The sequence below is a fragment of the Schistocerca cancellata genome, chromosome 6 (genome assembly GCF_023864275.1).
Source record: "Schistocerca cancellata isolate TAMUIC-IGC-003103 chromosome 6, iqSchCanc2.1, whole genome shotgun sequence".
In the NCBI taxonomy this organism is placed as follows: Eukaryota; Metazoa; Arthropoda; class Insecta; order Orthoptera; family Acrididae; genus Schistocerca; species Schistocerca cancellata.
Genome location: NC_064631.1, coordinates 44,833,957 through 44,906,045, shown reverse-complemented (window position 1 = coordinate 44,906,045; position 72,089 = coordinate 44,833,957).

The following is a 72,089-nucleotide window of genomic DNA, read 5'->3' as shown; positions in this document are numbered from 1 at the left end:
TGAGTATTCGTCCACGAGACTCAGAAAGCAGTAGAAACAAGCACACAGGCTGATGTCTTGCTCCTTCCGTTCCGGAAGGCGTTCGAAACAGTTTCGCACTGCCATATAATGCACAAAATACGAGTGTACGGAATATGAGAGCAATTGCGTGGCTGGGTGGAAGAGGTTCTAGCAAACATAAGACAGCATGGCATTCTAAACAGACAGAAGTCTTCAGAGTGAAAGTAACTTCTGGCGTATATATAATGAACGGGAGTTCATGGACTTTTCGCAGATAACACTATTGTGTACAGAGAAGTTGCAACGCTACAAAATTGTATCGAAATGCAGGGAGTTTCATGCAGGGAGTGGCAACTGATCCTCAACATAACAAACGTAACGTATTGCGTATACATAGACAAAAAGACTGCCGGCCGCTGTGGCCGAGCGGTTCTAGCCGCTTCAGTCCGGAACCGCGCTGTTGCTACGTTCGCAGGTTCGAATCCTGCCTCGGGCATGGATGTGTGTGATGTCCTTAGGTTAGTTAGGTTTAAGTAGTTCTAAGTCTAGGGAACTGATGACCTCAGACGTTAAGTCCCATAGTGCTTAGAGCCATTTGAACCATAAAAATCTATGACAACGGTCGTCAGACAGCGGTCCGAATGAAGGATTCATGCAACACGCGGTTTCAGCTATATTTTATGATATGCGTCTAGCAGCTAACAGCCGAATCCAAAAACGTCAACTAACTAACGTTGAGGTCTTCTTAAGAGTGCAGCTTTCGTGATCAATAAAACACAAAAATACACATTGGGATAGTAATATTTTAAGATGTGATTCACCCTCAGACGGAGTGGTGAATTCTTCATATCATAAATGGTGTTGTTGGGTCCAAAAGTATACCACTGGTGCATGTTTGCAGCAGCCGTTTCGCTGGATACAGACGTGTCCTACCACGGCCATCGACCTAGTGCAACATGAAATGTGATTCACCCGACCACGCGACACGGTTCTATTGTGCTACGGTCCAAACGCGACGATTCATGTCTGTTATAACCGTAACAGACGATGTCGTTGGGACACATGGAATACGCGGGGTCATCATCTGCGGAGACCCATATTCAACAATGTGAGCTAAAATGTGTGCGCCGAAACATATCTGCACCGGCATTATACTCTGTCGTCAGATATGCTACAGATCACCTATTTCGCTTTACAGAGCGGCCAAGCTTCCAACCTGCACGTTCTGTGACGAGGTGTGTACGTCCAACTCATGGCTTCTCCGTCGTTCAGCCACTTTCCATACAGGAACATGTGAACATCCAACCCGCATCGCCGTCTGTGATGTTCGTTCCAATGCACCAGGCCGCAGTAATCTACCCTTGGTCAGAGTCACTTATGTCACTTGATTTCCCCACTTGCAGCCCATATTGTCGCTAGAATGATTCCCCAGTCGCCTCTACTCCACTTATACGCTTCCCTTACCATGTCACGTGTCCGCAATGCCAACAGCTCGCTTTCAGTCTCGCAGTGGTGATAATGTTTTGCCTCATTGGAGTTTCTCGCAAACGGCTCTTTTCGGACCCATGTTTACCGGGAATATGACAGACGGTGTAATAAAAAAGCAGGTGCCATTATGGGACTTATTAGAAAATTTGTGCTAACCGCTAGAAGGCAGAATTCTCACACGACTGAGGTTCTTCAGCCCTTCTTGAGCTGTTTCTGTCGCAGTCACACGGGGCTTACATCATATTTATATCCAGTACTGGTTAAAATACAGCCGAATAACACTGCAAATAATTCGAAATAACTTTTCAAACTATTTTGTTTATTTGAAGAACTTTTGAATATCCCACCTTGGTACGGAAGAAAGTTTCATTTTGTAATAGCACACCACTCCCGGTAGGAGCAAGCGTTCATTTGCCTTTAATTTTTTTTTGAGTCATCAGTTTTATGACTGGCTGGATGTGGCCGGTCGTAAATTCCTCTCCTGTGCTAACCTCTTTATTTCAGAAACCACTTGTTTTCTTCGTTCTCAGTTTTTTGTACACTACAGGGCATTAAAATTGTTACACCAAGAAGAAATGCAGATGATAAACGGGTATTCATTGGACAAATATCTTATACTAGAACTGACATGTGATTACATTTTCACGCAGTTTGGGTGCATAGATCCTGAGAAATCACTATCCATAACAACCTCCTCTGGCCGTAATAACGGCCTTGATACGCCTGGGCATTGAGTCAAACAGAACTTGGATGGCGTGTACAGGTACAACTGCCCATGCACCTTCAACACGATACCACAGTTGATCAAGAGTAGTGACTGGCGTATTGTGACGAGCCAGTTGCGCGGCCACCATTGACCATACGTTTTCAGTTGGTGACAGATCTGGAGAATGTGCTGGCCAGGGCAGCAGTCGAACATTTTCTGTATCCAGAAAGGCCCGTACAAGACGTGCAACACGCGGTCGTGCATTATCCTGCTGAAATGTAGGGTTTCGCAGGGATCGAATGAAGGGTAGAGCCAGGGTCGTAACACATCTGAAATGTAACGTCCACTGTTCAATGTGGACAAGAGGTGACCGAGACGTGTAACCAATGGCACCCCATACCATCACGCCGGGTGATACGCCAGTATGACGATGACGAATACACGCATCCAGTGTGCGTTCACCGCGATGTCGCCAGACACGGATGCGACCATCATGATGCTGTAAACAGAACCTGGATTCATCCGAAAAAATGACGTTTTTCCATTCGTGCGCCCAGGTTCGTCGTTGAGTACACCATCGCAGTCGCCCCTGTCTGTAATGCAGCGTCAAGGGTAACCGCAGCCATGGTCTCCGAGCTGATAGTCCATGCTGCTGTAAACGTCGTCGAACTGTTCGTGCAGATGGTTGTTGTCTTGCGAACGTCCCAATCTGTTGACTCAAGGATCGAGACGTGGCTGCACGATCCGTTACAGCCGTGCGGATAAGATGCCTGTCATGTCGACTGCTAGTGATACGAGGCCGTTGGGATCCAGCACGGCGTTCCGTATTACCCTCCTGAACCCACCGATTCCATATTCTACTAACAGTCATTGGATCTCGACCAACGCGAGCAGCAATGTCGCGATACGATAAACCGCAATCGCAATAGACTACAACCCGACCTTTATCAAAGTCGGAAACGTGATGGTACGCATTTCTCCTCCTTACATGAGGCATTACAATACCGTTTCACCAGACAACGCCGGTCAACTGCTGTTTGTGTATGAGACATCGGTTGGAAACTTTCCTCATGTCAGCACGTTACAGGTGTCGCCACCGGCGCCAACCTTGTGTGAAAGCTCTGAAAAGCTAATCATTTGCATATCACAGCATCTTCTTGCTGTCGGTTAAATTTCACGTCTGTAGCACGTTATCTTCATGGTGTAGCAATTTTAATGGCCAGTAGTGTATGTATTACCATTTCTATTTTCCCCTACAGTTTTTACTCTTTAAATCTTCCTCTAGTACTATGGAAATTATTCTCTGATGTATTAACACATGTCCTATCACACCGTACCTTGTTACTCTCAGTTTTTTCCATATGTTCCTTTATTCATCTATTGTACAGAAAATTGCCTCATTTCTTGTCTAATCAGTTCATCGAATTTTCAATATCCTTTTGTAGAACCACATTTCAAACTCTTTGATTCTCTCTGTTGCTGGTTTTCTTACAGTCCATGATTCATTACCATACAATGCTTTGCTCGAAACGTACATTATCATAAAATTCCTCCACAAGTTACGGCCGATGATGAATACTATTAAATATACCTGTCCGCTCCTCCGCCCTCTTTGACAAGGCGTTGGCAGAACGGGGATGACTTCTTATGCCAGAAGTCTTCGGCCACCACTGCTTATGATTTTTATTCAAAATTTGAGCAGTGGGTGGGGTTGAACCCGGGACATAGAAAAGTTTCATTGCTAATCAAGACTCTACTCCTAGACTACAGGTCTCTCCGTTTGTAATGACAACAAAATTCATTATTGTTGTTATTATTTTTTGTATCAGCAGCGAGGGATTAAGCAGAGATATTGTTTAGGCCGTTTTCTGTCCTCTGCCGTATATTTTGTTGAAAGAAGCAAAAACAAAAATAGAAGTGAAGTCTGAAACGTGTGATTCTACTTGCAATATTGTTATATGGTCAGTGCAGAATTAATAAACAAAAAATCTTAAGTGTTGACTAAGTATTTGTAAAGTAACAGTAGTTCGAGTCTTATCATTTCAGATACGTGCATTAAGCACGATAGATAAAATAAAGAGCCGGCCGCGGTGGTCTAGCGGTTCTAGGCGCTCAGTCCGGAACCGCGCGACCGCTACGGTCGCAGGTTCGAATCCTGCCTCGGGCATGGATGTGTGTGATGTCCTTAGGTTAGTTAGGTTTAAGTAGTTCTAAGTTCTAGGGGACTGATGACCACAGATGTTAAGTCCCATAGTGCTCAGAGCCATTTGAACCATTTTTTAGATAAAATAAAGATGGCGACTCGTGTCCACAAAGCGACCTACCTACAGTCTTCACATCAAAGACTAGCCATTTTTGCTTATCCAGTAGTTGTAGTAATTGTGATGTATGTGATCTAAATTTCATTTTCTCTAAAAATAACGTACTGATAGATTTAATGTATAAAAAAGAATATGTGTTGCTGTTTATCTAGTTGCATAGAAAATTCGCACAATTGTAGAAAGTGATTTCAAAAGAAATTCTACAAGAATAAAAGGTAACAGGCCATTACGAAAATGGTAGAAGTATTACGACGTTTCCATTCCATTATAACAGAGGAAGACGCAGTGAAAAAAATTAGCAATCTACACACATAGTATATGCGGGAGTGTAACAAAATAAGGCAATCAAGGCTTACCGGTTCATTAAGCAACTGGAATATACAGGGTGTTAAAAAGTATTTCGTATTTTGAGAGGTGATTGTGATACAAGACAGATATTTACCAGTAAACATGGTCTCTAAAAACAATGCTTCAAGAGCTGTGAGCATTTGCTCATTTTCGCTACTGTGAAACACGTCTCTTCTACAGCAAACCCTTTGCTATTACGAATGACCTACAAAATACAGTAAACAAATTAACACACATTCCTCTATTATTGTTCATGGCTACAGCAAGCAAGTAAACACCTCCTAAGTGTTGTTACTGTAAACCATATTCACAGTTATGAGTAAGTGCAGCTCATACTTTAGTGTAATGGAACCAGTTCATGTTCAGATATCTTTGTGAAATTGTTTTAAGTTTTAGTTTTATCTTTGCACTTATCAGCGCAATGAATGGCTATTATTCCATTCGGCAACTGGCAGACATGATCTTCTCTTATTGTCTGGCAAATACACTCCTGGAAATTGAAATAAGAACACCGTGAATTCATTGTCCCAGGAAGGGGAAACTTTATTGACACATTCCTGGGGTCAGATACATCACATGATCACACTGACAGAACCACAGGCACATAGACACAGGCAACAGAGCATGCACAATGTCGGCACTAGTACAGTGTATATCCACCTTTCGCAGCAATGCAGGCTGCTATTCTCCCATGGAGACGATCGTAGAGATGCTGGATGTAGTCCTGTGGAACGGCTTGCCATGCCATTTCCACCTGGCGCCTCAGTTGGACCAGCGTTCGTGCTGGACGTGCAGACCGCGTAAGACGACGCTTCATCCAGTCCCAAACATGCTCAATGGGGGACAGATCCGGAGATCTTGCTGGCCAGGGTAGTTGACTTACACCTTCTAGAGCACGTTGGGTGGCACGGGATACATGCGGACGTGCATTGTCCTGTTGGAACAGCAAGTTCCCTTGCCGGTCTAGGAATGGTAGAACGATGGGTTCGATGACGGTTTGGATGTACCGTGAACTATTCAGTGTCCCCTCGACGATCACCAGTGGTGTACGGCCAGTGTAGGAGATCGCTCCCCACACCATGATGCCGGGTGTTGGCCCTGTGTGCCTCGGTCGTATGCAGTCCTGATTGTGGCGCTCACCTGCACGGCGCCAAACACGCATACGACCATCATTGGCACCAAGGCAGAAGCGACTCTCATCGCTGAAGACGACACGTCTCCATTCGTCCCTCCATTCACGCCTGTCGCGACACCACTGGAGGCGGGCTGCACGATGTTGGGGCGTGAGCGGAAGACGGCCTAATGGTGTGCGGGACCGTAGCCCAGCTTCATGGAGACGGTTGCGAATGGTCCTCGCCGATACCCCAGGAGCAACAGTGTCCCTAATTTGCTGGGAAGTGGCGGTGCGGTCCCCTACGGCACTGCGTAGGATCCTACGGTCTTGGCGTGCATCCGTGCCTCGTTGCGGTCCGGTCCCAGGTCGACGGGCACGTGCATCTTCCGCCGACCACTGGCGACAATATCGATGTACTGTGGAGACCTCACGCCCCACGTGTTGAGCAATTCGGCGGTACGTCCACCCGGCCTCCCGCATGCCCACTATACGCCCTCGCTCAAAGTCCGTCAACTGCACATACGGTTCACGTCCACGCTGTCGCGGCATGCTACCAGTGTTAAAGACTGCGATGGAGCTCCGTATGCCACGGCAAACTGGCTGACACTGACGGCGGCGGTGCACAAATGCTGCGCAGCTAGCGCCATTCGACGGCCAACACCGCGGTTCCTGGTGTGTCCGCTGTGCCGTGCGTGTGATCATTGCTTGTACAGCCATCTCGCAGTGTCCGGAGCAAGTATGGTGGGTCTGACACACCGGTGTCAATGTGTTCTTTTTTCCATTTCCAGGAGTGTAGAAGCAACTGTGAAACCTGTGTCCTGTGTGCTAAAAAATATCCAGAAAGCCCGGTACCATTTGCACAATTAGTCGTGTTTTCCAGGGACAGGAAAATTCTGGCTCCGTACTTCCAATATTGGTGGATGGTGAAGGAGCTCGTTCCAATCGTACCCCTTTTGCGAAGGAGCGAGTATTACAACGAGCAGAAGAAGATCCTGGAATTAGTGTACATAGAATTTCAACATCTGTCGAGGTTAGTCATCTTCTAGTCTGGGCAATCCTGCGTGAGTAGTTCCTATGCTCATATCATGTGCAGCATTTCCAAGTCCTTCGGCTACAAGGTCAGTCGGCCAGAATGCAGATTTCCCAGAAACTGTTGCAAAGATGTGGTGAAGGTGGTTCTTGCGTTCTATAAGGTCGTTCGTAATAACAAAGAGCCTACAGTAGAAGAGATGGGTTTCACGGTAGCGAAGATGAACAAGTGGTCATAGCTGTTAAGGTAAACATTATGGAGTCCATTTTTACTGCACATTTTTTCTTGTCTTAATCCATACTGCCACTTCCCAAATATGGTATACTTTTTTAACTCTCTGTCTCTTCTTTTTTAAGAAGAGGGTGAAGTAATTTTAAGAATTTATTAAAAGTTTTACTATCCAGTCGAAGAAAGTAGTAACATTTCTTAGAGGAGATTTTAATGATGTATTAATCTCTCAGCATCAACCTTTTTTCCCACATTGTGCTAAAGTCAATTAAGAAATGCTTTGTGTGTACTCCTGGTAGCAACTCCACTTGTAACTCTTCCTAATTAAAATGTTTTTTGATGCGAACTAAATCTGGGCTTGACTGGTGTCCTATATTTAACTTCGTGTATCTGTGTTGCAATCTGAACAATACAGGTGGTTTAGTTGCTGAAACGCTGTGTGATAAAATGAGTCGCCAGATTGCCTGAAACTTTATAACTGGATAGATTTGTTGAGGCTAAGTATAACCAAATTAATTAAATAACCTAGAGGTGTAAACCAAAGAAACTGTCCTATTAATTTCTATTGTGCAATGCAGTGACAGTGGTCAGTGCATGACGCCACGATGCGTGGCTTGCAGTTCCAACACACAACCTGACAGAATGAAAATGCTACATGAAATTACCAATTAAATTCTGAAAGAATAAGTAAACAAAATGCTTCTTTGAAAATGCCCTGTGGTTTTACGCCCACAAGGTGACTAAGAAAAATTTCAAAGCGTGAGTAATACGCAAATGGAATCTGAACACTTTACCTAATCTGAACCTGATAATAATTTTTAAATGCAACAACGAATTGTACATGATATAATTACCTTGTCTGGCCCCAACTAATTTTCATGGCTTACCTGTGACAACGGAAACTCATTGCTGCTCGAAGCTATGAACATAAAAAACGCAGTGCAGCAGCAAACCAGATAAAGGAAACAAAGCCTTGCGTAGTGAAATGCATGGACGTGCAACTATGCTAAGCAAATCATGCTTCGATTGTTGTGTTCCGCAAAGTGCAGTGCGGCGACACACATAACCAAAAAATAAACTTTCGTGATGAGACGGTGGTAGAATTTTTTAAACTTTTTAAACCACTGAAAACAAACTAACGTTTTTTAGAGAACTGTATTGTGAGTAATGAAACTCATTGTCTGACTATGGGCAATCAACTTCACAGAAATTAGTCGTTATTTAAAATATGACTCTGCCACGAAACTAACTACTAAAATATTAAAGGAGTGGTAAATCTATAACTTGTGAGTGTGATCCATGTGTCAGATAAATGTACTTAATCACGTTTCACAATGAAACTAACTAACTCAAACCAATAAAGAAAAATCCTGCAAAAACTTTCTGGTTCTGAAATACATTACAAATTACGCGCAAGCAAGCAGTGCAGCAACAACAGTACCTGTAAATCTTAACGTCTCGAATTAACCTTTACCAAATCGTATTTCCAAAATTCATCACCCTCTGTATCTTTATCTCTTTGGTGTGCAAGCTGTTTCCAAACGCTCGCTGGTCGCATGGAAATCCCAAGCAGTCTGACGGACTGCGTGCGATTTGTGCCCGCAATATGACTGCCTGGCTGGTTGGCAGAGGTGTGTGGCAATATGGCTGCGATTCGTTTATTTTTCTAGCGTAGTTGTGCAGTGTTGTTTCGTTTCGCTTTCACCACGTTAGAATTTATATTTATCCAGAGACCGTGAAGTACTTTGAGAGGTACAGTGGAAGCCGGAGTTGCCATTTATATTAAGAAGTAATACGAAAGACACCCACCGCTTTTGCACTAATTAGCATTTTGAAGCTTGTGAAAATTGCAGTAGAAGCGACTGGAAGTTCTCAGTAATAGTCAAGTCACAATGGGCTCCATCTTGTTATTTTGTATTATTTATGAAATAACTGTACGCAATGTCAAAGTCTCTAACTTCTAAACAAACCTGCATACCTACTGTAATGTTCAGAAGGACTTTTTAATTTAAACGTTCAGTTGTAGTGATATACATGTGATATACAGTTGTAGTAAAGTAGCATGTCATTTCATATAATGTAATTCTCCTTCACACTATTTATACCACTAGCTATGTTAATCAGCAGTGCTGCTATTAACATCATCTCTATACAACCATTGAGTAAACTGTGTCGGCCTAAAGTCTTGCAATTAAACAATAAGACTAATGAATAAAACGTGAATTGAGGGCTAATAAACGTGAAACAAATCGTTTTCACACACTGAAAAAGATTTGATCAAGCCATTTGGCGCCAGTGCAAGTATTCGTGGGTATATGGAAATCAACTGCAACTGCTGCTAAACATATCAGTTCATTCCTCTTAGCAGAACTCGACGCTACAATTGCTCAGCAAACCGCTCGTGTGTGGGGTATCGTGGCGAACGACAGACTGCAGGCGATATCGCATGAGACGGATCGCAGCGATCCGTCGCTCGTGTGTGGGGACCTTTAGAATGCTGCACCAAGGACAATGCTACCGGCAGCCAAAGTTCGCACTGCTTGTACGCAAAACCTCTGTGGCGTATAAGATATTGACAATTGAAAACCTCTTTCTGAAAAAATAATCACTGTACAGGTGTTGAGTACGACACATTGAATGCAACTGGAGCTTGCATCACTCTTCTTGAATACCAAAAATAAGCTGGAAACTTTTACACCACTTGTAACACCAATAATCGATAGATTTACGTATATTCCGTGTAAGTTCTCTGCTGACATTGTACATTAGTGTGTATGCATAGCCAAGATCTTTGGTTGTGTAAATAAGTAAGAATTACATTAACTGAAACTACCTGGCAGATTAAACCTGAGTGCCGAACCGAGAGTCGAACTCGGGAACTTTGCCTTTGCGGGCAAGTGCTCTACCTTTTGAACAAGCTAAGCACGACTCACGACCCGTCCTCATAGCTTTAGTTTAGCCAGTACCTCCTCTCCTACGTTCCAAACTTCACAGAACCTCTCCTGCAGACGTTGCAGAACTAGCACTCCAGGACGAAAGGACATTGCGGAGACATGGCTTAGCCACTGCCTGAGGGATATTTCCAGAATGAGATTTTCACTCTTCAGCCGAGTGTGCGCTGATATGAAAATTCCTGGCAGATAAAAACTGTGTGCTGGACCGAGACTCGAACTTGAGACCTTTGTCTTTCGCGGGCAAGTGCTCTGCCATCTGAGCTACCCAAGCACGACACACTGTCCTCAAAGCCTGCGAAAGGCAAAGGTCCCGAGTTCGAGTCTTGGTCCGGCTCACAGTTTTAATCTGCCAGGAAGTTTCATATCAGCGCACACTCCGCTGCAGAGTGAAAATTTCATTCTGGAATTATGTTAACTGTTTTGGAGTTTTAAGAAATTATATTGTAACTGTACCTCTGGTTTTATATGTAATACTCTGAGAATGCAATAATTTGTAAAAGCTCTGTATATTTTACTGGTCCATAAGTAAGGAGGCTAAATGTAAAAGTTGTAAAAAAGCACCGCCGCTACGGAGGTAGTTTGGCGGGACTGAAAAGGTGGACTTGGCGTGCAAAGAGCTTGATTTCTTTGTGGCGAGTGGCAGTTCGATTTCTGACTGAGATAATAAGTGGTCAGCGGCAGCGTTGGTCAGCTATTGTGGTTAATTTTGATGTATAAAGTGAGGCATGAAGAGTTTACGAGCATGTAAATTAGCCTCGGATGGAATTACAGTGGCGCATCAACCATGGTATCATTATTGGCTCTGTTTGGTTAAAATTACGACGCCAAGAAGAGTTATATCAGGGCGTGGATAACATCAACAATCATGATTGCTTTACCGCTAGTTTCATAGCCACTGTAATTTGCCACAAGCGCCACCACCTTCAGCAGAACTATTAACCAAGTATGTACGTCGAACTGAGCAGGTATTAGGTATTGAAAATAATTTCTTGTGGAACTTCTGACTTACGTGTGCACACCCATGATTGTCCCCAGTCACATTGCTAGACAGGGTCCTTTCCAAGTGAACTAACTCCGAGTATCCTGTTTTTATTTAACTTTCAATTCTGGCAGTAAAATATTTTGTAGTTTTATTAACTTTGTGGAATATGAATTTTGCTAGCTTTCTGTGCAGTAATAAATGATTTACTCCACATAATTTGTCGTCTTAAAGTTTCCTAACGTGTGTTCATAAAGAAAGGTTTTCATTAACTAAGAAGCTGCCATTAAAATAACCAATGACAAAAATATAAAGTGCTTATAGTCCTGTATAAGCAAAAGTTACAAAAAGACAGCAGTATTCTGTCAGTTTGAACAGGTTTGTAAACTTGTAATTCTTTGTTTCTTTGTATGTTTTGTATTTAAATAGTTTTTTAAGTTGGGTAGTCATTTACAAAGTCAGTTAGACTTTGAATCTAATGAGAGACTAACTGTTGAACTGTTTTTGCATTATTCATTACACTTAAAGTTGTGACTAAAGATATTTATCATTTTCTTAATTTTGTGTGGTAACATTTACAGCTGACTATGGTTCTTCAAACCATACCAATTTAAGGGCTGCCATAAGCTATTTAACTTGTGTGACAAATGAAAGGAAAGGCTCCTTCTGAGCAAGTATAGCAACCAGTAAATCATTTATTCAGCACCAAGTGTTTTGTTATAACTAATAATTGCACTGCCCATTTGTATAGAGTAACTTCATGTGCACATTTCCGAAGGCCGTAGCAATCGGTACTGCTTCATATCATGATCTTTTTTTGTGGTAGTTAATTAAAATAATAGTTCATGCTGTTGCCAATCAGACTTTGTTAGTATGTTCATATGCCCTTCTGCATTTGTTCATTATATTGCATAGTGATTTTTGCCAATAGTAAGTGTTACTGTGAGACAGTTTGTACTGCTGCATTTATTGGCCATCCTATTTTCTGCATAAGAGTTAGCTGTTGTGTTGTTTGCTAGGACAAATTAGTCTATAATATTGAGAGTAACTGTGCTAGAAGAGATAAGTTAGGGTATCAAGTGAGGTTAGTTTTCTTCGGTAAAGATTATTTCCGGTTTGCCATAAAACTTGATACCGCGTTGCCTAATTAGGCTGGCGACTGTATGTATATATATATATAACTGCAGTCTACTTTAGTATTAGTAGAATGTCAGTTCAAAACCCGTTTGGTTTGCTGTGGTTTCTGTTTCACTTACTTCGCTATTACGAAATTACAGTCCGATTCCTTGTCATTAGGTACGGTCACTGTCGGGCTAAAACTCTCACAGAAGGTTAACATTATCGGCGATTGCCAATTTGGTAAGGCCAGTAGTGTTACACACTAGTGACAAAATATTTAGCGACGCAATAATTGCATAATGCAAGAGCTGCTAACAATGATGGCCAATTCTGCATATACACTACTGGCCATTAAAATTGCTACACCAAGAAGAAATGGAGATGATAAACGGGTATTCATTGGACAAATATATTATACTAGAACTGACATGTGATTACATTTTCACGCAATTTGGGTGCATAGATCCTGAGAAATAAGTACCCAGAACAACCACCTCTGACCGTAATAACGGTATTGATACGCTTGGGTATTGAGTCAAACAGAGCTTGGATGGCGTGTACAGGTACAGCTGCCCATGCAGCTTCAACACGATACCACAGTTCATCAAGAATGGTGACTGGCGTATTGTGACGAGCCAGTTGCTCGGCCACCATTGACCAGACGTTTTCAATTGGTAAGAGATCTGGAGAATGTGCTGGCCAGGGCAGCAGTCGAACATTTCCTGCATCGAGAAACGCCCGTACAGGACCTGCAACATGCGGTCGTGCATTATCCCGCTGAAATGTAAGGTTTCGCAGGGATCGAATGAAGGGTAGAGCCACGGGTCGTAACACATCTGAAATGTAACGTCCACTGTTCAAAGTGCCGTCAATGCGAACAAGAGGCGACCGGAACGTGTAACCAATGCCACCCCACGCCATCACGCCGGGTGATACGCCAGTATGGCGATGAAGAATACACGCTTCCAATGTGCGTTCACTGCGATGTCACCAAACATGGATCCGACTATCATGATGCTGTAAACGGAACCTGGATTCATCCGAAAAAATGACGTTTTGCCATTCGTGCACCCAGGTTCGTCGTTGAGTACACCATGGCAGGCCCTCCCGTCTGTGATAGAGCGTCAAGGGTAACCGCAGCCACGGTCTCCGAGCTGATAGTCCATGCTGCTGCAAACGTCGTCGAACTGTTCGTGCAGATGGTTGTTGTCTTGCAAACGTCCCAATCTGTTGACTCAAGGATCGAGACGTGGCTGCACGATCCGTTACAGCCATGCGGATAAGATGCCTGTCATGTGAACTGCTAGTGATACGAGGCCGTTGGGATCCAGCACGGCGTTCCGTATTACCCTCCTGAAACCACCGATTCCATATTCTGCCAAACAGTCATTGGATCTCGACCAACGCGAGCAGCGATGCCGCGATACGATAAACCGCAATCGCGATAGGTTACAATCCGACCTTTATGAAAGTCGGAAACGTGATAGTACGCATTTCTGCTCCTTACACGAGGCATCACAACAACGTTTCACCAGGAAACGCCTGTCAACTGCTGTTTGTGTATGAGAAATCGGTTGGAAACTTTCCTCATGGCACAGCACGTTGCAGGTGTCGCCACCGGCGCCAACCTTGTGTGAATCCTCTGAAAAGCAACCATTTGCATATCACAGCATCTTCTTCCTGTCGGTTAAATTTGGCGTCTGTAGCACGTAATCTTCGTGGTGTAGCAATTTTAATGGCCAGTAACGTAGTATTATCCTATGATGGGTATAGAGTTACTATACAAACAATAAATGTGAGTGAAATTTTCCGTGTTGGCTATTAGAACAACATAGTGGGAAACTTATCATTTCAGATGCGTACATTAAAGGGCGAGGGATGGTATAATTTCTTGACAGCGAGTAAGGAAGAGTCGTGGGGGCGGCTCGCGGCAGTGGGGTGTGCCCCTGTCAGGGGAGAGGCCGGAGCACGTGACGTAATTGAGCCGCCGCTCTGCCGGGGGGCGGCTCCTCGGGAGGCGGGCAGATGCTGCCGCCCGACACTTAAGTCAATTTGCCTGCCGCGGCATCCTTTGCGGCCGCAGACGGCGGTCTAATTCCGCGTGCGGGGCCGCCGCTGCCGGACTCGCCTCTCGCATATAATCTGGCGCTTTGTCCGTGCGTCTTCCAATCTGCCCGGCGCGCCCTGCTCCGCTTTATCTCCCAATCGTCTTACGCCCGCCGCGCCGCGCCGCGCGGATCTTCCCGGCAGATAGTCTATATATTCGACGAAAGCGCAATGACTCGAAAAATATACTCTCCCCGCGCCTTGCCGGACTGCAATTTATTGAAAATAAATCGCTTTTTAGGATTTAAAGAGATATCCTCCTAATGCCTGCGGGGGGCGTCCTTAGGGGCGAAGGGCAAAGGCGCTGGGGGGCCGCCAGCCAGCGAAGCCCTCGGAGCTCTCCCCCTTCCATATCTCAGTCCCTCCTGCCCCCCTCCCCTTACCCGCCCCCTGCCGCCCCCACCAGCTGAGTGATGGCCACGGGCGGTTACCCGGCGACGCGCAAAAACAGGTAACAGGGCGCTGGACTCTACACGGTACGTCCGACTTGCGCACTATTTCTTCCCGAAGCCAACACAACGTCAATATACTCTACTAACCACTGTGAAGTGCATGGCTATAGGTATTTACCATTGTACTGCGCATAATAGTTTCTTCCTTTTTTTTTGTTATGGTTTTAGGGCACAAAACTGCTACGGTCATTAGCGCCCAGTCTGTGACTTTGGAAAAGGCAGAAATGCGAACGAAACTCAAAAAATTGGAAAAACTAAAAATTGAAGGAAAGCTTAAAAAACCACTATAGAAGGGGGTTGGTTGTCCCCAAAAAGAGCTAGGTGGTAGCTTTAAATCGGCCGCGGTCCATTAGTACATGTCGGACCCGCGTGTCGCCACTGTCAGTGATCGCAGACCGAACGCCACCACACGGCAGGTCTTGAGAGACTTACTAGCACTCGCCCCAGTTGTACGGACGACTTTGCTAGCGACTACACTGACGAAGCCTTTCTCTCATTTGCCGAGAGATAGTTAGAATAGCCTTCAGCTAAGTCCATGGCTACGATCTAGCAAGGCGCCATTAACCATTTCTAGAGAGAGTCTCACTTGTATCATCAAGAATGCTGTATACAAATGATGGATTAAAAGTTAAGTATTCCAGCAGCTACGTACTTTTCTTTATAGCATTCATTACGTATCCTGTTTCAGACCTAACGCCAGCCTGCGTGAGTTGACGCGTGCATTTCGGCCTCCTCTCTCAATTAGTGTGCGTTGTGTTGGCTAATCTGCCGACACAACAGACTTCATCTCACTGGCACTAATAAATTCGAGAACGCGATCGGCTGAGCGCGCGTCATCTGCTAAAATGGAAGATATATCAGGCGACAGCTGTAGACGGACGCGTAACGGAGTAAAATAGGGGCACTCAAGTAAAAGGTGTCTTACCGTCCACAGCTGAGAGCAGTGGGTTCAAATCGCTCTGAGCACTATGGGAGTCAACTGCTGAGGTCATTAGTCCCCTAGAACTTAGAACTACTTAAACCTAACTAACCTAAGGACGTCACATACATCCATGCCCGAGGCAGGATTCGAACCGGCGACCGTAGCGGTCTCGCGGTTCCAGACTGCAGCGCCAGAACCGCGCGGCCACTTCGGCCGGCTGAGAGCAGTGGGGACAGAGTGGGGGAGGATCACCACTTAAAAGATGTCGATAGCTAAAAAGACAGTGCCCTATCCGGAGTCTGTTCCATTCGCATGTTGATCATTGGAAGAATGGCTGCTTGTGCCTCTCTGTTATCATTATTACTATTACGTAGTATTTTGCCTAGTGGCAGGTCCATGTCTTCGTACGGAGAATTTCTGATTCCACTGTTCCCTGTCTTCAGCTTCTTCCTTCAGTCTGTTGTATCTCCTTCCATCTTTCATGTCGTCCAGATGTTGAATTCCTCTTCTTCCTCGCCCTGCGTTTCTTCTGAGTTTCCCTTCGATGACATAAAGTATGAGTCTCTCGTGTCTAACAAGGGAACCCCCCCCCCCCCATCGAACCCCCCTCAGATTTAGTTATAAGTTGGCACAATGGATAGGCCTTGAAAAACTGAACACAGATCAATCGAGAAAACAGGATGAAAATGTGTGGAACTATGAAAAAATAAGCAAAATATACAAACTGAGTAGCCATGAGCAAGATAAGCAACATCAATGCCAGTCTGATGTCAGGGGTGCCGTGGTTAGCGTGAGCAGCTGCGGAACACAACGTCCTTGGTTCAAGTCCTCCCTCGAGTGAAAAGTTTAATTTTTAGTTTCAGTTTATGTGACGAACTCTTATGTTTTCATCACTTTTTTGGGAGTGATTATCACATCCACAAGAAAACCTAAATCGGACAAGGTAGAAGAATCTTTTTACCCATTCGCCAAGTGTACAAGTTAGGTGGGTTGACAACATATTCCTGTCATGTGACGCACATGCCGTCACCATGTAATGTCTCTTGCAGCGGTCTCTCCACGATATTTTCAGAAATTTTATAAATTATATAACTCAGTACATATCTCGAAATATCTCTTCTTATCTTACCGATTATCAATGCAAAGTAGTTTCAAGCCCAATTATTCCTTGGAGCGTCCATTTACTCCATGGAATAGCTTCTCTGCTATCTATGTTTTCTCTTAGAAAAGAACGAGGACTTCTTGCCGATTAGTCGGGAAAGAAAGGAGGATGTATATGTATGTATTGTTGAGTTAGTCGCCATCTGGATGAGATTCTGTATGAGAAGGAATTTAATACATGAACTAAACTAAAGTAAGTGTGTTCACGTATTATTTAACTGTTTATTATTGATAGTGTCTGCTTACTACGCTGTGTTGCACGGGATCAGTGGGGAACGTCTGATTTACACTGGACGAACCTGCCGTTTTGTATGCTCAAGATATCCAGTTACTTCAAATAAATAGGCTAACACGGTCTTACCAGCAGGTCTCCGGTCTTCCCCATGTGATCACCGAAAGTTAATAATTATTACAAATGTTTCCAGGAGCTCGACTGACAATTTTCGTCGCACCGAGACTTCGAAATTGCTTCACTGCCTTATGGAATTTAAGTTAAGCTCAATTTAATCAGGATAGAACAGTACTGAACTCTGTGAATGTGATAAGCCTGCTTTGTCAATGAAAATTCCCTTAATGTACGCATGTTTTTACTATCCTGATCAGTGAAGCTAAATCAGGCCGGTGTGAGAGAGGTTTTTAAATTTTAGATCACACACAAAAAAATATTAAAACCAGTGTCGTATAGAATATATCAGATGTGCTTTCGTGTGGAGGAATCGGTTGACCTATGATCTTGCGATCAAATGTTTTCGGTTCCCATCGGAGAGGCACATCCTTTCGTCTACTAATCGCACGGTTTTGCGGTGCGTTCGCAAAACATGACACTACACTTACTACAGTGAACAGAGACGTCAATGAACGAACGGACAGATCATAACTTTTCGAAAATAAAAAAAAGCAAACTTTTCACTCGCGGGAAGACTTGAACCAAGGACCTCTCGTTCCGCAGCTGGTCACGCTAACCACGGGACCACGGCCCCCCGACTTCATACTGACAGTGATGTTGCTTATCTTGCTCATGGCTACTCAGTTTGTTATTTTGCTTATTTTTTCATAGTTCCACACAACTTCTTCCTGTTTTCTTGATTGATCTGTGTTCAGTTTTTCAAGGCCTATACACTGTGCCAACGTATAACTAAATCTGAGGGGGGTGCGATGAGGAGGTTGCCTTGTAAGTACATGTCCACTCCAATAGGCCTTTCTCTGAAGAATTGTACGCACATTACTTCTCTCCTACTCTTCGCAGTACATCGTCATTTTTTATGCGATCTATCCACTTGATCTTTTCCATTCTCCTCCAGCACCACATTTCAAAGCTCTCTAAGTATTTTTTTCTTCTTCTTTCTCATGGTCCATGTCTCTGCTCCATACAGTGCAATGCTCCAAATGTAGCACTTTATCAGTTTTTTCCTCAATGCCAAACTCAACTTGCTGGTCAGCAGAGTCCTCTTCTTGTTGAAAGCAGCTTTGGCCATGGCGATTCTTGCTCGGATTTCGTGGGTGCAGTGGGCATCCTTTGTGATAAAACTTCCCAGGTACCTGAACTGATTCACATTTTCCAGTTCCCGATTGTCAACAGTTATCTTCAAGTGCTTCTCACGTTTTGATATGCGCATCACTTTTGATTTTTCGATGTTGATTTCCATGCCGTATTTTCTTCCCGTTTCCACCAAATAGTTCGTCATGTGTTGCAGCTGTCTCTGATTTTTGGCGAGCACTACCAGGTCGTCTGCATACTTGATGGTGCTGATGAGACGTTCTCCTACTTTGAAGTTTCCGCATCCTTTCAGCGCTTCTCTCGCCAGCATTTCTCCATACAGGTTGAAGAGACTTGGCGACAGACAACATCCTTGTCTCACTCCCCGTCCTGTTTTCACACTGTTCGTTTCTCCATATTTCAGTCGTACCTTTACCCTTTGTCCCAGGTACAAGTTCTTTATAAGTCTCCGATCTCCTCAGTTGATTCCTATTTCCTTAAGGATGTTCATCAATATATTCCAATTGACTCTGTCGAACGCCTTCTGCCAGTCTATAAAACAAGCGCAAACTTCTTCGTTAACCGCCTGACAATATCCTCATCATGCCAATGGCATCTCTGATCCCTTTTCCTTTCCTGAAGCCAAACTGGTCTTCTCTCTGTGCACCCTGTTATTCGTCTCGTCTTCACGGTGACCTCCGGAGAGGTACGTTAGGGATTGTACTATAAGGAGCGTTCGAATGAAAAGGTACGAAAAGTAGTAACAACCAAACCGCTTGAAATTTGCATAAGCCGCTTTGGGATAACGTAGTGCGACATCTAAGGACGGAAATGTACAGGATGAGTCAAAAAGAACTTTGCAACTTTGGACTGATATAGAAATTTATTGAGATAATTTACAGAATCTGTAGTTGTATTATGTTATAGCAAACAACCTCAAGTTTGATTCACGTAGCGTATCAGTACCCATTCGGCCATCAGGAACGCCAGTGTAGTGCATAGCTAAAATGGCTACTTCCACTGGAGCCGAGCATGCTCGCTCTGTCTTTCAGTTTCAAGAAACGAATTCTGCAAAAACTGTTCGGCGTAAATTTCGCACCGAATACGCTAAAGAAACGCCAACCAGGCCTAAAATTTACTCTTGGCACGACAAGTTTGTTGAGACAGGTTGTTCACTGCGACATGATAAATCACTTGGACGCCCGTGTTGATGATTATGTCGAACGGGTTAGGGAGAGCTTTTCCTGCAGTCCACAAAAATCAACGCGACGTGCGTCTCGCGAGACTGGCATTCCACGAAAGAATATTTGGCGAGTACTGCGTAGACGTTTAACCTGGAAAACATACAGATTCACCATGGCACAACACATTAGTGATACAGATAAGGTTGCTCGTCGGGAATGCCGTGCGGAAAGGTTGCTCGGATACAGGACGACAAGACATTCCTGAACACAATAATCATATGCTATGAGTCAACATTTCATATCAGTGGCATGGTGAACACCCAGAACTGCAAAATATCGAGAAATTCCTGGACACAATAATCATCTACTATGAGTGAACATTTCATATCAGTGGCATGGTGAACGCCCAAAATTGCAAAATATGGGGCTGCGAAAATCCACATGCAACCCAGGAACATGTTCGTGACAGCCTGGAAGTTAATGTCTTTTGTACTCTTAGGAAATTGAAAGTATATGGCCCTTTCTCCTTCATGGAGAAAACTGTCACTGGTATAACGTACCTGGGTAAGCTTGAAACCTTTTAATTCCAATGAGCGATGAAGATGACCGACATGGGATGGTTCACTACCAGCAAAACCATGCACCACCTCATTTCTACATCTACATCTACATCTAACGGAAGTGCGAGATATCCTCAACAATCGCTTCCCAGGTTGGTGGATTGGCCGTGAAGGGCCATTTGCACGGCCCCCTCGCTACCCAGACTTGACACCACTCGATTTCTTTCTCTGGGATTTTATTTAAGACCTCATCTATGGTGCACCTCTACCAAACAATTTAGCCGAACTGAAAAATCAAATCTAAGCTGCCGTTGAACAAGTTACGCCCGATTTGCTGCAATGAGTGTGGGAAGAAATTGATTACCGGTGGGATGTTCGTCGCAACACAAATGGTAGTCACATCGAACCAAAATGACACTTGATACTTTTTGTGAAACTTGAAGTTGTTTGTTGCAAAATGACACATCAACCGATTCTGAAAGTTATCTCAATAAAGTTCGATATCATTTCAAAATTGAAAAGTCCTTGCCGGCCGGGGTGGCCGAGCGGCTCTAGGCGCTACTGTCTGGAACCGCGCGACCGCTACGGTCGCAGGTTCGAATCCTGCCTCGGGCTTGGATGTGTGTGATGTCCTTAGGTTGGTTAAGTACAAGTAGTTCTAAGTTCTAGGGGACTGATGACCTCAGAAGTTAAGTCGCATAGTGCTCAGAGCCATTTGAACCATTTTTGAAAAGTCCTTTTTGACTCACCCTGTACAACATGAGCAGCATGGGTCCCAACACGCATCGGCGGGGCACGCCTGGAACTACTTATACGGCTGGCGATGGAGCTCCATCCAAGATAAAACGCTGCGTCCTCCATACCAAAACATCCTTCATTTAGTGACAAATGTCGTTTTATAATCCTAAACTATGATCGTAAGCGTTCACATGGCATTGAATCAAAAGTCTTTCGGTAGTCAAGAAATACTGAATTTGCGTGACTGTAGCTTTAGAATATCATGCGAGAAAGTCACTAGTTGAGTTACGTACTTACATTTTACGGTGTGTGGCGTAGGGTAATTTCTGTACTATTTTCACTTCCTGCTTTACTGTGAATCAGTTCTGGTATTTCTATAGACGGCTGTGATATGGACTCTTACTGGTAGATTCCTTTTTGGCCTCCTCGTAGATTCCTTTTGGACCTCAGCCGAGAAGACTTTTTAAGACTGTGGCTCCCAGAACATACACTGACGGAAATGGAAAGTGTTGCTTCATGAAGCACTAGTTCGACTTTAAGGGAAATTAAGTAGTTAAACTTTCATTCCATTCGGAAATGATGTACATCATCAACTTCGTTGTGAGGTGTAGCCCCCATCAGGGGCACAAATACACTCATGTTATTCGTCGGGGCACAGACGCAAACCTTGTCCCAATGTCATGCTTGAAACACATGCCGTGCCACTTCATGAAGACACATGGCTGTAACTTGGCATTCTTCCTATTGCCTAAAGACATGTTCTTTGGGTGAAAAACCATAACGGCCGGCAGAACACTCAAGGATGTTGTGGTATGAACTTCAGTGTGATGCCTTGCATATCCTGCTGGAATGTGCCATTTGGTGCTGTGTCATGAAAGGCATGGAAATAGGGTTTACCATTCTTGCCACATACACTCATAAACAAAATAATAATATACAATATAATTTATATAATTCAAGTATATACAATAGCTCCCGATGCCATGATTCCAGCAGTTGCAGAGACACGAGTCTCTAGAACTGCTGCTTCATGTTACCTGTCACTTGGACGTCTACAGATACAATGGCATAAACGAGACTCATCGCTGAGCACCACAAAATGCCATTCAATGTCACAGTTGACCCTCGTTTTTCGCCGTCCAAAGTCTCTGTTGTCCTTTATGTGATTTAAACGGTAGATAATGCATGGCAACTCTAGATCCCAATCCAGCTTCCAGTAGGTCGTTGACGATGGTTCGTAGTTCCACTTTGCCTGTGACATCTATCCAGATTACAGAGCCAATCGAACAGTTCTACGACCTTCTCGTGATGCAGTTCTTCTGTAAGCGCCCGTGCCTACTGTTTTTGCCACAACGCTGGCCTGTCTCCATCGTATCACCACTCATTCTGCAGTCACATCACTGCAGCCAACTCTACACCAGGGGTGGCCAAGAATTCGTGTGCAATGGCTCGAGTGCTACAGCGCTCGGTCTGGCTGGTACTTTTCCAAAAATCTTGTATAAGCAACTAGACTCCTGACAAGTTGCACTTGCTGTTGCTTGTAAGGACACACATCAAACATTATACACTAATCAGACAGAAGATTATGACCACCCGTCCAGGCAATAACAGCGTTACCTGGCGAGGGATGACTGTTAGTCAGACACACGTGCTGTCCGTTCGTAGAATGGGAAAGGCGCGCGATCTGTCTACAGTTTAACGAGGACAGATTGTGATGGCCCGACACGAGCATTTCGAAAACTGCACGACTTGTCGGGTGTTCGAGAAGTGCTGTGGTGAGTGTCTTGAGCTCGTCGTGAAACCAAGATGAAACCACATCCAGACGTTATGGGATTGGGTGGCCACCCTCATTGCAGTGTCTTCAGCTCGTCGTGAAACCAAGTTGAAACCACACCCAGACGTTATGGGTTTGGGTGGCCACCCTCATTGCAATGTCTTGAGCTCGTCGTGAAACCAAGATGAAACCACATTCAGACGTTATGGGTTTGGATGGCCACCCTCATTGCAATGTCTTCAGCTCGTCGTGAAACCAAGATGAAACCACATCCAGAGGTTATGAGTTTGGGTGGCCACCCTCATTGCAATGTCTTGAGCTCGTCGTGAAACCAAGATGAAACCACATCCAGACGTTATGGGTTTGGGTGGCCACCCTCATTGCAATGTCTTCAGCTCGTCGTGAAACCAAGATGAAACCACATCCAGACGTTATGGGTTTGGGTGGCCACCCTCATTGCAATGTCTTCAGCTCGTCGTGAAACCAAGATGAAACCACATCCAGACGTTATGGGTTTGGGTGGCCACCCTCATTGCAATGTTTTCAGCTCGTCGTGAAACCAAGATGAAACCATATCCAGACATTATGGGTTTGGGTGGCCACCCTCATTGCAATGTCTTCAGCTCGTCGTGAAACCAAGATGAAAACACATTCAGACTTTATGGGTTTGGGTGGCCACCCTCATTGCAATGTCTTCAGCTTGTCGTGAAACCAAGATGAAACCACATCCAGACGTTATGGGTTTGGGTGGCCACCCTCATTGCAATGTCTTCAGCTCGTCGTGAAACCAAGATGAAACCACATCCAGACGTTATGGGTTTGGGTGGCCATCCTCATTGTAATGTCTTCAGCTCGTCGTGAAACCAAGATGAAACCACATCCAGACGTTATGGGTTTGGGTGGCCACCCTCATTGCAATGTCTTCAGCTCGTCGTGAAACCAACATGAAACTACATCCAGACGTTATGGGGTTGGGTGGCCACCCTCATTGCACACGTTGGACGTCGTAGGCTGAGCAGACTGGTAAAACAGGACAGGCGGCGAACTGTGGCGGAACTAACACCAGACTTTAATGTTGGGCAGAGTACAAGTGTGCTTGAACACACAACTCACTGAACACTCCTAAGGATGGCCCTGAGGAGCCGACGACCCATGAATGTATCTATGGCATCGGCAACTACTACTGAAATGGGCAGTGACCATCGGCATTGGAAGTTGGCGCATTGGCAGAGCCTTCCGTGGTCTGATGAATCCCGATACGTCCTCCATCGTGCCGATGGGAGGGCGCGAATCCGTCGTCTTCCAGGGGAGCAGCTTCCTGACAACTCTACAGCTGGGCGGAGACAAACTGGCGGCGGCTCCATTATCCTCTGGGGAACGTTTACATGGGCATCCATGGGTCCAGTGCAGCTCGTGCAAGCAATCATGACGCCCGAGGAGTATCGTACAGTGGTTGCAGAGCATGTACAAACGTTCATGAACATCATGACAGCAGTGGCCTTTCTCAGCAAGATAATGCGCCAGTACCCAAGACCAGGTGTGTGATGGAGTGGTAGAGGGAGACAGTGGCGAGTTCCAATTGATGCGCTGGCCCCCCAACTCGCTTGATCTGAACCGGATCGAACACATCTGGGGTGTGATTGAACATCATCGCTCCCCTCGGAATTTCCGGGAATTAGGTGACTTGTGTATGCAGATGTGGTTCCAACTCCCTCCAGAGACCTATCAATGCCTCATTGCTTTCATGCCACGACGGTTCGCCGCTGTTATCCGTGCTAATGGTGGACATACCGGCTATTAGGTAAATGGTCACAATCTGCTGGCTGATCAGTGTATATTTATCGGTGCACACATACAGTGTTTCTTAGTCGTTACTGTACTGTCTACACATTCCAGTGAAAGTGAAGAAAAATGGCGAGGATTTGTGTAACGTTTAGTAAAATTCGGTAAAGTAAGCAATATTACTTTTCACAGATATGTGGTTGTGTTCAGGTGTCTTATGTAGGGAATTTCAGCCACAGCGCTTACACTTTCAGAAAGGACCGAACGAGAGAACCCATTGGACTCGCATTTGGGAGGACGACGGTTCGAACCGCCATCCAGATTTAGATTTTCCGAGATTCACCTAAATCATTTAAGGCAAGGATGCTTCCTTTCAAAGCTCACGGCTGATTTCCTTCTCCATCCTTCTCTAATCCGAGCTTTTGCTCTGTCTCTAATGACCTCCCTGTCGACAGGACGTCAAACACTAATCTCCTCCTCCTCCTCCTTCATAATGGACACCTAACTGACGTTACATTCTGTTTTTAACAGTGGTTACTACTTTTGGGAGTATTGCTGGATATAATGCTCAAAAGGTTTCACTTTGTGATGCTGTAAAATAGCTCAGATGTTAGTGAAGGCACCACACAATCAGATATCAGGATTCGCCAACATAATGCATACGACACGAAATAATAATAATATAGTGTACCCGATAGCTATGTAATGCTATGCACAATTCCCTTCAAAAATCTGGATCACTAAACAACGACATGCTACAATTCGCGCTCGTGCTAATGTAATAAGCTACATTTAAATGAGAACAAACATTTATGGAACATTTCTCGTAGTACTTAAAATAAAAGGCAAGCAGTGACTGGTCGTCTTCTGTTCATAAATTAAATTGATTTCTTTTAGCTACATACTTACACACTGAAACGCCAAAGAAACTGGTATAGGCACGCGTATTCAAATACAGAGATATATAAACATGCAGAATACGGGCTGCGGTCGGCAGCGCCTATATAACACAACAACTGTCTGGCGCAGTTGTTATATCGGTTACTGCTGCTACAATGGCAGGTTATCAAGATTTAAGTGAGTTTGGACGTGGTGTTAAAGTTGGCGCACGAGCGATGGGACACAGCATCTCCGAGGCAGCGCTGAATTGGGTATTTTCCCGTACGATCATTTCACGAGAGTACCGCGAATATCACGAATCCGCTAAGACGTCAAATTTCCGACATCGCTGCTACTGGAAAAAGATCCCGCAAGAATGGGACCAACGACGACTGAAGAGGATCGTTCAACATGACAGAAACGCAACACTTCCGCAAATTGCTGCAGATTTCGATGCTGGGCCATCAATAAGTGTCAGCGTGCGAACCATTCAACGAAACATCATCGATATGGACTTTCGGGGCCGAAGGCTCACTTGTCTACCCTTGATGACTGTACAACACAAAGCTTTACGCCTTGCCTGGCCTCCTCAACACCGCCATTGGACTTTCGATGACTGGAAACATGTTGCCTGGTCGGACGAGTCTCGTTTAAAATTGTATCGAGTTGGTGAACGTGTGTGGGTAAGGAGACAACCTCATGAATCCGTGGACCCTGCATGTCAGCAAGAGACTGTTCAAGCTGGTGAAGGCTCTGTAATGGTCTGGGGCTTGTGCTGTTGGAGTGATACGGGACCCGTGATACGTCTAGATACGACTCTGACAGGTGACACGTACGTAAGCATCCTGTCTGATCACCTGCATCCATTCATGTCTATTCTGCATTCCGATGGACTTGGTCAATTCCAACAGGACAATGCGACATCCCACATGACCAGAATTGCTACAGAGTGGCTCCAGGAACACTCTTCTCGGTTTAAACACTTCCGCTGGTCACCAAAGTCCCCAGACGTGAACATTACGCACTCTTACGAATTTATGGACAGCCCTGCAGGATTCATGGTGTCAGTTGCCTCCAGCACTACACCAGATATTAGTCGAGTCCATGTCACGTCGTGTTGGCTCTTAAGTGTATGAGGCTTTCTGTTTTTGACATAGCTCAAAGGAAGATGTGTAATAACTAAAGGCACGTAATTTTACTCATGCAATAGCTGCCGAAGCGCCTTTCAAATTGTCCGCTGTTCACAGACCACCACTTATGAATTATGGGCCGTTGCACATATCCCCCTCCACCAGCACCCCCCTCACTCAGGCGAGGAGGGAGAAGAGGGAGAAACTGCCAAAGCCCCATCTGAATTGCAATGCAGTCGCAATCCATATTACTTGGTTTTATATTTCAGATTTTTCAACAACATAATCTCAAACAATACAATTTTTAGAGTTATTTAATTATTTTTGGCACATGGAAGAGAGGAAATAATTTTCATCTAGTACAAATTGTCGGCATATGTATACACTTAAAAAAATTCACAAATTTTTTCAGTCAGGTTGAGCCGGCCGTTGTGACCGAGCGGTTCTGAGCGCTTCAGTCCGGAACCGCGCGACCGCTACGGTCACAGGTTCGAATCCTTCCTCGGGCATGGATGTGTGTGATGTCCTTGGGTTAGTTAGGTTCAAGGGGACTGATGACCTCAGATGTTAAGTCCCATAGTGCTCAGAGCCATTTGAACCATTTGGCAGTCAGGTTGTCATGTAATCGCGACTTATTTACTTTCATAATCGAAAAAAGTAGCTTTGAGGAATGAAATAGTGAAGGCAGCTGTGGATCAAGTAGCTAAAAAGACGAGGGCTAGTAGAAATCCTTGGGTAACAGAAGAAATATTGAATTTAACTGATGAAAGGAGAAAATATAAAAATGCAGTAAATGAAGCAGGCAAAAAGGAATACAGTCTCAAAAATGAGATCGACAGGATGTGCAAAGTGGCTAAGCAGGATTAGCTAGAGGACAAATGTAAGGATGTAGAGGCTTATCTCACTAGGGGTAAGATAGATAATGCCTACAGGAAAATTAAAGAGACCTTTGGAGAAAAGAGAACCACTTGTAAGAATATCAAGAGCTCAGATGAAAACCCAGTTCTAACCAAAGAAGGGAAAGCAGAAAGGTGGAAGGAGTATATAGAGGGTCTATACAAGGGCGATGTACTTGAGGACAATATTATAGAACTGGAAGAGAATGTAGATGAAGATGAAATGGGAAATACGATACTGCGTGAAGAGTTTGACAAAGCACTGTAAGACCCGAGCCGAAACAAGGCCCCGGGAATAGACAACATTCCATTAGAACTACTGACAGCCTTGGGAGAGCCAGTCCTGACAAACCTCTACCACCTGGTGAGCAAGATGTATGAGACAGGTGAAGTACCCTCAGACTTCAAGAAGAATATAATAATTCCAATCCCAAAGAATGCAGGTGTTGACAGATGTGAAAATTACCGAACTATCAGTTTAATAAGTCACAGCTGCAAAATACTAACGCGAATTCTTTACAGACAAATGGAAAAACTGGTAGAAGCCGACATCAGGGAAGATCAGTTGGGATTCCGTAGAAATATTGGAACACGTGAGGCAATACTGACCTTACGACTTATCTTAGAAGCTAGATTAAGGAAAGGCAAACATACGTTTCTAGCATATGTAGACTTAGAGAAAGCTTTTGACAATGTTGACTGGAATACTCTCTTCCAAATTCTAAAGGTGGTAGGGGTAAAATACAGGGAGCGAAAGGCTATTTACAATTTGTACAGAAACCAGATGGCAGTTATAAGAGTCGAGGGGCGTGGAAGGGAATCAGTGGTTGGGAAGGGAGTGCGACAGGGTTGTAGCCTCTCCCCGATGTTATTCAATCTGTATATTGAGCAAGCATTGAAGGAAACAAAAGAAAAATTCGGAGTAGGTATTAAAATCCGTGGAGAGGAAATAAAAACTTTGAGGTTCGCCGATGACATTGTAATTCTGTCAGAGGCAGCAAAGGACTTGGAAGAGCAGTTGAACGGAATGGACAGTGTCTTGAAAGGAGGATATAAGATGAACATCAACAAAAGCAAAACGAGGATAATGGAATGTAGTCGAATTAAGTCGGGTGATGCTGATGGAATTAGATTAGGAAACGAGACACTTAAAGTAGTAAAGTATTTGGTGAGCAAAATAACTGATGATGGTCGAAGTAGAGAAGATATAAAATGTAGACTGACAATGGCAAGGAAAGCGTTTCTGAAGAAGAGAAATTTGTTAACATCGAGTATAAATTTAAGTGTCAGGAAGTCGTTTCTGAAAGTATTTGTATGGAGTGTAGCCATGTATGGAAGTGAAACATGGACGGTAAATAGTTTGGACAAGAAGAGAATAGAAGCTTTCGAAATGTGGTGCTACAGAAGAATGCTGAAGATTAGATGGGTATATCACATAACTAATGAGGAGGTATTGAATAGAATTGGGGAGAAGAGGAGTTTGTGGCACAACTTTACGAGAAGAAGGGACTGGTCGGTAGGACATGTTCTGAGGCATCAAGGGATCACAAATTTATTAATGGAGGGCAACGTGGAGGGTAAAAATCGTAGAGGGAGACCAAGAGATGAATACACTAAGCAGATTCAGAAGGATGCAGCTTGCAGTAGGTACTGGGAGATGAAGAAACTTGCACAGGGTAGGGTAGCATTGAGAGCTGCATCAAACCAGTCTCAGGACTGAAGATCACAACAACAACAACAACAATCGAAGAAAATGTCTTTTATTCGTATAGGCTGATGGAAATACTGTAGCCCTTTTGCAAACTCGTTGTGGAGACGTGGAATCTCTACGTGAGAAAAGCAATGTAGACGTCCTGGACCGTTTTAGAGTTAAAGCGATTTGCTTTTAAAACGGGAATTATCTTGTACATCAATCAATTAGATCTAAACATGTACGGGGGCGCTTGCAACTGAAACGACAAATGGTCTCGAAAACAGATGTAAATTTGGCGGTGTCCTCAAAATGTTTTGCAAACATTCGAGGCTACAATGAAGTCTTCAATCCTCGCGTTTCCTTTAAAGCCAGTGAGCTTCCGGAACTGGAACATGTTTGTCAGAATGCGTTCTTTCTATAATGGGAGTTTCTTGTTAAATGTATCCCCATCAGATCAAAAAGTTGTTGTTTCTCAACCTTCCAGTGTTGTACTGTGGGCGAAGAGCAGTCAAGTCCATTTGAAATGTAGGTCTGCAATCTATTCTGGATGTCCTAATTTTAGTTCTTGCACTCCATTTTCCTTCATAAATTCAACGATAGCAAGTTGTAAATCGAAAAATCTTTCCAGACATGTCCCCTGATTTAACCAATGTACTTTGCAGTAATTTATGAAGTCTCCATGTTCTTGACCAACGTACTTTTATAGTAATATATCAATTCCCTATAATCTTCGTTCAGTTCCATCGAAAAGAGTTGTGACAGTGGAATTATAAGTGCGTCTCCAAAACTATTACCATTCGTACCACCAGTTTCTTCACGTGCTCCATTCCTACAGATTTAGCAGCAAGTGCTTCTTGATGAACAGAACAATGAATCGCGTCTGTCGATCGTTGTAATTTCTTGCTCTTTCATTGTCAACTAAATCTTTAAATTCTTGCTGCATGATTTTATAATGTTGTTTCATTACGAATTTGTAGTACCGGTCGCTTATGCTACTGCCTAACGTATCTTGAGAATTGTCGTTCCTGTCTTCCATTACCCCGATTCATTTTTAAAGGCTTGTGACGAAAGATCGCTACACTGCCTCTTTTTGTGCAAATAGCTACTGGACCTCTGAACGTCCTTCGTACCGTGAACAAAAAGCGAATGGTAAACAGGGCAAGTCGGCCTCTGTGACCGAGCGGTTCTAGGCGCTTCAACCCGCAACCACGCTTCGCAGGTTCGAATCCTGCCTCGGGCATGGCTGTATGTGATGTCCTTAGGTTAGTTAGGTTTAAGTAGTTCTAAGTTCTAGGGGACTGATGACCACAGTAGTTAAGTCCCATAGTACTCTTAGAGCCATTTGAACCATTTTAAACAGGGCAGACACCAAGACTCTGTCGAACTGAAGAGATCTGTGCCGACCAAAAAAATGGAACACTGCAATATTCAATGAAGCGTCGCGCTATTCTGGTTACTTCCGAGAAAGACTGAGCAAAGCCGATACAGATCGCGGCTCGGACACCCTATACGCGTGAAGTTTGGCACGCCGTGGCCGGTCCTGGAATATACCGTCTGTTTAAATGATGCTTCCTTGACGCTAATTCCAATGATTCGAACTTTCTCAAAGTCCAGAAGATGGCGATAAGCTACAAGTGCATGTCTTCTGGGCATACTGAGTTGCTATGTCCTCCAGAAAAGCCATCATGTACTCACATCATTCTTCAGCTACAGGTCTGCTTTTTTTTTACTGTACTAGAAATAATCTCGCTCAACACTGAAAGTTTGATCAATACACCCCTCAGACATAAGAATACTGGATTATCGGTTTGGTAGCTTTTGGTCGAGGAGTTCAAGGTGTAGCACTGTCCTTTTCCGTTAGTCAAACCTTCATTGTGACTTTCAATTCGCCTGTCTTACCTGAATACGTTCTGGCTGGTTTCCTCCGACTTAGGGTTCGGCCTTATATACCTAACCCTATGCGCTGTTTCAAATGTCAGCGATTTGGCCATACGACAATGAGTTGTGGGGGTGACCCAACCTGCGGTATATGTGGCAAGGCAGCTCATGAAGCTGGGACCAACTGCACATCTCCAGAGCTGTGTATCAACTGCTCTGGGAGCCATCCCGTCTGGGGCAGGGACTGCCCCGTCTTTGCGGAAGAACGAAAAATTCAGGAGATCAAGGTGACAAAGAGGCTTATGTGGAAGCCAAAAAAGAGTATTGGGCTACAAAACCCCTTGTCTTTGCCACATCCTATGCCTCCTTGGTGCACAACCGTGCGTCGCAAGTAGACGCTTCGACGCAGACCATGTCCAGTGTAGCAGTATCCTCCACCAATACCTGTACCTGCGTTTGTACCTGCCAGAGCACTCCCACTAACGATATAGCTATTCAGGCTGCTCCGCCTGCACCAACCGTTATTGCAGAGAAAGAATAGGACATTGTCCTTTGACACATGGTTTTCTGTTACGTCGTGAGGAGCCACCAACGTGTCAGACATGTGGGACACAGCTGTCGATACGACATATTTTAACTTAGTGTGTTTTATATGTAGGTTTGAGGGAAGATTTAAATTTACCACCAGACCTGCCCTCTATTTTAACTAATAATGAGGCAAGTGTCGCTAGAGTTTTACGTTTTTGTGTGATGTCTGGCCTTCTTCCCAAAATATTGGGATTGAAGTCTTAATGTGCTGTCCCGTGGTTTGGTCACCCATTATTTGTAAGTGGTCACTCAGCCACCGTTAATTATTTTTACCTGTTTGTACTGCTATTTTATTTTTAGTTTTATCTCCCTGATTTGATGTGCTGTGTCCAATCTTGCAATTTGAACAATACCCATTCTCTCACAATTCGGCTCTGAATTGAACTTTTGGGAACGGGCGCTGATAACCTCGCTGTTGTGCGCCCTAAAACACTAATCATCATCATCATCATTTATCTTGAATGAAATGTTTTGTTTTCTTTTGATCCTGGGAATCACCACATAACGTATGATCCAAATGTTTGGAAATACCCTCTATAACGAAACGAGAGCACTTTACTGTCGCCAGCGCAGTGGCGTGGCGGCGCCACATGTTCTGGCGCGGGTATCTGGTGAGACCTCTGCCGTGGTTATCGCGCCGCATGACGTACCCTGCGCCCCCGGTGTCAAACTCGGCAAAAATGCGGCGGATGATTGTCATGCGACTGTTTCGTCAGACGAGATAGCGAGGCAGCAGGCGGCCACGTACCGGGGTGAACGACCGAGTGCACTACAAGGTCGCCAACTCAATACGGAGAGTCGAGGAATTAGCAGCGTACCTGCGACCAACAGGTAACGCGGCAGAGCTGTATGCTACGACTTACCAAGAACAGATGTCTACACCAGCGACCCCCGTGAACGACGTCCGCCTGCAAGAACAGGAAGCCGTCGTTACAGCAGCATGGACTGCTCTTCGTGCTGCGCCTGTGCAGAGCCGCCCACAACTCACCACACCAGCAGAGATCCGTAAAATTATCCAGAAGACTCGGAATAATGCGCCGGGCAACGACTCCATAAGCAACACCGACGTGAAACAGTTTCCCAGGAAGGCAACTGTTCTCCTTACCCGAATTCTGAACAGCTGCCTTCTGCGAGGATATTTTCCTACGGCATGGAAGACGGCTCGAGTAGTTCCAATACCCAAGCCAGGTAAAGACCCAGCAGAACCCAACAGTTACCGGCCCATTAGCCTCTTGCCGACCCTTGGCAAGGTGCTCGAGAGAGTGCTGTTGCAGAGGCTCCATGACACGCTTACAGCGCATGATGTTATACGACCCAAACAATTCGGTTTCAAGGACAAGTTATCTGCCGAACTTCAACTTCTACGGATCACCGAACGGATACAAGAAGGATACAACACGCAGCACTTCACGATTGGTGTCTTCCCTGACATCGAAAAAGCTTACGATAAGGTGTGGCGGCCCAACCTTATCGTCAAACTGCTTCGCACTACCCCTATTGCGGATTGTTACATTAGACTCATAGACAGCTTTCTGCAGGACAGAAAACTGTATGTCCGAGTCGACGATAAAAACTCCGAAATGAAACTGATCTCCGCAGGAATTCCGCAGGGCTCTTGTCATTTCGCCTCTACTTTTCAACTCATATATAAATGACATCCCAACAGTCCCCCATGTTACGGCGAGTTTTTATGCGGACGATACGGCCTTTCTGACAACTGGACGACACTTGGACCAGCTAATCGCTAGGATGCAACGGCAACTTACTGTAATGGAACGCTGGGCGCTGCAAAATAAGATAACGATCAACCCGACGAAGACGGCAGCAGTTCTGTTCACACGGAGGAAACCAGTTCTGAACGACAGACTCCAAATAGCTGACCAATTTATCCCATGGTCACCGGGAGTGAAGTATCTCGGTGTCTACCTCGACAAAAAATTACTCTTTACGCAGCATATTGACGACAAGAAGACGGCAGCCCAGAAGATGGCCAGGTCGTTGATTCCGTTCCTGAAGAGTAAGGATCTCAGCCCCAAGACTAAACTCCAATTGTATAAGGCAACGGTGGAACCCACAATGTTGTATGGCTCCACCTCGTGGGGAACTACGTGCGTCTCCAACTACAACAAACTCCAAGCGCTGCAAAACATTTGCTATCGATGGATCACAGGAGCTCCATGGTGGACAAGAAACGTCGACATCCGCACCGCACTCCACGAGACCACTATACAAGAGAAGGTCCGTGACAAGGCTCTACGAGTTTTTGACAAGATCGATGCCCTTAGGGACGAAGTTCGACAATTACAATCGGTACGAACGGTAAACCCTGCAAGATGGCACAAGTATCGCGTACCGAAGTCAATAACGTTTCAACCCCCATAGGCAATCTGTCATAACACGAGGAAGCAGTCACACATAACAGCCTTGACACATTTCACCCTCCACAGGAGATAGACATCACCTAAGACAGCAGGCTAAAGGACCCATTGCGTGCCCAAGCCTAACTGAATGCGTAATAAATAAAGTGTTTTCCTTTTATCCTTACATCCCATCCTAGAAGAATAAGTCATCAAGGATGATCTCTTCAGTCCACACTACACAATTAAAAAAAAAAAAAAAACAGGTAACGCCGAGCGGGAGAGCCGGCGGCCTGGGCTCTGCCGAGGCAGGCGAACGCACCAGCCACCAGCAGGACACAAAACAGCACTGGCTGCTACTTTCCGGGACCTGTCCAAGGTATCTGACGACGTGAATCACAGTGTGCTCCGAGAAAATCCAAAGTGAAGTTTATGGGAGTGATCTCGGAGACATTCGAAATCGAGACAGGAGTGCGTTCTATTTAACTCGGTTTTGTAGAAAATAATGAGGTCGTGGGACAAATGAATCAATCGGAGAAAGATGGGGAGACACAGGCATACAACCGTCAACATAAAATGTTTGGTCTTTGCTGATGGGCTGACGGTATAGCCAGCAGAGCAGATAACAGAAAAGAAGCCGACGGGTTCCCGGGTTCGATTCCCGGCGGTGTCAGGCATTTTCTCTGCCTCGTGATGACTGGGTGTTGTGTGCTGTCCTTAGGTTAGTTAGGTTTAAGTAGTTCTAAGTTCTAGGGGACTGATGACCATCGATGTTAAGTCCCATAGTGCTCAGAGCCATTTGAACCAAAAGAAGCCGAAGAAGCTCTAGAGACACTACACGAAATCTCAGGACTACAAATCTCATACGAAAAATCGCAGTATATGGGCACTCACTGGCAATGAAGTGTGGAAAGATAACACAACTAGGAAGTTTCAAATACCTGGGAGATTTTGTACAGAAAACAGGACTGAACTCGACATCCAATGAAGAAAGTTCAAATGGTTCAAATGGCTCTGAGCACTATGGGACTCAAAATCTGAGGTCATCAGTCCCCTAGAACTTAGAACTACTTAAACCTAACTAACCTAAGGACATCACACACATCCATGCCCGAGGCAGGATTCGAACCTGCGACCGTAGCAGTCACGCGGTTCCGGACTGAAGTGCCTAGAACCGCACGGCCACCGCGGCCGGCTATGAAGAAAGGATCACAAAACTACAAAAGGCATTCAGACTTACATGGAACAATTACAACGAAACAACGAAAGAAGTATTTCCATCGATGCCAAATTAAGACACTATAGTAGAGCAGTCGTACCAGTTGCCTTTTATGCCTCAGAAACAACAGTAATCAAGGGACTAAAGAAAATTGAGGAGATGGAAAAACAAGACAGGAAAATATTGAAAAAATCTACGAGCCGGTAAAGAAGGAGGGCATCTGGATAATGAGGTTTTCAAAAGAACTGCACGAACAGACAGAGACGATTACAAACAACTTCAGGAAAATAAGGGCAAACAGATTGACAAAGAAGATTTTTAACATAGTGACAACTAATACAGTGAAAACCGACTGGCTAAAAGAAAGTATGGAAGACCTTCAGAAACTGAACATCTCCACAGAAGACAAGTGAAAATACAGAGAAAAAATCGGAAAACAGAAATTCCAGCAAACGCCTAAAGAGGAGAATACAGAAAAGAAGTGAGCAGAAGAGCGGAAGAAAAAACGCAGTGAATATATGAGAGGTTTTTGCAAAGAAAAAAGATAGAATCAGAAAAATGCCATGGAAACTGATTGTGTTTTAGCGCACTCCTTAAGGCAGAATTAATGATAATAATAACAACTACAAATGTTCTAGATAAACTGAGGTTTCATTGCATTGATAGTCTAGCTAACAATTAACAACATCATATCCAACCCAAAGAATGTACAAAGGTATACATAATAATACAACTAATGTAAGCAAAGGAGATCTTGCTACTTGGGAATATATCACTTATGGGATCCCACCAGGCTCAATCTTAGTTCTGCTATTGTTTCTCTTATACGGCCAAGCGGTTCTAGGTGCTACAGTCTGGAACCGCGAGACCGGTACGGTCGCAGGTTCGAATCCTGCCTCAGCCATGGATGTGTGTCATGTCCTTAGGTTAGTTAGGTTTAAGTAGTTCTAAGTTCTAGGGGACTGATGACCTCAGAAGTTAAGTCCCTTAGTGCTCAGAGGCATTTGAACCATTTGTTTCTCTTATATGTTAACGACCTACCATCTAATATAGCTATTTATTTTTGCAGATGATACTTTCCAAACATACTTACGACAACAGAAAAAATGGTAAATAATATCCTTAAAGTTATTACTGCACCGTTTTCTACCTAAGGTCTTAATTTCAATTTAAAAGAGACACAACATATTCAGTTCTGCACACCTATAGGTACTACACCGATAGTAAATATAATAGATGGCGAGGAAACAATAACTAAGGTGGAAATTTCGAAATTTTTTAGATGTCCATATTGACGATGATTTTACTCTCCGGAAAATGAAATCCCTCCGTCAGGAAGAAAGGTGAAAGAAAAACAGAAACAGAAAATAATTTACGATTACTTGCAGCAAGTGAACTGAAAGCAAATGATAAGGAGAATAAGCGTAATTTTAGAAATAAATTGTCAGTATTTGCCGAGTAATACCTAAATGATGCTCTAGACTTTCAAATGCGATGTGTGGAGCGATTTGTAATTACAGTAAATAATAGCATCCGTTAGAAACATGTGAATTATGCACTCTTTTGTTGTTACGGTTGTCTGTGCAGTCTCTGGTCCATGTTAACCCAGATAATCTGGAGTTTGCTGTAATTTTTATTTATGATTTTTGTTTCCTGTGGCTGCTTAAGGCTACCCTGCCCTGAACTTGAACTACTCACTACACACAATAGTCTTTTAGAACGAGTGCAAACCCGCCACCCACCCACACCAGAACTCTGATTTCAAATACACTCCTGGAAATGGAAAAAAGAACACATTGACACCGGTGTGTCAGACCCACCATACTTGCTCCGGACACTGCGAGAGGGCTGTACAAGCAATGATCACACACACGGCACAGCGGACACACCAGGAACCGCGGTGTTGGCCGTCGAATGGCGCTAGCTGCGCAGCATTTGTGCACCGCCGCCGTCAGTGTCAGCCAGTTTGCCGTGGCATACGGAGCTCCATCGCAGTCTTTAACACTGGTAGCATGCCGCGACAGCGTGGACGTGAACCGTATGTGCAGTTGACGGACTTTGAGCGAGGGCGTATAGTGGGCATGCGGGAGGCCGGGTGGACGTACCGCCGAATTGCTCAACACGTGGGGCGTGAGGTCTCCACAGTACATCGATGTTGTCGCCAGTGGTCGGCGGAAGGTGCACGTGCCCGTCGACCTGGGACCGGACCGCAGCGACGCACGGATGCACGCCAAGACTGTAGGATCCCACGCAGTGCCGTAGGGGACCGCACCGCCACTTCCCAGCAAATTAGGGACACTGTTGCTCCTGGGGTATCGGCGAGGACCATTCGCAACCGTCTCCATGAAGCTGGGCTACGGTCCCGCACACCGTTAGGCCGTCTTCCGCTCACGCCCCAACATCGTGCAGCCCGCCTCCAGTGGTGTCGCGACAGGCGTGAATGGAGGGACGAATGGAGACGTGTCGTCTTCAGCGATGAGAGTCGCTTCTGCATTGGTGCCAATGATGGCCGTATGCGTGTTTGGCGCCGTGCAGGTGAGCGCCACAATCAAGACTGCATACGACCGAGGCACACAGGGCCAACACCCGGCATCATGGTGTGGGGAGCGATCTCCTACACTGGCCGTACACCACTGGTGATCGTCGAGGGGACACTGAATAGTGCACGGTACATCCAAACCGTCATCGAACCCATCGTTCTACCATTCCTAGACCGGCAAGGGAACTTGCTGTTCCAACAGGACAATGCACGTCCGCATGTATCCCGTGCCACCCAACGTGCTCTAGAAGGTGTAAGTCAACTACCCTGGCCAGCAAGATCTCCGGATCTGTCCCCCATTGAGCATGTTTGGGACTGGATGAAGCGTCGTCTCACGCGGTCTGCACGTCCAGCACGAACGCTGGTCCAACTGAGGCGCCAGGTGGAAATGGCATGGCAAGCCGTTCCACAGGACTACATCCAGCATCTCTACGATCGTCTCCATGGGAGAATAGCAGCCTGCATTGCTGCGAAAGGTGGATGTACACTGTACTAGTGCCGACATTGTGCATGCTCTGTTGCCTGTGTCTATGTGCCTGTGGTTCTGTCAGTGTGATCATGTGATGTATCTGACCTCAGGAATGTGTCAATAAAGTTTCCCCTTCCTGGGACAATGAATTCACGGTGTTCTTATTTCAATTTCCAGGAGTGTACGTACATCTATAGAAATATAGAGATGTAAATTTATATTGCAATGCTGCCAAAAACTTAAGGGGAAACTAACTTTCCCGTAATGTATTACTGCCACGTAACATACACTGAAAAGCCAAAGAAACTGGTAAATCTGCCTAACATCGTGTAGGGTCCCCGCGAGCATGTAGAAGTGCCGCAACGCGACGTTGCGTGGACTTGACTAATGTCTGAAGTAGTGCTGGACGGAACTGACACTATGAATCCTGCAGGGCTGACCATAAATCCGAAAGAGCGATGGGGTGGAGATCTCTTCTGAACAGCTAGTGGCAAAGCATCCAAGATACGCTCAATAATGTTCATGTCTGGGGAGTTTGGTGGCCAGAGCAAATATTTAAACTCAGAAGAGTGTCCCTGGAGCCATTCTGTGGTAACTCCTGGACATTTGGGTTGTCGCATTGTCCTGCTGGAATTGCCGAAGTCCGCCGGAATGCACAATGGACATGAACGGATGCAGGTAATTAGACAGGATGCTTACGTACGTGCCACTTGTCAGAGTCGTATCTAGACGTATCAGGGGTCCCACATCACTCCAACTGCATACGGCCCACGCCATTACAGAGTCTCCACCAACTTTAGCAGTCCCCTGCATGGTCCATGGATTCATGACGTTGTCTCCATACCCGTACACGTCCATCCGCTCGATACAATTTGAAACGAGACTCGTCCGACCAGGCAACATGTTTCCACTCATCAACAGTCCAATGACGGTGTTCACGGACCCTGGCGAGGTGTAATGCTGTGTGTCGTGCAGTCATGAAGGGTACACGAGAGGGCCTTCCGCGACGAAAGCCCATATCGATGATGTTTCATTGAATGGTTCGCACGCTGACACTTGTTGATGGCCCAGTATTGAAATCTACAGCAATTTGCGGAAGCGCTGCACTTCTGTCACGTTGAACGATTCTCTTCAGTCGTCGTTGGTCCGGTACTTGCAGGATCGTTTTCCGACCTAAGCGATGTCGGAGATTCGGTGTTTTACCAGATTCATGATATTCACTCTACACTGGTGAAATGGTCTTACGTTAAAATCCCCACTTCATCACTACCTCCAATCGCTCGTGCACTGACTGTAACAGCACGTTCAAACTCACTTAAATCCTGATAACATGCCATTGTAGCAGCAGTAACCGATCTAACAACTGCGCCAGACACTTGTCTTGTTTATGCGTTGCCGACCACAGCGCCATATTCTGCCTGTTTGTATGTCTCTGTATTTGAATACGCATGCCTAAACCAGTTTCTTACTGTCTTTGAAGCAGAATTGTCTGCGATCTTCCGGGCACTGGAGCACATGAGACATTCTTCCTCTCCTAAATTTCTTGTCTGTTCCGATTCACTCAGTGCCCTTCACTCATTGCAACGTTTGTATCCGGCAGACAAAATTGTCCAGACCATCCAGGATGCCCTCCTCCGACTACAGCGACTGGGGAAGGTTGTAGCTTTTTGCTGGGTTCCGGGGCATGTCAGCATTGCTGGGAATGAAAGGGCAGATCTCGCAGACAAGGAGGCGTGTCTCGATCCACAAGTATCTCAGTGTGCTACCCCCTTGCACGCACTCACCTCGCTGTTGAGCTCACGTGTCATGCGTCGGTGGGAGGATGAGTGGCTGGAAGTGACTGACAATAAGCTCCGTATAGTCAAGCCCACTACGGTCGCAGGTTCGAATCCTGCCTCGGGCATGGGTGTGTGTGTGATGTCCTTAGGTTAGTTAGGTTTAAGTAGTTCTAAGTTCTAGGGGACTTATGACCTAAGATGTTGAGTCCCATAGTGCTCAGAGCCATTTGAACCATTAAAAAAAAAAAAAGTCAAGCCCACAACGCGTGTGTGGTGTACTTCCTTTCAGCCCCATCGACGGGACGAGGTTCTCCTCACTCGGCTTCGAATAGGCCACAGCCCTATGACGCATGGCTTCCTTCTCCGGCGAGAGGACCCTCCAATGTGTGGTGCTTGTGGCGTCCAGGTCACTGTGTGCCACGTTTTATTGGATTGCGTTTTATTTTCTGACCAGCGGGTCGCGGCTGACTTGCCAGCGGACCTGCCATCTCTTTTAGGGAACACTCGGACGAATGTGGTTAAAGTTTTAAAGTTCTGTGCCCTGTCAAATGTTTTTACAAAGATTTTAGGCAGTGGATTTTAATTTGCTCACTGTGTGACAAGCTCGCCCATTTTTTATGTAAGTGGCCAGCCAATAACAATTTCCTGTGACATTTTTGTTGCTATGTTTCCCCTTTTCTTAGGTTTTACTTTCTTATGTAGCATTTTCCTTCTTTTCCTGCTTTCTTTGAGTGTGTGCTTTAGTTTTCTTAGGTCTGTCCACATTCGTTCCTTTTAATGTGTGTCAGGGCGCTGATGACCTCGATGTTGAGCGCCCATAAGCCCCAACACACACACACACACACACACACACACACTCTTTGTCGCTTCAGTGTAGCCAGATAAAGCTTGTTCTATACACAGAAGGAACTGGTCCAGTCCAGTACAGTACAGTACAGAAGGTAACTGAAAGAAATACGCAATAAGGGGAACAGAAATGACGTTTTTATTCAAGGACAGTAACGACACTGAAGTCACCACGATTCATGATGGTCCTCGGGACATGGAAATGGCGGAACATGGCTCTTAATAGGCCGTGTGATCATCTCGAACGGCGATGCTTGCTCTGCAACGTGCTGCCATGCTGGTCAAAAGAAAGGTGAGGAACTCTTGTGATAGGGTGTCCTGTCGTTACACCAGGACGGTTGACAATTGCTGGAAGGTGCATGGGGACGTGCTGAATTACGCCTTTCCCACGCATCCCGCACTTGATCGATCGGATTTAAGTCTGGGGAACGTGCAGAACAGTCCATTCGCCGAATATCGTCTTGTTCCAAGAGCTGGTCCACCTGTGTTGTTCGATGCGGCCACGAATTGTCATTCATAAAAATGAAGTCAGGTTTGAATGCAACCCCGAAAAGACGCACAGGAAGAAGTACAGTATCGTAATATAGCTGATTGGCGAGTGTGCCGTGTTGAAACATTTGGAGATCAGTATGCCCATGCAACATTATGCCTTTCCACACCATTACATCTGGACCACCAGTAAGATCATGTTGGGCAATGTTCCTGGGGGCATGAAGTCTTCCTATCCTCTCCATACAAGAGTATGTCCAGTCACTCATCTTGATTCAGGAAGTGAGCTCGTTTGCAGCAATTGAAGTACCCATGACAATAATGTAACGACGACTGCAGCATCACAGAATGGAAGACTGCTAGCTCATTTTTGATACCCAGCGAAAGTGATATGAGCTCTGTTTTATTCGATGTAGCACACTTCATATTTCGACACTGTATGCTTTTCAAACAAAGTTTTTTGTAGTTGATATGTTACAGCACAGGTGTTCTGAGCACAAGCAATGTGATCTTTGGTTGTCAGTAGCATTGTGGTGGCCAGCAGCATTGAAGGGCAAGTAAGTGAGAGTGTGGTATGTTGGTCACGCTGCTAAACAGTCCTGAAATAGTTAGCAGAGCACAGAGATGCAAATGCAGTGCATGATGAATTCTGGATGGATGATTTTCTAAAGACTAATCTGAGAACTGTGAAGATATTCAGGTAATGTTGTTGCTGCATTCCTTGCTTGCACGTAATTTATGGTGTGTTTGGAAAAGGGAAAGTTTTAGTGGGATTCTGCTGTTTTGATTTGTGTTAGTTATCTCGATTATTAAGACGTAATAAAACAATGTCGTCGGTTCAGATAGGTTGCACAAAGAATCGTAAATAACCACTGCTTCACCAGAATGGAAAAATAATGTATTTATTTGTAAGTGATTGTTAAAAAAATCAGTGTTTCAGTATAGTTTTTGAATGCTAGTCTCTTCTACATCATTCAGTAGATGCAATATCTTCCATCGTCTCCTCACAGAAGTTTCATTTTCTAGTAGTGTGACACGCACTGCATCGAGCGGAAATCAGTGAACCGAAAGTAAAGCAAGGTATGCTTAACACAGCTGCTACATGCCCTTGCACTGCACTTGCCCACGAGTCCCTATTCTACATACAAGATCATCATGTTGTTTAGAGGCTTCAAGGAGAACGAACGTTGCCAGCGCTTTCTTTTTTTCAACTGATTTGCTGCTGCGTTGCATTTTTCTTTCAATCATCTTCGAGCAGTACCGAGTTTCTGTTGCCACAGGTAAGCCATGAAATTCTGTCGGGACCAGTGTAATATCACAGTCAGGAGACAATAAGACCATTCACAGTTACCTTTTGAATTTCAACATTGTTACGAGGTCGAGATTAGCTAAAGTTCAATTCCGATTTAATTTCTTATGCAGACAGTGTTACTCTTACAGTACAGTGTTATATTCTCGTGTGCATCGTTTAAATGTTTGCAATTTTATTTAGTCAGTTTTGGTACGTAAATATACAGGGAGTTTTAATAGAAGCATTTTGGACATTTGTTCTTACGAAATTCGATTCGTATTTTATGTAGAATTTTTACTCTGTCAGTTTCATGTTGCGGAACTGCAAGTCACGTTCTGTGACGTCACGTATTGCAGCGCTGTTCACTGCGCTACGCAATGCAGAATTTCACGGGACAACTTATTTGGTATACGGTTTTACGTTTTCTGATTGTTTTTGATAGAAGTTAAATTGTGACACAGTTACGCACTTTCAGACATTTGGCGACTCATTTTAACAGACAGGTTTCTCGTAATTACACTGCTTGCATTGTGCACGATTTCCACAGGGAAACACGCGAAGTTAAAGAAAGGAAACCAGTTCAGTTTACAAAAAAAAACTTTTTTAAATACACTCCTGGAAATTGAAATAAGAACACCATGAATTCATTGTCCCAGGAAGGGGAAACTTTATTGACACATTCCTGGGGTCAGATACATCACATGATCACACTGACAGAACCACAGGCACACAGACACAGGCGACAGAGCATGCACAATGTCGGCACTAGTACAGTGTATATCCACCTTTCGCAGCAATGCAGGCTGCTATTCTCCCATGGAGACGATCGTAGAGATGCAGGATGTAGTCCTGTGGAACGGCTTGCCATGCCATTTCCACCTGGCGCCTCAGTTGGACCAGCGTTCGTGCTGGACGTGCAGACGGCGTGAGACGACGCTTCATCCAGTCCCAAACATGCTCAATGGGGGACAGATCCGGAGATCTTGCTGGCCAGGGTAGTTGACTTACACCTTCTAGAGCACGTTGGGTGGCACGGGATACATGCGGACGTGCATTGTCCTGTTGGAACAGCAAGTTCCCTTGCCGGTCTAGGAATGGTAGAACGATGAGTTCGATGACGGTTTGGATGTACCGTGCACTATTCAGTGTCCCCTCGACGATCACCAGTGGTGTACGGCCAGTGTAGGAGATCGCTCCCCACACCATGATGCCGGGTGTTGGCCCTGTGTGCCTCGGTCGTATGCAGTCCTGATTGTGGCGCTCACCTGCACGGCGCCAAACACGCATACGACCATCATTGGCACCAAGGCAGAAGCGACTCTCATCGCTGAAGACGACACGTCTCCATTCGTCCCTCCATTCACGCCTGTCGCGACACCACTGGAGGCGGGCTGCACGATGTTGGGGCGTGAGCGGAAGACGGCCTAACGGTGTGCGGGACCGTAGCCCAGCTTCATGGAGACGGTTGCGAATGGTCCTCGCCGATACCCCGGGAGCAACAGTGTCCCTAATTTGCTGGGAAGTGGCGGTGCGGTCCCCTACGGCACTGCGTAGGATCCTACGGTCTTGGCGTGCATCCGTGCGTCGCTGCGGTCCGGTCCCAGGTCGACGGGCACGTGCACCTTCCGCCGACCACTGGCGACAACATCGATGTACTGTGGAGACCTCACGCCCCACGTGTTGAGCAATTCGGCGGTACGTCCACCCGGCCTCCCGCATGCCCACTATACGCCCTCGCTCAAAGTCCGTCAACTGCACATACGGTTCACGTCCACGCTGCCGCGGCATGCTACCAGTGTTAAAGACTGCGATGGAGCTCCGTATGCCACGGCAAACTGGCTGACACTGACGGCGGCGGTGCACAAATGCTGCGCAGCTAGCGCCATTCGACGGCCAACACCGCGGTTCCTGGTGTGTCCGCTGTGCCGTGCGTGTGATCATTGCTTGTACAGCCCTCTCGCAGTGTCCGGAGCAAGTATGGTGGGTCTGACACACCGGTGTCAATGTGTTCTTTTTTACATTTCCAGGAGTGTACATGTTACAACTGTCGGCGCTGTGCACGTTATTGTGGCTCCCCTTAAGGCGGAAACAAAAGAGGCCTGCCGACACATGCAACACTGGCGCCACGTCATCTTTCCCTACGAGTCCCTATTCTGCGTACAGGGTCATCATGGACATAGACTTGTTTAGAGGCTTAAAGGGGAACGAACGTTGCCAGACTGATTTGTCAGCGTTAACACTGATCAAGCACCTATGGTGATAGTACGGGTTGCCACTGGATACGCAATAAGACAACCCTGGTTTTGCGTAGAAGGCAATTTAACTAGATCCATTACATGTCGGCCCCCGTGTACACCCAAATAACCTACAAATTTAATCATGCATTCTTCCTACTGTACTGTATCCGCACGATAAATAAAACAGTTATTTTGCTCACCAAATAGCAAAACTCCTTTACTACTTCTAGTGTCTCATTTCCTAATCTAATTCCCTCAGCATCACACGACTTAATTCGACTACATTCCATTATCCTCGTTTTGCTTTTGTTGATGTTCATCTCATATCCTCCTTTCAAGACACTATCCATTCCGTTCAACTGCTGTTCCAAGTCCTTTGCTGTCTGTGACAGAATTACAGTATCATCGGCGAACCCAACGTTTTTAATTCTTCTGCATGGATTTTAATATCTACTCCGAATTTTTCTCTAGTTTCCTTTACTGCTTGCTCAACGTACAGATTGAATAACATCGGGGAGAGACAACAACCCTGTCTCACTCCCTTCCCAACCACTGCTTCCCTTTCATGCCCCTCGACTCTTATAACTGCCATCTGGTTTCTGTACAAATTGTAAATAGCCTTTCGCTCCCTGTATTTTACGCCTGCCACCTTTAGAATTTGAAAGAGAGTATTCCAGTCAACATTGTCAAAAGCTTTGTCTAAGTCTACAAACGCTAGAAACGTAGGTTTGCCTTTCCTTAATCTATTTTCTAAGATATGTTGTAGGGTAAGTATTGCCTCACTCGTTCCAACATTTCTACGGAATCCAAACTGATCTTCCCCGAGGTCGGCTTCTACTAGTTTTTCCATTCGTCTGTAGAGAATTCGTGTTAGTATTTTGCAGCTGTGGCTTATTAAACTGATTGTTCGGTAATTTTCACATCTGTCAACACCTGCTTTCTTTGGGATTGGAATTATTATATTCTTCTTGAAGTCTGAGGGTATTTCACTTGTCTTATACATCTTGCTGACCAGATGGTAGAGTTTTGTCAGGACTGGCTCTCCCAAGGCCGTCAGTAGTTCTAATGGAATGTTGTCTACTCCCGGGGCCTTGTTTCGGCTCAGGTCTTTCAGTGCTCTGTCAAACTCTTCACGGAGTATCGTATCTCCCATTTCATCTTCATCTACATCCTCTTCCATTTCCATAATATTGTCCTCAAGTACATCGCCCTTGTATAGACCCTCTATATACTCCTTCCACCTTTCTGCTTTCCCTTCTTTGGTTAGAACTGGGTTTCCATCTGAGCTCTTGATATTCATACAAGTGGTTCTCTTTTCTCCAAAGGTCTCTTTAATTTTCCTGTAGGCAGTATCTATCTTACCCCTAGTGAGATAAGCCTCTACATCCTTACATTTGTCCTCTAGCCATCCCTGCTTAGCCATTTTGCACTTCCTGTTGATCTCATTTTTGAGGCGTTTGTATTCGTTTTTCCTGCTTCATTTACTGCGTTATTATATTACCTCCTTTCATCAATTAAATTCAATATTTCTTCTGTTACCCAAGAATTTCTACTATCCCTCGTCTTTTTACCTACTTGATCCTCTGCTGCCTTCACTACTTCATCCCTCAGAGCTACCCATTCTTCTTCTACTGTATTTCTTTCCCCCATTCCTGTCAATTGTTCCTTTATGCTCTCCCTGAAACTCTGTACAACCTCTGGTTCTTTCAGTTTATCCAGGTCCCATCTCCTTAAATTCCCACTTTTTTGCAGTTTCTTCAGTGTTAATCTACAGTCATAACCAATAGATTGTGGTCAGAGTCCACATCTTCCCCTGGAATTGTCTTCCAATCTAAAACCTGGTTCCTAAATCTCTGTCTTACCATTATATTATCTATTTATACCTTCTAGTATCTCCAGGATTGTTCCATGTATACAACCTTCTTTTATGATTCTTGAACCAAGTGTTAGCTCTGGAATTGTCTTCGAATCTAAAACCTGGTTCCTAAATCTCTGTCTTACCATTATATTATATATCTATACCTTTTAGTATCTCCAGGATTGTTCCATGTATAAAACCTTCTTTTATGATTCTTCAACCAAGTGTTAGCTATGATTAAGTTGTGCTCTGTGCAAAATTCTACCAGGCGGCTTCCTCTTTCATTTCTCAGCCCCAATCCATATTCACCTACTATGTTTCCTTCTCTCCCTTTTCCTACTACCGAATTCCAGTCATCCATGACTATTAAATTTTCGTCTCCCTTCAGTACCTGAATAATTTCTTTTATCTCATCATACATTTAATCGATTTCTTCATCATCTGCAGAGCTACTTGGCATATAAACTTGTACTGCTGTAGTAGGATTGGGCTTCGTGTCTATCGCAATAATGAGTTCGCTATGCTGTTTGTAATAGCTTACCCGCATTCCTATTTTCGTATTCATTATTAAACCTACATTTGCATTACCCCTATTTGATTTTGTATTTATAACCCTGTATTCACCTGACCCAAAGTATCGTTGCTCCAGCCACCGAATTTCACTAATTCCCACTATATCTGACTTTAACCTATCCATTTCCCTTTTTAAATTTTCTCACCTACCTGCCCGATTAAAGAATCTGACATTCCACGCTCCGATCCGTAGAACGCCAGTTTTCTTTCTCCTGATAAGGACTTCCTCTTGAGTAGTCCCCGCCCGGAGATCCAAATGGGGGACTATTTTACCTCCAGAATATTTTACCCAAGATGACGCTATCATCATTTAACCATACAGTAAAGCTGCATGCCCTCGGTAAAAATTACGGCTGTAGTTTCCCCTTGCTTTCAGCCGTTCGCAGTACCAGCACAGCAAGGCCGTTTTGGTTAGTGTTACAAGGCCAGATCAGTCAATCATCCAGACTGTTGCCCCTGCAACTACTGAAAAGGCTGCTGCCCCTCTTCAGGAAACACACGTTCGTCTGGCCTCTCAACAGAGACCCCTCCGTTGTGGTTGCACCTATGGTACGGCTATCTGTATCGCTGAGGCACACAAGCCTCCCCACCATCGGCAAGGTCCATGGTTCCTTGCTTTGGTATTTTAACGATCAATCTATTTACAAGATAAGATAGTGAGCTGCAGCATGTCGTACTTTACAGGGAACGGACTGTCGCTTAACTGCAACAAAATGCTTTGCATACAACTTTAACAGCGAAAATACATCATCACAGTGCGATTAAATAATCATTATAGTCGTACATTCTAAATCGTTGGGCTGAAGACAAATAACAACCCCACTAGGACCATGAACAGGAAGCGAGCGTTGCTGTCTTTAGCACAAGAACAACTTCCAGGGTAAACGCAAAGTATTATTTACTTTTTTGTTTTCACACAGGTAAGTTATATGACCCGGTAGTAACAGATAAAAAATATAAGTTATTAAATTTTTCGATTCGTTTCGTAACAATCACTCAACAGTAATTAAAATATTTAACAGAATTTCGTTAGGACATGTTTAAAGTATTTTCTACAACATGTATATACATTTACGGCCGTGGCAGTACGCTGTACAGTTAGTAGATGGTGTTCTCCGAAAGTTCTTTGGATCACGGACGAAACGCTGTGCGGATCCTGCCCCGCCGTCACCCAGAGTCCAATGTGGTGGGAGTAACAGGGAGTGTGGCGAGCCCTGTGTCCGTGCGACGTGAACACTGAAGGATTACGAATGAAGAATTACGTGCAAGAAGTGTCGCCGTGGGAGCAGCAACGAGCTACAACTTGTTGTGGCAAGTAGATTGTAACAGAATTAAAGTCTGTACTGGTGGAGCCTGACATTATCAGGGACGAGACGGCGGTCTTAATGTGGTTCGTCAAATAAAATTTTTTAAAAGTAAAAAGCGTTTAATGCCTAGACCGCAATGTTGTTACTAAACTGAAGTACGATAGTTAGTTTCCGTTGCTATTTACAACCATCTTCATGTCGTTCAGACAGTAAAAAAAACGGTGAGTGTGCTTTGGAAAGCAGTGGCATACATTCGTAAATACCAAGACGATGACAGTACGTAGTTTAAAAACATCACCGTGAGCAAGCCAAGTTGTACACCGAATTTTCCAGGATGACGCTAGTAATGAAAGAAAGTGCAACTGGCCGTTTTCATTTATTTTCGTCATCCTACGGGATTATTGTCTTCAACCAGGCGTGATCGCGGTCATCTAACATAATTATTTCGTACTTATTCTTTCAGCATAAGTTTTATTTCCATAAACACTCATTAGTGACAAAATTCAGAAATACATATAGTTACTTTACTTTACATGTGGCAAGGGCGTTATCGACCATAGCCTGCTGCACTTCTGCCTGTCCAATGCGCTGTTTGTCCAGTTGCTGCTGCTGTTCATCCTCGTTGTGTCCTCCCGAATGTTACCCCGCCATCTGGTTCTGGGTCTCCCTCTTCTTCTCGTTCCTTCTATTGTTCTGCTGAACGCCTTTCTAGGTAGTCTATTCTCTGTCATTCTTGCTATATGGCCTGCCCAATTCAACCTTCTCCTCTTGAGCACTTCGACGATCTTACGGTGCTTGTACAGGCCTCTTAATTCTTCATTTCTTCTTATTATCCATTCCATGTTATTTTCGTCGTATACAGGTCCAAAAATTTTCCATAGTAGTTTTCTTCCGAACATTAACAGTTTTTCTTCATCTTTCTTTCTAAATATTAATGTTTCACATCCATATAATATCACAGGTATAATGGTCGATTGATATAAGCGGATTTTGAAGTTACTGATAAGTGATCTTTTTCTTAGAATTTTGATGAAACTAAAAATTGTCTTGTTTGTTGTTGATAAATGGGCATCTATTTTTATATCTGTTCTGTTATTATTACTAAAAATACTTCCTAGGTACTTGAAGTGGTCAACAGTCTTGAAATTGAATCCATCTACAGTCAGAGGTGCATCTTTTCTGGTTTTCTTACTTATGGGCTGGTATTCTGTCTTTTCTTCATTAACATGTAATCCTGTTTTCTCAGAAATTTTGTAGTAATTTTGCATCATTCTGATTAATTCTCTTTTGGAACTACTTATTAGTGCTACATCATCTGCATAGGCAAGTCTTGTAATGTTCACATCCTGTAGCTGGATCCCTTGTGGACTGGTTTTAGAAAATTCTCTATCAATCTTCTCTAGGACAAGTTTAAATAAAATAGGTGAAATGGCATCCCCTTGTCTCAGTCCAGTGTACACCTTAAAATCTTCAGTTTCTCCTACCGGTGTCTTTATGCGACATTAAGTTTCATCGATACACATTTTAACTAATCTGATTAATTTTGATGGTATTTCAAATTTCTTCATTATATTTAGGAGTGTCTGTCGGTGTATGCTATCATAGGCTTTTTTAAAATCTACGAATAATATGTGGACATCTACATTGAATCCCCACGCCTTCTCAGTTTCTTGTCTTAGGGTGAATAGTGATCTCATGTGGATCTGTTCCTGCGGAAACCGCATCGGTAGTCCCCAATCAGTTCTTCTGTTATTGGTATCAGCCTGTTTAATAGGCAGCTTGATAAGATTTTGTACGTGACATCCAGTAAGGCAATTCCTCTGTAGTTATCACAAACTAGTGGATCATTCTTCTTAAATATGGGGCACACAATTGCAGTTTTCCAATCTGCAGGAATGGTTTCCGTCTCCCAAATTGTTTCTATTAACGCCTGTATTTCTAATTCCAGTTGCGGGCCTCCATTCTTTAATAATTCAGCATATATCTTGTCCTCGCCACAAGCCAGAAATACATATAGCTACAAAAAATAGTTTTAAACTCACTAAGTCAAGTAACTGAAACAAAGGGAGGCACTAGGCCGTTGTGTTCCCAGCCAACATTGGGAAGGGAACTGCAGGAAATGGACATTTTCAGTACGGTAGACCACAGAAGGCCAATGCTCACACAGGCAAATGGTTCAGAATGGTTCAAATGGCTCTGAGCACTATGGGACTCAACTGCTGAGGTCATTAGACCCCTAGAACTTAGAACTAGTTAAACCTAACTAACCTAAGGACATCACAAACAACCATGCCCGAGGCAGGATTCGAACCTGCGACCGTAGCGGCCTTGCGGTTCCAGACTGCAGCGCCTTTAGCCGCACGGCCACTTCGGCTGGCCAGAGGCAAATAAAGCTGCAATCTTCAATGGGCCAAACAAAACAGATATTGGACAGTAGCTGACTGGAGATGTGCAGTATGCTCCTACGAGTCGCGACTTTACCTATTTTCAAACGATACGAAGCATCGATTACACCAACAGCCCAGTGACATAAACCGCCACGTGTGGATGTTGTAGTTAAGTCCGGAGCTAATTTTGTGATGTTTAGACGGTTTTCCGTACCATTAACTAGGTCCATTCATTTCGCTTACCGTGAACTTGGAGCAGAATGTTTATTTCAATACTCTAGGTCTTCTACATCTTGATAATGGGTATGCTGCGGACACTCTCAAGATGATGACGGCGTGTTGGCAGGGCTGCACACATGCGTTACTTGTTTGACTAACTCTCGCCCTTCGAGTGGTCCATTAAATCAACCGATCTTAATCGCACGGAAAATACCTGCGACGGTTTGGAACAGTGGATAAAACGAAGCAGTCAACATTCTGCAATTTGCTAGCTTTAGATGGTCTAATCATACATGAGAGGCTTCAACAGGATATCGCATTGAGGCCGCTATCAAGGTTAGATCCGGCATTACATGATGTCTCTGGGCGGTGATTAATTTTTTGTCCGACGTACTTAATTACTACTGCCCTGTGGACCATTCTTAGTTATGGAATACCATCGGGCCATCAGCGTCCATGGACTTTGAAAAATTTCATAAGATACTGTGACAGAACAGTCACAAATTGTCCGTTGGCCTCTGTCTCGGGTTCTTGGGCCGACGTTTGTCTCACGATTTTTCTGACGTTTCGCCAGGACGAGTATCTGGCATTGTCAAAGCTTCACTCTCCATTGCTGGCAGTGTACTGAAATCGAATTCGCGGCCGCAGATTGTACGAGTACATAATGAACAGGCACATAATATTTTGAATAAACATTTGGACATGAGAAAGCTATCCGCAAGATGGATTCCGCTATTGCTCACGCTTCACCAAAAACGGAATCGTGTGAAGTTTTGCAAAGATGGTTTGCAATTGTTCAGGAAGAATCCGCAGGATTTTAGGCGTCGTTTCGTCACTGTGGATGAAACATGAATACATTACTATACTCCTCAGATTAAACAACAATCTGAACAATCGGTTATCAAGGGAGAATCTGCACCAATAAAGGTGAAGACCATTCCTTCGGCCGGAAAGGTCACGGCGACTGTCTTTTGGGATTCGCAAGGAACAATCCTCACCGACTATCTGGAAAAGGATAAAAATATTACAGATGCATATTATTCGCCGTTATTGGACCGTTTGAAAACCGAGCTGCAAGAAAAACGCCGGAGATTGGACCGCAAAAAGTAATTTTCCATCACGACAATGCACCAGCACACACCTCAGCAGTTATGGTCGCAAAATTAATGAAATAGGATTACAACTCGTTTCACATGCCCCTATTCTCCAGACTTGGCTCCGTCGGACTACTATTTGTTTCCCAATTTGAAGAAATGGCTGGCGGGACAAAGATTTTATTCAAACGAGGAGGTGATTGCAGCAACTAATAGCTATTTTGCAGACTAGGACAATTCCTATTATTCGGAAGGGATCAACAAATTAGAACATCGTTGGACGAAGTGTATAAGTCTAAAAGCAAACTATGTCGAAAAATAAAAAAAGGTTTACCTCAAACACGTTAGTAGTTTTTATTTTTGCACGGACTTTTCAAACGCCCTTCGTATGTACCTGGCGCTCCAATGTCCAACGGCTTTTCCGTGGTCATTACCGCTACGGTTGTGCCCCTGCTGCTTGCAACGCTCGTTCTCTGCAGAGCGGTAATCCAGCATCCGTTCAATTTGAGGTTTTCGTCTTTCTTGTTGAAGCTTTTCTCAATTTTTTGTATTCCTGTAGCTTTTCTGAACAAGCGGGCGTCATGGGTGTTCCCCACGGCAAGAACTTCCTTGCCGGCTAATTTTACTATGTCGTCGGTCTCACATCGCGCGTCCTGCCATGACGATCTCTTCACCTCCCCCAGTCTGCAATGTTCAGTGAGTCCGGTGGTGACTGATTGTCCAGCCATTCCAAGACACACTTTTCCACATGTGGAAGATACGCGACATATTTCCGGTCCCTTTTCTCCTCTGCCTGTCTGAGACACTCTTTGATTGTCTTTGTCGGTCTGCAGTCTAACGCCGTGTCTGCACAGCATACGCTGAATTCTGTTCGAACAGGCACCCACTCTAGTAGGAGATTCCTGAAGTAGACTTAGTATGATTTATGTATTAATATTACATTGACAACTTTGACTTTATAATTTTACCTCTGTTTGTCATTGACTGTACTTACATTGTGTTGGCTTAGAGTGGAGTATTCCAATATTAATAATCATTGCGTATTTTTGTGGGTAAGCACCAATGAGAAGTGATGCCTCTGTTTGTTGGCGTGTTGTGCTTATTTTCTCATCTGGAATGTTTATCTACTAAATCACTGTTAGTTCAGTCCACTAGTTAAGTTGTCCGTTTGCCAGATGACCGTAGAACTTGTTTAAATTAGTAATTTTTCCTCCAGTAGTTAACTTGAGATCATTCTTTACAGTCTACGTTTCGTTGCGATATCGCACTATCATCATCTTTGTTGTCTTTGCTATCGTTTCTAACGAAGAGAGGAAAAATATTGTAGCCGACAATTTGGTGCGTAATTCAGCCCCTTAATTCTTTTTTTCCACTTTCCTAAGCTCATGTCCTCACGGTCTTAATGATTCACCTTAGAGATTAGAGGAAGGTTGCATATTTTCTGAGCAGAAGAGGAAGAAAGGGAGGAAACTTTTAACTCCCCGTGGAAGATAATGTCATTATAGACAGAGCACATGCTCGAATTGTGGGAGGGTCCATCCCGGAATTTGTCTTAAGCAGTTTAGGGGAAACAACGAAAAATCTAAAAATCTTGATGGTTGAGAGTGATTTGAACCACCATCCCCCCGAATGCGAGCACAGTGTGTCGACCATTGTGCTGTCTCTCTCTCGGAGGGCTGAGTACAGAACATGTGTGGTCAGGTGGACTGCCGTGTCAATGGGACCTTGAACCTCATGGAGGTCGTCGCTCAAATGTTTCCCCATTCTAACTCTTTCATCCTGTACATTTACTCACTTCTAGGGTGTGCGGGTTAGCTACTACAAACAGCATAGTGAACGCATTATTGTGGCCAAGATAGACACAAAGTCCATGCCTACTACAGTAGTACAAGTTTATATGCCAACTACCTCTGCAGATGATGAAGAAATAGATGAAATGTATGACGAGATAAAAGAAATTATTCAGGTAGTGAAGGGAGACGAAAATTTAATAGTTATGGGTGACTGGAATTCGTCAGTAGGAAAAGGGAGAGAAGGAAACATAGTAGGTGAATATGGATTGGGGGGAAGGAATGAAAGAGGAAGCCGCCTTGTAGAATTTTGCACAGAGCATAACTTAATCATAGCCAACACTTGGTTTAAGAATCATAAAAGAAGGTTGTATATCTGGAAGAATCCTGGTGATACTAAAAGGTATCAGATAGATTATGTAATGGTAAGACAGAGATTTAGGAACCAGGTTTTAAATTGTAAGACATTTCCTGGGGCAGATGTGGATTCTGACCACAATCTATTGGTTATGAACTGCAGATTGAAACTGAAGAAACTGCAAAAAGGTGGGAATTTAAGGAGATGGGACCTGGATAAACTGAAAGAACCAGAGGTTGTAGAGAGTTTCAGGGAGAGCATAAGGAAACAATTGACACGAATGGGGGAAAGAAATACAGTAGAAGAAGAATGGGTAGCTCTGAGGGATGAAGTAGTGAAGGCAGCAGAGGATCAAGTAGGTAAAAAGACGAGGGCTAGTAGAAATCCTTGGGTAACAGAAGAAATATTGAATTTAATTGATGAAAGGAGAAAATATAAAAATGCAGTAAATGAAGCAGGCAAAAAGGAATACAAACGTCTCAAAAATGAGATCGACAGGAAGTGCAAAATGGCTAAGCAGGGATGGCTAGAGGACAAATGTAAGGATGTAGAGGCTTGTCTCACTAGGGGTAAGATAGATACTGCCTACAGGAAAATTAAAGAGACCTTTGGAGAAAAGAGAACCACTTGTATGAATATCAAGAGCTCAGATGGCAACCCAGTTCTAAGCAAAGAAGGGAAGGCAGAAAGGTGGAAGGAGTATATAGAGGGTTTATACAAGGGCGATGTACTTGAGGACAATATTATGGAAATGGAAGAGGATGTAGATGAAGACGAAATGGGAGATAAGATACTGCGTGAAGAGTTTGACAGAGCACTGAAAGATCTGAGTCGAAACAAGGCCCCGGGAGTAGACAACATTCCATTTGAACTACTGATGGCCTCGGGAGAGCCAGCCATGACAAAACTCTACCATCTGGTGAGCACGATGTATGAGACAGGCGAAATACCTTCAGACTTCAAGAAGAATATAATAATTCCAATCCAAAAGAAAGCAGGTGTTGACAGATGTGAAAATTACCGAACTATCAGTTTAATAAGTCACAGCTGCAAAATACTAACGCGAATTCTTTACAGACGAATGGAAAAACTGGTAGAAGCCGACCTCGGGGAAGATCAGTTTGGATTCCGTTGGAACACGTGAGGCAATACTGACCTTACGACTTATCTTAGAAGCTCTCCTAAAGACGTGGAAAAACATTCAGCAGAACCCCCAGCTCCCCATCCATCAAGATATTGTACAAGGAACACACCAACGCTTGAAATCGAGGAAACCACCATGGCGCACAGCACTCGACCTTGAAGGATCTGCTTTCAACATTAACAGTTCATGGAAACTCCAGTGGGAACAGTCTTCAGTAGCCAATAAACATCTAGTCGAGGACCCTTCCAAGCAGACGCAAGGATTTGAACTTCCAAGGCGTCAGTGGAGGATCATTAACCGCATTCGAACTGGACAAGGCAGATGTGGCTATCTACTGCACAAATGGGGATGGGTTGGCTCTGCAAATTGTGACTGTGGTGCCCCCTCACAGACGATTCATCACATTGTTGCTGACTGCCCTCATCGTACTTTCAGAGGAACTTTAATGGACATTCACCGTACATCGGATGAAGCAGTCAAGTGGATTGAAGAACTAGACATAGAGCTGTAAAATTGTACGAACTTGTGATTGTACATTTTAGTCCTGAAAATATTGTATATAAATGTAAATCAATGCACACATCATACGATAAATAAATAAAAAATCTTAGAAGGAAGATTAAGAAAAGGCAAACCTACGTTTCTAGCATTTGTAGACTTAGAGAAAGCTTTTGACAATGTTAACTGGAATACTCTCTTTCAAATTCTGAAGGTGGCAGGGGTAAAATACAGGGAGCGAAAGGCTATTTGCAGTTTGTACAGAAACCAGATGGCAGTTATAAGAGTCGAGGGGCATGAAAGGGAAGCAGTGGTTGGGAAAGTAGTAAGACAGGGTTGTAGCCTCTCCCCGATGTTATTCAATCTGTATATTGAGCAAGCAGTAAAGGAAACAAAAGAAAAATTCGGTGTAGGTATTGAAATTCATTGGGAAGAAGTAAAAACTTTGAGGTTCGCCGATGACATTGTAATTCTGTCAGAGACAGCAAAGGACTTGGAAGAGCAGTTGAACGGAATGGACAGTGTCTTGAAAGGAGGATATAAGATGAACATCAACAAAAGTAAAACGAGGATAATGGAATGTAGTCGAATTAAGTCGGGTGATGCTGAGGGAATTAGATTAGGAAATGAGAAACTTAAAGTAGTAAAGGAGTTTTGCTATTTAGGGAGTAAAATAACCGATGATGGTCGAAGTAGAGAGGATATAAAATGTAGACTGGCAATGGCAAGGAAAGCGTTTCTCAAGAAGAGGAATTTGTTAACATCGAGTATAGATTTAAGTGTCAGGAAGTCGTTTCTGAAAGTATTTGTATGGAGTGTAGCCATGTATGGAAGTGAAACATGGACGATAACTAGTTTGGACAAGAAGAGAATAGAAGCTTTCGAAATGTGGTGCTACAGAAGAATGCTGAAGATAAGATGGGTAGATCACGTAACTAATGAGGAGGTATTGAATAGGATTGGGGAGAAGAGAAGTTTGTGGCACAACTTGACTAGAAGAAGGGATCAGTTGGTAGGACATGTTTTGAGGCATCAAGGGATCACAAATTTAGCATTGGAGGGCAGTGTGGAGGGTAAAAATCGTAGAGGGAGACCAAGAGATGAATACGCTAAGCAGATTCAGAAGGATGTAGGTTGCAGTAGATACTGGGAGATGAAGAAGCTTGCACAGGATAGAGTAGCATGGAGAGCTGCATCAAACCAGTCTCAGGACTGAAGACCACAACAACAACAATAGGGTGTTTTGTTGTAGTGTGAACTGGTTGACAGAAACTGCAACATAATGTCAGTGAATACTGGACAGAAACAGCCGGCCAGAGTGGACGAGCGGTTCTAGGCGCTTCAGCTTACGGAATATCGGACCAGGTTTGTGATTGGATTCAGGATTTCCTAGAAGAAAGAACACAACATGTCATTCTTAACGGTTCAAAATTTGCAGATGTAGAGGTAATTTCGGGAGTACCGCAAGGAAGCGTGATAGGACCTTTATTGTTTACAATATACATAAATGACTTAGTTGACAACATCGGTAGCTCCGTGAGGCTATTTGCAGATGACACGGTTGTCTACAAGAAAGTAGCAACATCAGAAGACTCGTACGTACTCCAGGAAGACCTGCAGAGGATTAATGCATGGTGCGACAGCTGGCAGCTTTCCCTAAACGTAGATAAATGTAATATAATGCGCATACATAGGGGCAGAAATCCATTCCAGTACGATTATGCCATAGGTGGTAAATCATTGGAAGCGGTAACGACCGTAAAATACCTAGGAGTTACTATCCGGAGCGATCTGAAGTGGAATGATCACATAAAACAAATAGTGGGAAAAGCAGGCGCCAGGTTGAGATTCATAGGAAGAATTCTAAGAAAATGTGACTCATCGACGAAAGAAGTAGCTTACAAAACGCTTGTTCGTCCGATTCTTGAGTATTGCTCATCAGTATGGGACCCTTACCAGGTTGGATTAATAGAAGAGATAGACATGATCCAGCGAAAAGCAGCGCGATTCGTCATGGGGACATTTAGTCAGCGCGAGAGCGTTACGGAGATGCTGAACAAGCTCCAGTGGCGGACACTTCAAGAAAGGCGTTACGCAATACGGAGAGGTTTATTATCGAAATTACGAGAGAGCACATTCCTGGAAGAGATGGGCAACATATTACTACCGCCCACATATATCTCGCGTAATGATCACAACGAAAAGATCCGAGAAATTAGAGCAAATACGGAGACTTACAAGCAGTCGTTCTTCCCACGCACAATTCGTGAATGGACCAGGGAAGGGGGGATCAGATAGTGGTACAATAAGTACCCTCCGCCACACACCGTAAGGTGGCTCGCGGAGTATAGATGTAGATGTAGATGTATATGTCTGGAACCGCGCAGCCGCTACGGACGCAGGTTCGAATCCTGCCTCGGGCATGGATGTGTGTGATGTCCTTAGGTTAGTTAGGTTTAAGTAGTTCTGAGTTCTAGGGGACTGATGACCTCAGATGTTAAGTCCTGTAGTGCTCAGAGCCATTTGAACCATTATTGAACAAAAATAAATTGCACTTCGACACCATTTCCTTAGCCAGTGTAAAGAAAAATGTGCTCCACTATTCTGTAGATTCAGTTTCCAATTGCCTAGCCTATCCAATTTTCAGATTGATAAGAAAAACATCCTTACAGCACACTAGTTTAATTCTGCACCGGATTTCCTTGTATTACTTATAGTCATACTCAGTACAGTGTTACTTTTTTGACTATATTATAGCAAAGGTAGTGTTCTCACATAATCATTAAACTTTTTTGTCCTTAAGGCACTGTTTGAATTTGAAGGTACATGATTATTCAATTATTTATTATTATCTTCTTCTTTTTCTCTTACAAATCATTCTTTGATTGTGTTCCTGCTTCCTTGGTTCTCTACAAACTCTCTGTGTGGTCCTGCCGACTTGCCTCGTATAGGGTGCCTAAAGGATGCTGCGTTCTCGGAAAGCTATACAATATTTCAAGCAAATCACGTTAATAGTTTTTATTGCAATAAAGAAGATGGCCAATACTTTGAATTTACAATGGTGTCGCAAGCGATGGGCGACATGCAAACAATCAAAGTCGTTTGCTGTATACAAAGTCCATGTAAGCAATTGATGTGGATCACACGTCACTGCTATTGTAGTGCTCTCCTAGTACTGTCCTAATACTGTACGGCCGAGGCCGGCAGGAGCGCCGCTTATATTTTCTTCAGCCAGAGGACGCTCCTGTCGTGGTGCGGTCCTAGCCTGCGGGCTATTGGCTGACGTCGTCTCACTGCGTTCTTCACTCTTGTGATCTTCTTCTTCATGCCGGCGCTTAGTTTCTTCAGCCAGAGGGCGCTCCTGTCGTGGTGCGGTCCTAGCCAGCGGGCTATTGGCTTACGTTGTCTCACCGCGTTCTTTGCTCTTGCGATCTTCTTCTTCTTGCTGGCACTTAGTTTCTTCAGCCAGAGGGCGCTCCTGTCGTGGTGCGGTCCTAGCCAGCGGGCTATTGGCTGACGTCGTCTCACTGCGTTCTTCACTCTTGTGATCTTCTTCTTCATGCCGGCGCTTAGTTTCTTCAGCCAGAGGACGCTCCTGTCGTGGTGCAGTCCTAGCCTGCGGGCTATTGGCTGACGTCGTCTCACTGCGTTCTTCACTCTTGTGATCTTCTTCTTCATGCCGGCGCTTAGTTTCTTCAGCCAGAGGGCGCTCCTGTCGTGGTGCGGTCCTAGCCAGCGGGCTATTGGCTTACGTTGTCTCACCGCGTTCTTTGCTCTTGCGATCTTCTTCTTCTTGCTGGCACTTAGTTTCTTCAGCCAGAGGGCGCTCCTGTCGTGGTGCGGTCCTAGCCAGCGGGCTATTGGCTGACGTTGTCTCACCGTGTTCTTTGCTCTTGCGATCTTCTTCTTCTTGCCGGCGCTTAGTTTCTTCAGCCAGAGGGCGCTCCTTTCGTGGTGCGGTCCTAGCCAGCGGGCTATTGGCTGACGTCGTCTCACCGCGTTCTTTGCTCTTGCGATCTTCTTCTTCTTGCCGGCGCTTAGTTTCTTCAGCCAGAGGGCGCTCCTTTCGTGGTGCGGTCCTAGCCAGCGGGCTATTGGCTGACGTCTCACCGCGTTCTTTGCTCTTGCGATCTTCTTCTTCTTGCCGGCGCTTAGTTTCTTCAGCCAGAGGGCGCTACTTTCGTGGTGCGGTCCTAGCCAGCGGGCTATTGGCTGACGTCGTCTCACCGCGTTCTTTGCTCTTGCGATCTTCTTCTTCTTGCCGGCGCTTAGTTTCTTCAGCCAGAGGGCGCTACTTTCGTGGTGCGGTCCTAGCCAGCGGGCTATTGGCTGACGTCGTCTCACCGCGTTCTTTGCTCTTGCGATCTTCTTCTTCTTGCCGGCGCTTAGTTTCTTCAGCCAGAGAGCGCTCCTTTCGTGGTGCGGTCCTAGCCAGCGGGCTATTGGCTGACGTCGTCTCACCGCGTTCTTTGCTGTTGCGATCTTCTTCTTCTTGCCGGCGCTTAGTTTCTTCAGCCAGAGGGCGCTCCTGTCGTGGTGCGGTCCTAGCCAGCGGGCTATTGGCTGACGTCGTCTCACCGCGTTCTTTGCTCTTGCGATCTTCTTCTTCTTGCCGGCGCTTAGTTTCTTCAGCCAGAGGGCGCTCGTTTTGTGGTGCGGTCCTAGCCAGCGGGCTATTGGCTGATGTCGTCTCACCATGTTCTTTGCTCTTGCGATCTTCTTCTTCTTGCCGGCGCTTAGTTTCTTCAGCCAGAGGGCGCTCCTGTCGTGGTGCGGTCCTAGCCAGCGGGCTATTGGCTGACGTCGTCTCACCGTGTTCTTTGCTCTTGCGATCTTCTTGTTCTTGCCGGCACTTAGTTTCTTCAGCCAGAGGGCGCTCCTTTCGTGGTGCGGTCCTAGCCAGCGGGCTATTGGCTGATGTCGTCTCACCGCGTTCTTTGCTCTTGCGATCTTCTTCTTCTTGCCGGCGCTTAGTTTCTTCAGCCAGAGGGCGCTCCTGTCGTGGTGCGGTCCTAGCCAGCGGGCTATTGGCTGACGTCGTCTCACCGCGTTCTTTGCCTCTTGCGATTTTCTTCTTCTTGCCGGCGCTTAGTTTCTTCAGCCAGAGGGCGCTCCTTTCGTGGTGCGGTCCTAGCCAGCGGGCTATTGGCTGACGTCGTCTCACCGTGTTCTTTGCTCTTGCGATCTTCTTCTTCTTGCCGGCGCTTAGTTTCTTCAGCCAGAGGGCGCTCCTCTCGTGGTGCGGTCCTAGCCAGCGAACTATTGGCTGACGTCGTCTCACCGCGTTCTTTGCTCTTGCGATCTTCTTCTTCTTGCCGGCGCTTAGTTTCTTCAGCCAGAGGGCGCTCCTGTCGAGTTGCGGGCCTAGCCAGCGGGCTATTGGCTGACGTCGTCTCACCGCGTTCTTTGCTCTTGCGATCTTCTTCTTCTTGCCGGCGCTTAGTTTCTTCAGCCAGAGGGCGCTCCTGTCGTGGTGCGGTCCTAGCCAGCGGGCTATTGGCTGACGTCGTCTCACCGCGTTCTTTGCTCTTGCGATCTTCTTCTTCTTGCCGGCGCTTAGTTTCTTCAGCCAGAGGGCGCTCCTGTCGTGGTGCGGGCCTAGCCAGCGGGCTATTGGCTGACGTCGTCTCACCGCGTTCTTTGCTCTTGCGAATTTCTTCTTCTAGCCGGCGCTTAGTTTCTTCAGCCAGAGGGCGCTCCTTTCGTGGTGCGGTCCTAGCCAGCGGGCTATTGGCTGATGTCGTCTCACCGTGTTCTTTGCTCTTGCGATCTTCTTCTTCTTGCTGGCACTTAGTTTCTTCAGCCAGAGGGCGCTCCTTTCGTGGTGCGGTCCTAGCCAGCGGGCTATTGGCTGACGTCGTCTCACCGTGTTCTTTGCTCTTGCGATCTTCTTCTTCTTGCTGGCACTTAGTTTCTTCAGCCAGAGGGCGCTCCTGTCGTGGTGCGGTCCTAGCCAGCGGGCTATTGGCTGACGTTGTCTCACCGTGTTCTTTGCTCTTGCGATCTTCTTCTTCTTGCCGGAGCTTAGTTTCTTCAGCCAGAGGGCGCTCCTTTCGTGGTGCGGTCCTAGCCAGCGGGCTATTGGCTGACGTCGTCTCACCGCGTTCTTTGCTCTTGCGATCTTCTTCTTCTTGCCGGCGCTTAGTTTCTTCAGCCAGAGGGCGCTCCTTTCGTGGTGCGGTCCTAGCCAGCGGGCTATTGGCTGACGTCGTCTCACCGCGTTCTTTGCTCTTGCGATCTTCTTCTTCTTGCCGGCGCTTAGTTTCTTCAGCCAGAGGGCGCTCCTGTCGTGGTGCGGGCCTAGCCAGCGGGCTATTGGCTAACGTCGTCTCACCGAGTTCTTTGCTCTTGCGATCTTCTTCTTCTTGCCGGTGCTTAGTTTCTTCAGCCAGAGGGCGCTCCTGTCGTGGTGCGGTCCTAGCCAGCGGACTATTGGCTGACGTCGTCTCACCGTGTTCTTTGCTCTTGCGATCTTCTTCTTTTTGCTGGCACTTAGTTTCTTCAGCCAGAGGGCGCTCCTTTCGTGGTGCGGTCCTAGCCAGCGGGCTATTGGCTGACGTCGTCTCACCGTGTTCTTTGCTCTTGCGATCTTCTTCTTCTTGCTGGCACTTAGTTTCTTCAGCCAGAGGGCGCTCCTTTCGTGGTGCGGTCCTAGCCAGCGGGCTATTGGCTGACGTCGTCTCACCGTGTTCTTTGCTCTTGCGATCTTCTTCTTCTTGCCGGCGCTTAGTTTCTTCAGCCAGAGGGCGCTCCTGTCGTGGTGCGGTCCTAGCCAGCGGGCTATTGGCTGACGTCGTCTAACCGCGTTCTTTGCTCTTGCGATCTTCTTCTTCTTGCCGGCGCTTAGTTTCTTCAGCCAGAGGGCGCTCCTTTCGTGGTGCGGGCCTAGCCAGCGGGCTATTGGCTGACGTCGTCTCACCGCGTTCTTTGCTCTTGCGATCTTCTTCTTCTTGCCGGCGCTTAGTTTCTTCAGCCAGAGGGCGCTCCTGTCGTGGTGCGGTCCTAGCCAGCGGGCTATTGGCTGACGTCGTCTCACCGCGTTCTTTGCTCTTGCGATCTTCCTCTTCTTGCCGGCGCTTAGTTTCTTCAGCCAGAGGGCGCTCCTGTCGTGGTGCGGGCCTAGCCAGCGGGCTATTGGCTGACGTCGTCTCACCGCGTTCTTTGCTCTTGCGAATTTCTTCTTCTGGCCGGCGCTTAGTTTCTTCAGCCAGAGGGCGCTCCTTTCGTGGTGCGGTCCTAGCCAGCGGGCTATTGGCTGATGTCGTCTCACCGTGTTCTTTGCTCTTGCGATCTTCTTCTTCTTGCTGGCACTTAGTTTCTTCAGCCAGAGGGCGCTCCTTTCGTGGTGCGGTCCTAGCCAGCGGGCTATTGGCTGACGTCGTCTCACCGTGTTCTTTGCTCTTGCGATCTTCTTCTTCTTGCTGGCACTTAGTTTCTTCAGCCAGAGGGCGCTCCTGTCGTGGTGCGGTCCTAGCCAGCGGGCTATTGGCTGACGTTGTCTCACCGTGTTCTTTGCTCTTGCGATCTTCTTCTTCTTGCTGGCACTTAGTTTCTTCAGCCAGAGGGCGCTCCTCTCGTGGTGCGGTCCTAGCCAGCGGGCTATTGGCTGACGTCGTCTCACCGCGTTCTTTGCTCTTGCGATCTTCTTCTTCTTGCCGGCGCTTAGTTTCTTCAGCCAGAGGGCGCTCCTTTCGTGGTGCGGTCCTAGCCAGCGGGCTATTGGCTGACGTCGTCTCACCGCGTTCTTTGCTCTTGCGATCTTCTTCTTCTTGCCGGCGCTTAGTTTCTTCAGCCAGAGGGCGCTACTTTCGTGGTGCGGTCCTAGCCAGCGGGCTATTGGCTGACGTCGTCTCACCGCGTTCTTTGCTCTTGCGATCTTCTTCGTCTTGCCGGCGCTTAGTTTCTTCAGCCAGAGGGCGCTCCTTTTGTGGTGCGGTCCTAGCCAGCGGGCTATTGGCTGACGTCGTCTCACCGCGTTCTTTGCTCTTGCGATCTTCTTCTTCTTGCCGGCGCTTAGTTTCTTCAGCCAGAGGGCGCTCCTTTCGTGGTGCGGTCCTAGCCAGCGGGCTATTGGCTGACGTCGTCTCACCGCGTTCTTTGCTCTTGCGATCTTCTTCTTCTTGCCGGCGCTTAGTTTCTTCAGCCAGAGGGCGCTCCTTTCGTGGTGCGGTCCTAGCCAGCGGGCTATTGGCTGACGTCGTCTCACCGCGTTCTTTGCTCTTGCGATCTTCTTCTTCTTGCCGGCGCTTAGTTTCTTCAGCCAGAGGGCGCTCGTTTTGTGGTGCGGTCCTAGCCAGCGGGCTATTGGCTGATGTCGTCTCACCATGTTCTTTGCTCTTGCGATCTTCTTCTTCTTGCCGGCGCTTAGTTTCTTCAGCCAGAGGGCGCTCCTGTCGTGGTGCGGTCCTAGCCAGCGGGCTATTGGCTGACGTCGTCTCACCGCGTTCTTTGCTCTTGCGATCTTCTTCTTCTTGCCGGCGCTTAGTTTCTTCGGCCAGAGGGCGCTCCTGTCGTGGTGCGGTCCTAGCCAGCGGGCTATTGGCTGACGTCGTCTCACCGCGTTCTTTGCTCTTGCGATTTTCTTCTTCTTGCCGGCGCTTAGTTTCTTCAGCCAGAGGGCGCTCCTTTCGTGGTGCGGTCCTAGCCAGCGGGCTATTGGCTGACGTCGTCTCACCGTGTTCTTTGCTCTTGCGATCTTCTTCTTCTTGCCGGCGCTTAGTTTCTTCAGCCAGAGGGCGCTCCTCTCGTGGTGCGGTCCTAGCCAGCGAACTATTGGCTGACGTCGTCTCACCGCGTTCTTTGCTCTTGCGATCTTATTCTTCTTGCCGGCGCTTAGTTTCTTCAGCCAGAGGGCGCTCCTGTCGTGGTGCGGGCCTAGCCAGCGGGCTATTGGCTGACGTCGTCTCACCGCGTTCTTTGCTCTTGCGATCTTCTTCTTCTTGCCGGTGCTTAGTTTCTTCAGCCAGAGGGCGCTCCTTTCGTGGTGCGGTCCTAGCCAGCGGGCTATTGGCTGACGTCGTCTCACCGTGTTCTTTGCTCTTGCGATCTTCTTTTTTTTGCTGGCACTTAGTTTCTTCAGCCAGAGGGTGCTCCTTTCGTGGTGCGGTCCTAGCCAGCGGGCTATTGGCTGACGTCGTCTCACCGTGTTCTTTGCTCTTGCGATCTTCTTCTTCTTGCTGGCACTTAGTTTCTTCAGCCAGAGGGCGCTCCTTTCGTGGTGCGGTCCTAGCCAGCGGGCTATTGGCTGACGTCTTCTCACCGTGTTCTTTGCTCTTGCGATCTTCTTCTTCTTGCCGGCGCTTAGTTTCTTCAGCCAGAGGGCGCTCCTGTCGTGGTGCGGTCCTAGCCAGCGGGCTATTGGCTGACGTCGTCTTACCGCGTTCTTTGCTCTTGCGATCTTCTTCTTCTTGCCGGCGCTTAGTTTCTTCAGCCAGAGTGCGCTCCTTTCGTGGTGCGGGCCTAGCCAGCGGGCTATTGGCTGACGTCGTCTCACCGCGTTCTTTGCTCTTGCGATCTTCTTCTTCTTGCCGGGGCTTAGTTTCTTCAGCCAGAGGGCGCTCCTGTCGTGGTGCGGTCCTAGCCAGCGGGCTATTGGCTGACGTCGTCTCACCGCGTTCTTTGCTCTTGCGATCTTCTTCTTCTTGCCGGCGCTTAGTTTCTTCAGCCAGAGGGCGCTCGTTTTGTGGTGCGGTCCTAGCCAGCGGGCTATTGGCTGATGTCGTCTCACCATGTTCTTTGCTCTTGCGATCTTCTTCTTCTTGCCGGCGCTTAGTTTCTTCAGCCAGAGGGCGCTCCTGTCGTGGTGCGGTCCTAGCCAGCGGGCTATTGGCTGACGTCGTCTCACCGTGTTCTTTGCTCTTGCGATCTTCTTGTTCTTGCCGGCACTTAGTTTCTTCAGCCAGAGGGCGCTCCTTTCGTGGTGCGGTCCTAGCCAGCGGGCTATTGGCTGATGTCGTCTCACCGCGTTCTTTGCTCTTGCGATCTTCTTCTTCTTGCCGGCGCTTAGTTTCTTCAGCCAGAGGGCGCTCCTGTCGTGGTGCGGTCCTAGCCAGTGGGCTATTGGCTGACGTCGTCTCACCGCGTTCTTTGCTCTTGCGATATTCTTCTTCTTGCCGGCGCTTAGTTTCTTCAGCCAGAGGGCGCTCCTTTCGTGGTGCGGTCCTAGCCAGCGGGCTATTGGCTGACGTCGTCTCACCGTGTTCTTTGCTCTTGCGATCTTCTTCTTCTTGCCGGCGCTTAGTTTCTTCAGCCAGAGGGCGCTCCTCTCGTGGTGCGGTCCTAGCCAGCGAACTATTGGCTGACGTCGTCTCACCGCGTTCTTTGCTCTTGCGATCTTCTTCTTCTTGCCGGCGCTTAGTTTCTTCAGCCAGAGGGCGCTCCTGTCGTGGTGCGGGCCTAGCCAGCGGGCTATTGGCTGACGTCGTCTCACCGCGTTCTTTGCTCTTGCGATCTTCTTCTTCTTGCCTGCGCTTAGTTTCTTCAGCCAGAGGGCGCTCCTGTCGTGGTGCGGGCCTAGCCAGCGGGCTATTGGCTGACGTCGTCTCACCGCGTTCTTTGCTCTTGCGAATTTCTTCTTCTTGCCGGCGCTTAGTTTCTTCAGCCAGAGGGCGCTCCTTTCGTGGTGCGGTCCTAGCCAGCGGGCTATTGGCTGATGTCGTCTCACCGTGTTCTTTGCTCTTGCGATCTTCTTCTTCTTGCTGGCACTTAGTTTCTTCAGCCAGAGGGCGCTCCTTTCGTGGTGCGGTCCTAGCCAGCGGGGTATTGGCTGACGTCGTCTCACCGTGTTCTTTGCTCTTGCGATCTTCTTCTTCTTGCTGGCACTTAGTTTCTTCAGCCAGAGGGCGCTCCTGTCGTGGTGCGGTCCTAGCCAGCGGGCTATTGGCTGACGTTGTCTCACCGTGTTCTTTGCTCTTGCGATCTTCTTCTTCTTGCCGGCGCTTAGTTTCTTCAGCCAGAGGGCGCTCCTTTCGTGGTGCGGTCCTAGCCAGCGGGCTATTGGCTGACGTCGTCTCACCGCGTTCTTTGCTCTTGCGATCTTCTTCTTCTTGCCGGCGCTTAGTTTCTTCAGCCAGAGGGCGCTCCTTTCGTGGTGCGGTCCTAGCCAGCGGGCTATTGGCTGACGTCGTCTCACCGCGTTCTTTGCTCTTGCGATCTTCTTCTTCTTGCCGGCGCTTAGTTTCTTCAGCCAGAGGGCGCTCCTGTCGTGGTGCGGGCCTAGCCAGCGGGCTATTGGCTGACGTCGTCTCACCGCGTTCTTTGCTCTTGCGATCTTCTTCTTCTTGCCGGTGCTTAGTTTCTTCAGCCAGAGGGCGCTCCTGTCGTGGTGCGGTCCTAGCCAGCGGGCTATTGGCTGACGTCGTCTCACCGTGTTCTTTGCTCTTGCGATCTTCTTCTTTTTGCTGGCACTTAGTTTTTTCAGCCAGAGGGCGCTCCTTTCGTGGTGCGGTCCTAGCCAGCGGGCTATTGGCTGACGTCGTCTCACCGTGTTCTTTGCTCTTGCGATCTTCTTCTTCTTGCTGGCACTTAGTTTCTTCAGCCAGAGGGCGCTCCTTTCGTGGTGCGGTCCTAGCCAGCGGGCTATTGGCTGACGTCGTCTCACCGTGTTCTTTGCTCTTGCGATCTTCTTCTTCTTGCCGGCGCTTAGTTTCTTCAGCCAGAGGGCGCTCCTGGCGTGGTGCGGTCCTAGCCAGCGGGCTATTGGCTGACGTCGTCTCACCGCGTTCTTTGCTCTTGCGATCTTCTTCTTCTTGCCGGCGCTTAGTTTCTTCAGCCAGAGGGCGCTCCTTTCGTGGTGCGGGCCTAGCCAGCGGGCTATTGGCTGACGTCGTCTCACCGCGTTCTTTGCTCTTGCGATCTTCTTCTTCTTGCCGGCGCTTAGTTTCTTCAGCCAGAGGGCGCTCCTGTCGTGGTGCGGTCCTAGCCAGCGGGCTATTGGCTGACGTCGTCTCACCGCGTTCTTTGCTCTTGCGATCTTCTTCTTCTTGCCGGCGCTTAGTTTCTTCAGCCAGAGGGCGCTCCTGTCGTGGTGCGGGCCTAGCCAGCGGGCTATTGGCTGACGTCGTCTCACCGCGTTCTTTGCTCTTGCGAATTTCTTCTTCTTGCCGGCGCTTAGTTTCTTCAGCCAGAGGGCGCTCCTTTCGTGGTGCGGTCCTAGCCAGCGGGCTATTGGCTGATGCCGTCTCACCGTGTTCTTTGCTCTTGCGATCTTCTTCTTCTTGCTGGCACTTAGTTTCTTCAGCCAGAGGGCGCTCCTTTCGTGGTGCGGTCCTAGCCAGCGGGCTATTGGCTGACGTCGTCTCACCGTGTTCTTTGCTCTTGCGATCTTCTTCTTCTTGCTGGCACTTAGTTTCTTCAGCCAGAGGGCGCTCCTGTCGTGGTGCGGTCCTAGCCAGCGGGCTATTGGCTGACGTTGTCTCACCGTGTTCTTTGCTCTTGCGATCTTCTTCTTCTTGCCGGCGCTTAGTTTCTTCAGCCAGAGGGCGCTCCTTTCGTGGTGCGGTCCTAGCCAGCGGGCTATTGGCTGACGTCGTCTCACCGCGTTCTTTGCTCTTGCGATCTTCTTCTTCTTGCCGGCGCTTAGTTTCTTCAGCCAGAGGGCGCTCCTTTCGTGGTGCGGTCCTAGCCAGCGGGCTATTGGCTGACGTCGTCTCACCGCGTTCTTTGCTCTTGCGATCTTCTTCTTCTTGCCGGCGCTTAGTTTCTTCAGCCAGAGGGCGCTACTTTCGTGGTGCGGTCCTAGCCAGCGGGCTATTGGCTGACGTCGTCTCACCGCGTTCTTTGCTCTTGCGATCTTCTTCTTCTTGCCGGCGCTTAGTTTCTTCAGCCAGAGGGCGCTCCTTTTGTGGTGCGGTCCTAGCCAGCGGGCTATTGGCTGACGTCGTCTCACCGCGTTCTTTGCTCTTGCGATCTTCTTCTTCTTGCCGGCGCTTAGTTTCTTCAGCCAGAGGGCGCTCCTTTCGTGGTGCGGTCCTAGCCAGCGGGCTATTGGCTGACGTCGTCTCACCGCGTTCTTTGCTCTTGCGATCTTCTTCTTCTTGCCGGCGCTTAGTTTCTTCAGCCAGAGGGCGCTCCTTTCGTGGTGCGGTCCTAGCCAGCGGGCTATTGGCTGACGTCGTCTCACCGCGTTCTTTGCTCTTGCGATCTTCTTCTTCTTGCCGGCGCTTAGTTTCTTCAGCCAGAGGGCGCTCGTTTTGTGGTGCGGTCCTAGCCAGCGGGCTATTGGCTGATGTCGTCTCACCATGTTCTTTGCTCTTGCGATCTTCTTCTTCTTGCCGGCGCTTAGTTTCTTCAGCCAGAGGGCGCTCCTGTCGTGGTGCGGTCCTAGCCAGCGGGCTATTGGCTGACGTCGTCTCACCGTGTTCTTTGCTCTTGCGATCTTCTTGTTCTTGCCGGCACTTAGTTTCTTCAGCCAGAGGGCGCTCCTTTCGTGGTGCGGTCCTAGCCAGCGGGCTATTGGCTGATGTCGTCTCACCGCGTTCTTTGCTCTTGCGATCTTCTTCTTCTTGCCGGCGCTTACTTTCTTCAGCCAGAGGGCGCACCTGTCGTGGTGCGGTCCTAGCCAGCGGGCTATTGGCTGACGTCGTCTCACCGCGTTCTTTGCTCTTGCGATTTTCTTCTTCTTGCCGGCGCTTAGTTTCTTCAGCCAGAGGGCGCTCCTTTCGTGGTGCGGTCCTAGCCAGCGGGCTATTGGCTGACGTCGTCTCACCGTGTTCTTTGCTCTTGCGATCTTCTTCTTCTTGCCGGCGCTTAGTTTCTTCAGCCAGAGGGCGCTCCTCTCGTGGTGCGGTCCTAGCCAGCGAACTATTGGCTGACGTCGTCTCACCGCGTTCTTTGCTCTTGCGATCTTCTTCTTCTTGCCGGCGCTTAGTTTCTTCAGCCAGAGGGCGCTCCTGTCGTGGTGCGGGCCTAGCCAGCGGGCTATTGGCTGACGTCGTCTCACCGCGTTCTTTGCTCTTGCGATCTTCTTCTTCTTGCCGGTGCTTAGTTTCTTCAGCCAGAGGGCGCTCCTTTCGTGGTGCGGTCCTAGCCAGCAGGCTATTGGCTGACGTCGTCTCACCGTGTTCTTTGCTCTTGCGATCTTCTTCTTTTTGCTGGCACTTAGTTTCTTCAGCCAGAGGGTGCTCCTTTCGTGGTGCGGTCCTAGCCAGCGGGCTATTGGCTGACGTCGTCTCACCGTGTTCTTTGCTCTTGCGATCTTCTTCTTCTTGCTGGCACGTAGTTTCTTCAGCCAGAGGGCGCTCCTTTCGTGGTGCGGTCCTAGCCAGCGGGCTATTGGCTGACGTCGTCTCACCGCGTTCTTTGCTCTTGCGATCTTCTTCTTCTTGCCGGCGCTTAGTTTCTTCAGCCAGAGGGCGCTCCTGTCGTGGTGCGGTCCTAGCCAGCGGGCTATTGGCTGACGTCGTCTTACCGCGTTCTTTGCTCTTGCGATCTTCTTCTTCTTGCCGGCGCTTAGTTTCTTCAGCCAGAGGGCGCTCCTTTCGTGGTGCGGGCCTAGCCAGCGGGCTATTGGCTGACGTCGTCCCTCCGCGTTCTTTGCTCTTGCGATCTTCTTCTTCTTGCCGGCGCTTAGTTTCTTCAGCCAGAGGGCGCTCCTGTCGTGGTGCGGTCCTAGCCAGCGTGCTATTGGCTGACGTCGTCTCACCGCGTTCTTTGCTCTTGCGATCTTCTTCTTCTTGCCGGCGCTTAGTTTCTTCAGCCAGAGGGCGCTCCTGTCGTGGTGCGGGCCTAGCCAGCGGGCTATTGGCTGACGTCGTCTCACCGCGTTCTTTGCTCTTGCGATCTTCTTCTTCTTGCCGGCGCTTAGTTTCTTCAGCCAGAGGGCGCTCCTTTCGTGGTGCGGTCCTAGCCAGCGGGCTATTGGCTGATGTCGTCTCACCGTGTTCTTTGCTCTTGCGATCTTCTTCTTCTTGCTGGCACTTAGTTTCTTCAGCCAGAGGGCGCTCCTTTCGTGGTGCGGTCCTAGCCAGCGGGCTATTGGCTGACGTCGTCTCACCGTGTTCTTTGCTCTTGCGATCTTCTTCTTCTTGCTGGCACTTAGTTTCTTCAGCCAGAGGGCGCTCCTGTCGTGGTGCGGTCCTAGCCAGCGGGCTATTGGCTGACGTCGTCTCACCGCGTTCTTTGCTCTTGCGATCTTCTTCTTCTTGCTGGCGCTTAGTTTCTTCAGCCAGAGGGCGCTCGTTTTGTGGTGCGGTCCTAGCCAGCGGGCTATTGGCTGATGTCGTCTCACCGTGTTCTTTGCTCTTGCGATCTTCTTCTTCTTGCCGGTGCTTAGTTTCTTCAGCCAGAGGGCGCTCCTGTCGTGGTGCGGTCCTAGCCAGCGGGCTATTGGCTGACGTCGTCTCACCGCGTTCTTTGCTCTTGCGATCTTCTTCTTCTTGCCGGCGCTTAGTTTCTTCAGCCAGAGTGCGCTCCTTTCGTGGTGCGGGCCTAGCCAGCGGGCTATTGGCTGACGTCGTCTCACCGCGTTCTTTGCTCTTGCGATCTTCTTCTTCTTGCCGGCGCTTAGTTTCTTCAGCCAGAGGGCGCTCCTGTCGTGGTGCGGTCCTAGCCAGCGTGCTATTGGCTGACGTCATCTCACCGCGTTCTTTGCTCTTGCGATCTTCTTCTTCTTGCCGACGCTTAGTTTCTTCAGCCAGAGGGCGCTCCTGTCGTGGTGCGGGCCTATCCAGCGGGCTATTGGCTGACTTCGTCTCACCGCGTTCTTTGCTCTTGCGATCTTCTTCTTCTTGCCGGCGCTTAGTTTCTTCAGCCAGAGGGCGCTCCTTTCGTGGTGCGGTCCTAGCCAGCGGGCTATTGGCTGACGTCGTCTCACCGTGTTCTTTGCTCTTGCAATCTTCTTCTTCTTGCTGGCACTTAGTTTCTTCAGCCAGAGGGCGCTCCTTTCGTGGTGCGGTCCTAGCCAGCGGGCTATTGGCTGACGTCGTCTCAACGTGTTCTTTGCTCTTGCGATCTTCTTCTTCTTGCCGGCGCTTAGTTTCTTCAGCCAGAGGGCGCTCCTGTCGTGGTGCGGTCCTAGCCAGCGGGCTATTGGCTGATGTCGTCTCACCGCGTTCTTTGCTCTTGCGATCTTCTTCTTCTTGCCGGCGCTTAGTTTCTTCAGCCAGAGGGCGCTCCTTTCGTGGTGCGGTCC